We start from the raw sequence: 62165 nt of genomic DNA on the forward strand, positions 1-62165 counted from the left end.
AATCGGAATTAAAACCTGGATCTTTTTATGTCCTATGCGAGTATCTTACTAATTCAATTATTAAGGCATATGGTATTATTTTTCACAATAACGAATGTTATATTAAAAAATATAACTTTTCAAGCATTTTTTTCACGTAAAATCAACAATAATAACTGAAATAAGGACTGATGAAAATGTCAAACATAAAGATGAAAATGATCTATATTCTTTAGCAGCTGATGTTGAAGCCTAATAATAAATAATTTGTGTATTTACTTTTTTACAGTAATTGCTGAATAAAATATTAGGCACATACAAACACATATTACATATAAATAAACCAGTTGGTAAGTTACAGAGTGTGAATCAAAAAACTTCGCTTTGAAGGCACGTTCACAAAAATCTATTAGTTTTTGTGAGTTGTGAGGCCATTGAGACTTTTGTTGAGCAAGTTAAGAACTATTTTTACCAAAATTTAATCCGAAAACCAATTTTCACAAAATCTGTGCAAAATCCTTTGAAATTTTTGATCTTAGAAACGTTTTTAGAAAATATTCCAATAAAGTTGCAACATTTTGTAAAATTTTTTTGATATTGAAATATTGCAATGTTGTAATATTATTAAAATGTTATATTATTGTTTGAACCATAAGAAACTGATTTTCGAATAATTTTTATAATACTTATTTAGAAATTCATGATAACTTGATGTTGGTAGATGTCATGTTTTTCACACTGAAAGAGCTAAAATAGATTAACTTTTTGCTGACAATCTGCTACTGAATTATAATTAATGATAAGACATTAATCCTTAGAAAGTTTCAAATTGAGCTTTTTTTCCCGAGATGTAAAGAATCAAAATTGTTAATTTCACTAACTTACGTATTGTATAATTGCGTATAATATAATTCTCTTTAGGTAAATATATATAGTTACAAGATTTTATTTTTTAGGGCGCTGTTTATTATCTTTTCCAGGACATTTTTTCCAACCAATCCTTAGGGCTACAATATAATTATTACTTTTTTCTTTTTCCAGGTCAATTTTGTAAGTATTCTCTTGAAGAACTTGTTCATCTTTTTTCAGTTCAGTATTTTTCCAATTAATTTTTGAATCAAAAACTATTTACTAGTCTATGAATTACAATAGTCCTCCCACATACGTGTGTGTGCGTGCGTGCATGCGTGCGTGATGTATGTGTGTGTAATGAAGAAAATATATAAATTAATATATGATGTAGCTGATGTAGCCTTATATTTCATTAAATTCTGATAATAGTAACATATTTAGTCTTTTATCTTTATAAACTTTTCATTTAGTGTACATAAAATAACTCGTTAAAGCACATAATATACAACAGTTAGTAAAGCATAAAATGTAAGATTGTTATTTCTTAAATTTTAAAATAATGTACAATTATTTAAGAAAAAAGTAACTGAAAAGTAACGACTTGTTATTTTTTTAGTAACTAACTGTAACGAGTTTTTTTTTCAAAATCGGTAACTTGTAATTGTAACTAGATACTTTTACAAAATAACTTTTCTAACTGGCAATTTTTCATTCCAATGTTTTAAAACAAGTTAGTAAAATTGGCAACTTTGACCCTCCATATCTCGTGAATAATAAGCTGGCTCTAGTTGAAACTTTCTAAAAATTAATGTCTCATCATAAACAATCATTCAGTACCAGGTAGAAGTCCAAATTCAAGAGTGAAAAATGGGCTATTTTTGCAGTCATTCTTTATCTTAGTTTGCTGGAATCTGTTATCAAATTGTTGGTATATTGCAAGTATATTTTAGCAAAAATTTTCTTACATTACCTCATTTTTAAACATTTTTCATATTTTAAATTTATTAAGATTAAAAAAATATATTTTTAATTTTTTTACCTTTTTCCAATTTTTATTTTTTAACCGTCAAGGAACACTCTAGGTCAATTTAATCCACATCAACTTTGTTCAAAAATATCTTTAAAGCAGTTTTAACATTGGCCGAAGGCCTCCTGATGGTAGTTTGGGGTTTATGATATATTATATTTTTATTATACTATTATAATTTTATTATTAAAATATTTAATAATAATAATAACAAAGTCCAACAAAAAAAATTATTTTTTGCGCAAATACAACAAACAATGTTTTCTGATCAATTTGAAGTCGCTGAATCTGAATCTGACTGCAGAATTTACCTGTCACGTCAGGCTTTTAACATATTCTTTACCAAAGTACCAAAAAAGGATGATTTGAGAATCTATCCGTTCAAATAACACATTCAAAAACGTAACATTGTACCTTGTTGCATAACAAAGATCCAATAACTCAATATACATAAATAAACCTTTAAAACATTGATAAGCACGTAAGTTCGCAGTCCACAAGCTTAAATTGCTTAAGATGGACTTCTACAAGTCTGAAACTTTTGAAGACCAAACCTGTAAATGAGAAACAACATCATCTATTGGACTCTAAACGTAAATTAAAAAATTATTTCAACGAAAAATGTTTAAAATGATCTTTTTTTAGTACTTTGATAAGGTATATGTTAATAACTTGACGTAATGAGTCAATTCTACAGTTTCTACAAATTCAGATTCAGCGACTTCAAAATGACCAGAAAACATTGTTTGCTGCAGCTATGCAATAATAATTCTTTTTGTTGGACTGTGTAATTGTTAATAAATATAATAATTCTAACGACATGTTTTAAGAATATCAGTTTATTCTAGAATGTTTGAAGTATATTAAAAAATTTTTTTGGCTAATCAGATGGAAACATTTAAAATGGGAGCAAATCAAAAAATACATACGGTCAAATTGACCCAGAGTGTTCTTCTTAATTGAAAATAAAGGTGTGTTCTCCGAGGGTTAAATTTTCATTTTTCAAATTTTATATAATTTCTTAGAAAAAATTATATAATAAAAAATTGTTTAAATATATCAAAATATATCATTTATACGTATAGAAATATGTAACAAAATGCTTTTTAATATCTTCATATTTGTTTTAAAAGAAACCTTTTTTTTCTTTTATTGTAATGGGATTAAGCGCATGGTGCATGACATTGCTGACAGATGGACGCGGCAAAATTCTGTTCTCGTAATTAATATTGGTCTAAATATTCTTTTATAATATTTGAGTATTTTAGTTTATATCATATTAATCTAAAAAAATCTGAAAAATATTTACATTTTTGCAAATTATTTCCTTAGTATTTCTAAAAAGTATTTCAAATTCACATACAAATAAAAAAATTTGTAAAGTTTATATAATAAAATTTATAAAAATTCTGAAAAAATTATAAGAATTTTAATAAAAATTTGTACCAGAATACTGTTAATATTTTGTTTACTAAAATGTTATTTACAAGCAATCATCAAAAGAATCTTATATGCATCACACATATATATCGGTATAAATCTTTTTCATTACATGACCAATTTCAAACGTGCTTAAAATAATCAAATACATGTGTCATAATCCAAAACAAAAAGTTATACTACCTTAGTATTGAAGTGTGATCGTACTTTTCTTTTTACAAATATATCAAATTGATTTGTCATAATCTATATAACACAAAATACAATTTAATATTTCAACAATCTTGCAGAAACGTTATAAAATTACTACAGTATTGCTGTTCTGCTGCATAAGTATGCATGTCCATGATTTGTACGCTGTAATTGTGTATATTATATCGTCGCTTCCAAATAAAAAGGCGTTAATTCCGAAGCCGATTGAAAAGGGCGTTAATTCGGAAGTCGATTGAAAAGGACATTAACTCGGAAACCGGTTGGAAAAGGCGTTAACTGGAAAGTTGGTTGAAAAAGGTGTTAATTCCCACGCTAAAATTTTTCGCTTTATTTTAAGTTGGCAACACTGCCGAAATAATTTTGGTGCTTGATTTAAAACATAAACATATTAGAACGAAAATTAATATGCACATATAAGTAGAGCACCAAAGTTATTTTGGCAGTGCTGTCAACTTAAATTGAAGCAAAAAATTTGAGCACGAGTTAACGCCTTTTCTAACCGGCTTCCGAGTTAACGTTTTTTTCAATCGGTTTCCGAGTTAAACGCCCTTCTATTCCGACGATATGTGAATAACAAATACAAGGTTGACTCAGGTTTTTCTTTCATTTTAAGACCTTCACACACACTTTCTGTAAAACAGTAAAGTTTCGACCAATCATATACTCGATTCAGTCGGTTACGGTTATAATCACCTAATTCAATATATCGAAACCTTACTGTTACGTTTTATGGAAAGTATGTAACCAGCTTTAATCTAAAAATTTCAGTCAGGTTATTCAAAACAGCAATCTTTATTTGACGCAACTCTTGTGCCGTTTGCCAGAAATTAGAGGATTAAAGTTGAGTAACGTATCAGTGTGAAATTTCTAATCAAATTAATGCTGAAAATCCATTATAAAAATGCATAATTTTTATATTAAGATAAGAGAAAAAAGCTAAGTCAACACATTCTACTTGTTATTTCTGGAGGATCAAGGTAATTTGATAAAAAATTAGGTTATTTTATAGTCAGACTTCACATTTATTTGTATATAAAGGTGTTTAAATTAAATAATCAATTAGTTTAAATTCCAGGTTTTACTTGGTTGTACGTTATTTTTACATATAATAAAGCTTAATCTTTTACAGAATGTGATGTCAATAATATAATTGAAATGTATCGTAAAATCTTTGATGAAACATCAGGTTGATCAGTTTAAGTATCCTTAGCTTTAAGTGCGTTCTGGTTTTTGCGTAATGATAAAAACTAATGAAGGTATTGTGTACAATATACATTTTTTATTTGTAAATGACATGTGTTAAAACCACTCCTCCGTACATTTTTATGGAAAAATTCTTCCGTCTTTTTTTTGAAAGGTCTGCAGCAATTTATAAAATATCTTAACGTTATTTTTAACATGTACTAGTTAATAATATTTATTACATTCCAAAAAACCTTCCAAAAAATAATTATACTTATAATCGCATATATGTGAAAACTAAAAAATAGCTATCATGATTTATTATATGTAGCATCCTTGACGAGTCCTATGTATTATCTATCTTAATATAGGTGTGTGTGCATGTGTGCGCGTGTGTGCATGCGTGCGTGTGTGCGTACGTGTGATAGGAGAGAAAAGTTTCATACACCATAAAATACAATATGACATTTTAGCAATATTGTAGAAAGTTGCTGCAACATTGCTGAAATGTTTTGTTTACTTCATAAGTAAGAGGAGGAAAAAGAACAAAGAAAGGGGGCAGAAAGGAGAAGGAGAGAAAGAGGGAAAGAGAGAACCGAGGGGTGAGAAGGAGAGAAAGGGAGGGGGATGAAATTCGTAAAATTGAAATTTAGGCTGGTCAATATTAAATAAAAACTAAAATAAACAGATATACGATTATTTATATGAATGATCTCCATTTTGATGTGCACTACGTTTTTTCGGAGAACGTTAATTATCTGATTCTTTATCTCGTTTTCATTGATTCTTGTATCATATATTGACTCGGATAAATTTGATTTTGATAGAATCCGTTAGCTTTATTTCAATTTTATGCGCTGCAACTGTTTATTATGTTGATTTTCGTTAATATACTTTGTACCGATTTTCATATTGTCTTCAGCAATACCAAAAAATGTTGGATTACGTTGGCATTTAACGAGCAAAATCTTATATGCTTTTAAAGAAATATCCAATCTAAATCGTGTAGAAGATTTGATTATTACTATACATATCATAATCCTATATAGTACAATATAAAATTTTAACAATATTGCAGAAATGTTGCAAATTGCAATATTTTTGGAACTTATTGTAGATATTGTACTATGAAAAGATTCATCGAGCCTGTTATAATTTCCAGTTGAACATTCGCACGCTCGCTCAGTGAAACCAAGGATTTAAAATATAAATAATGTTATATACGTAATATTTTTTGTGAAAAAATACGATTTTCTACGATTTTTAACATCTTCCCATACAGCACAGAATACAATATAACATTTCAGCGATATTCCATACAGCATAGAATACAATTGCAGATAATTATAACATTTATAATATTATATATTAATATAACATTTTGATAGTATTGCAGCAACATTACACATTATCAAAATGTTGCACAGTTGCAATATTGCTGGAATGTTCTGTGCATCAATGGGTTAATTGAGTCAAACTAGAAAAGATTTCGACATTATTTCTAATTTTCGTACGAAATATTGAGTATTACATATTGCTAATTAAATTGTATATAATATGTACGCGCGCGCGTGTGTGTGTGTGTGTGTACATATATATCCTTACACACCGTATCCTTATATAATTGGCCCTTCTCATTTTGCAAATTAACAGAAATAGTTCTAATAAAAATAATATGACATTTAATGATTTAAACTAAATTTTATTGTGAGCACAATTGTATTCAGAAAAATTATCTATCTTAAAGAATGGAGAAGCATGTATAACTGTTACAATAATATAAATGTTTTGATATGATACCAATTGTTGCGTTTTTCTAAGGAGTATGTGTGGCATAATAAAATTATTTACAAACACACCTAATAGATAATATGCCTTACTCTATCATAGTTCTTCTATCATAGATCTTTGTGCTGATATTTGATTATGCAATTTTATATACTTTTCAAAATTTATTGAAATGTGCATCAAATAAATTTTTCAATCTTTAAAATTAAAACTATTTAAAAATTATGCAAGAGAGAAAAAGGGAGAGAGAGAATTTTAGAAGAATTAAAGTTCCATGATTCATAATTACTTTTTTATTTTCGGATCTACGGCTAACTTCTGATACTTGTATAGCGATTGACATGTAATACATTGGCCCGTTTGATTATAATATAAATCAATAATAAAAAAAGTTTTACATGTCTCTTCTTATTTTAATATAAATAATTTTATGAGCGATTATTGTGCTTAGTATCCGGGAAAAAGAACTATGATGTTTTTTTTCCAAGATTTCAAATCAATGACTAAGGCTGCACAAAATTCACTACTAGTACTGAAAATCTATAGTATTCGTATATGAACTATAAATTTTTAGTATTGGTAGTGAATTTTAGAACGCATCCTAAAATTTCATATAAAAAAAATATATATAAATTTAGATTTCCCGCCAAAGATTGTCTCTTTCCTGCGCCAACAACTGTATATTGTAACTGCAGAAAAACCAAATTCGGCGTTCAGTAGCAAAGCAGTCATTGTTATCGTCGTAACACGTTATATGTCGAGAGTTTTTTTCTAGAATAAGAATTAAAGAGTGAAAGTAAAATCATATTTTAAACATCAACAATTATTAAAAATCAATGTAACTTACATATCCTTAATTTTTTTATATGTTGCTCTATACTAATGATTTTTAGAATATATTTTTGTTTTTTTAATACTTTGTTTATGTTAAATTTAAACTGAAATAAGGCTGTGTGTTGTAATTCCTTTGCCTAAAAAAATAATTCCTTTGCTTGTTTTTTTAAAGTTAGTTTTTAGTATTTATTCAATTTGTTCTTCCGTGATTCACTTGAGTTAGATATTCAAAATTTTTGTTGTTTCGTATTATGTTAAAAAAATTTGTAATTTAAAAAAAAACGATAATCTCGTTCTGTATAAAAAAATATAGAAATTTTTTTAGCCCATCCTCCAAAATGTAAATCTAGCTAAATCCTAATTGTGCTCATAATATAATAGAATTGACTACAAATTGTTTAATTTTTTTTTTTTGCTAACTTTAGCTCTATTAATTTGCAAAATAAAAAAAGATGGCCATTTATATAGGGATACCTCTATGTGTGTATATGTATATAATTATTTATTATATAATAACACCTCTATAATTTCCAGGCAGTTTAGATTCACCACTGTGAACTATGCTGTATACTTCAAAATAATTTATCAAATCGTTACCAAATGGAGCGATCCTCCGCGGTTAAATAAATACATATAGTAATTGAAAAAGTGACTATTATATTAATTATATTCCATAAAAATCAATTTATTTATAGAAATTTAAAAATTCTATTCCCTTTTTTTGACAGAAACAACTTGTGATTAGTATAACATTTAAAAATTAAGCAACTACATATGTAAATAAATATAAATACGTTTTTATTCTAATAAGTATGATAATATATGTAATTCACTTATATATATTTTGAACAGATTTATCAACTTTTTTGCATAATCTACAGTGCGATTAACACTTTTAATGTTAGTGAAATATGTGATATAATTTTCCATTAAATACCATCGGGCATTAACCCTTTAACGCTCAAATGCACAAAATTTTTTCACAAACTTTGACGGCATAGACTTTGTATAAAACGGACAAATTTTTTATCAAATAGTACTTTTCTAGAGGGTATTGAGTGTGCTCTTTCGAATGCTGCCGCGAAAAATGGAAAAAAATGTCAAGAGCATCAAGATTCTGAGCTTTTTTTTGAGTAAAATTTTTTTAAAAGTGCATTTTTTTTATCGGTTTGGATTAGGATCGGAACTATATAAAGCGTACAATTTTTAGTTGTACTTGAAGACTATTTAAGACAGCACACAACATCCAATGGACGTTTGATTTTGGTTTTTATTTTGTCCAAACGTCCATGGACGTAATACAAATGTTTTAAGAACGTATATTACTGGATATTCAAAATACATTCATATTTGGACGTTTTAAAGATATTCATTTTACGTACTTTTGAAAAAAATTCTTGCCTAAAAAAATTTTTGTGTAAAATAATTGTCAATTCTTTTTGACGTGTAATAAAAATAATAGCATGTATGAAAAAAAAAAACATTTTCTTGAGAATTGGCTCAGATCAAGTCAGTAGTAGAGTATTAAATATTTTTAGTAGTAGAGTATTAAATATTTTGCGTATTTAATATATACAGGGTGTCCCAGAATGAATAATTCTTATTTTACAGAGTGAAAGAGAGTAAAATTTTAAACTAAAAGTTTCTTTACCAATTTTGGCTTAGATTATTATTTACTGAATTATTAATAAATGAAGTCGATCAATCAGACGGCGCGCGGCCGGTGTATGCAGAAGCGTAAAGTGCCATGTGGCTCCACGGGCTCTACGCGCTTATCACATTTCCTTACTTAAAACTTTAGTTTTATTTTTGATATTAATGAATAACCAAATAAATAAATAAATTTAAATTAATAAATAAATAGATAAATAAATAACTAAATAAACTAATAAGTAAATAAATAAAAATAAATACAGTTAGAAATTCTTTTAATTTCTTATTATTTTTTATTTTTAGTTGTTAATTATTTATTTGTGTACTTGTATTTATTTAATTATTTAAAATATTTATTTGATTCAATTACTTAATTCTCATAGTTGACTCAGCAGCGATAGGCAAAATTAATTACGGTGAGTATGTTATACAAAGATATAAAAAAGATTTTTGATAAAAAGTATTAAAATAAATTGTTAGTAAACAATTTGTTTAAATAATTTTTATAGAATTATAGTAGGAATAGAAGGGTGGTTCTGACCCAGGGGATCTCAGTGGGGGTGAGAGGCGGGGGGTATTTGCGGGGAGGGGGGTATGACGTCACGGGGGAGAGGGTATGACGTCACGGGAGTGTGACGTCGCGGGGAGGTATGACGTCGTGGGGAGGGAGGTGGGGCTTATCAGTATAAACATTTTATATAAACTCAGTTGTAACCTGATATAAACAAATACCAGTCGATAACCGCTTATCAGTACAAACTTTTTATGTAAACAACATGCTAGTTGTAACCTGATATAAACAATTACTTCTCGATCGCCGCTTATCAGTATAAACATTTATATAATCTCAGTTGTAATCTGATATAAACAATTACTTAAGACTTTCTAAGTAAAACTATATGCGAGTTGCAACCTGATATAAACAATTAGACCCTGCGGCTAAGGGTAGTAATTAGGTATACAATAGGTAGTAATAGGTAAACAATTTTTATCTATGGGTATGGGTCTTTCTGTCGCTTATCAGTATAAACATTTCTAAGTAAAATAGTATGCAAGTTGCAACCTGATATAAACAATTACAAATTTCTAAGAATATTTATCGCACGGAGCGCCGAATCGTCGGCAGCTGATAAATTTATTCGACAGCTCTTGGAAGCTATAAACAAATAACGCTAACCATATCCGGTAGCTGCTTGTTATAAACGAATTTTTTATCTCACGGAGCGCCGAACCGTCGGCAACTTAAATTTCTAGATAATGAATCGGCAGTGAGCACCGGTAGCTAAAATATTTAAACATTTGATCGACATTTATCGCCCGACAGCTTTAAGCGGCTAGCTATGCATAACTATAAACAAATGCATAAGACAAAGGGCTAAGAGTAAAATATAATTGATCTGGAAGAGCACGGTGCCACAGTAAGCGTGAAGTCTTCAATCGAGCGAATCAAAGTCTTGTGAATTAATTTCTAAGTATCGTGAAATTTATAACTTGAAGAATGGCTAATCAGTTAAATAAAGTGGAAATTATAGATATCGCGGACGATATAGAAATTGTGAATATCGCGGACGACGAAGAATTTGTGGATATCGTAGACGATACAGAAATTGTGGATATCGCGGACGATATAGAAATTGTGAATATCGCGGACGATAAAGAAGATATTGATATCGCAGGCAGTGATTACAAAAATTCCAACGATGAAGACATGATAGTTGATGATTTCGAAAATTTCTACGAGGATGATGAAGACAGCTTAGTATCCGATGCTAGTCATTCTACGGGCTATTCCATTGACGTTGTCGATCGTGTGGAAAAATGTGTTTCACACGAAGATTTTCTCAACTTGAACGAGCGTTCCGAACATTGCGCAATATTTTTCTTTTATTCTACGGGTGGTGCTCTAGCTCTCTGTGCCGAGTGTATGATTGACATGTGGGACATTAGAGAAGGGATGAGTGCTGTTAGGGAGCATCAAACGAATCGTTTAGAAAATTTGGAACATCGGGCTTGCTCGAATTGCCGTCAATCCATGTACGTGATAATTCCGCGCAACATGTGCCCAGTGTGCAGCTTGTAAAGACTTTAAATACATAACCGTACAACATGGATGAGGAGGACATTGAAGATATCAAATATGTTCTTAACAATAAACGAATATCACCAGTACAATTTATACGCGATCGAGAACTTGGTATACGTGGAACGCTTGAACGCGTTGCGATACATAGAGTGTGTATAAAGAATGAATCTATTTATCCCTGGCCTTATCACGTAAGACAGGAAATATATACCATAATATTGAATCAGTGTCCGAATGATCAAATCGCTAAAAAGATGCTACGTGCATACGATACTATGTACATTAAAATTCCTGCTGGTATTGGAAGGTATATCAAATTGTTGATAAATAATATGGTTAAAGTGTTCTTAAAAAATTCTAAAATAAATATGCTGCACATGTACAACGATTTTTTTAATGCATGCAATCGTTATGCTTATAAAGACGATGAGAATAATGATAATTTTGAGCATATGATGAGAGCGTGTGTTTTCATTCTGCGTGAAAAAGAATGCAAGAAAATGCATGATTGACTATGAAGTGCAAGATTCGGTGCGACACTGCAAATCATGTAGACGTGTCACGTGCAAGTGCTCCGTTGAAGAATGTAACGTGATTTAAAAAGTGCGAAAAGACGCTAAAACATAGAACAATTCGATTTAGAGGAACGCGAGCTCTTGGAGCAAGCGAACAGAGTCGCTACTTTGGGCGAGTGACACAACTGTGTAAAAGTAAACACCGCGTTCAACGGTGTATTTGTGACTGATGAAAAAAGTGCTAATAAGAGTATCACCACAAAAAATTGTGAACTCTTTCAAATGTTGGATTTAAACCAATGGTACGAGCGGTGTGTCATCGAGCCCACGTTAGCGTCACTTGAAGAGTTTCAAGAACGTGATAGCGGGTGGGCGCTTTCACGAATTCTCAATTTAACTGTAAACGTGAACAAGTATAATCCTCTACACGCGGGATGTTACGTAACATTGCCGCAAGAAATAATATTGAAAAAAGCAATTGTGAACGTTAAATCGAAGGACAATGCGTGCTTTGCATGGTCAGTGGTCGCCGCTCTATATCCTACAAAGAAACGTAGTGAAAGAGTGTCATTGTACCCTCACTATACGACAGTCTTAAAGTTCGACGACATCAAGTTTCCCGTTATATTAAAAGACATTGGGAAATTTGAGAGACTCAACGATGTGTCGGTCAACGTGTACGGGATCGAAGAGGATAAAATTTTTCTACTACGTGGGTCACTTCACATGGATCAAAAATCTGTCCCGCCTGGTGGGATCGCAATTGAGCAAACACGTGTGCAAAAAATTTGCGATCGGTAAGTAATAATTCTTAATAAATGTGTTTATAAATTGTTTCAAATAACAGTAAAAAAAATAAATTTTTTCCTTTGTTATTTGCAAATGCCTACATTACTTCAGTTCCAATGAAAAGTTACAATCGCACAATGTGGACTGCCAAAAGTTGAATGACTGTGCTGTCGAACTACCAGATGAAAAAGATAAGTGGCTGAGCTTCCGTAACATACACAACAAGAAATGAGTGCCCTTCGTCGTATACGCCGATCTCGAATGTGTGCTGCGGAAGATGCAACCTGACACGGAGTCGACGACATACGCCTACCAACAACACGAGGTATATAGCATAGCGTATTATGTGCGATGTTCGTACGACGATACGTTATCCGTGTATCGGTTTCGTCGCGATCCCGATTGCGTGTTGTGGTTCGCTAAACAACTCGAAGATTTAGCACATAACGTTAAGATTCGTTTATGCGCCAATGTCCCCATGGGGATGTTATCGAAAGAACAATTAGAGGCATACCGTAGCGCGACACATTGTCATATTTGCGAAAAACCGTTTGCGCCGGATGATAAGCGGGTGCGCGATCATTGCCATCTGACCGGTCGTTACCGCGGTCCCGCGCATTCGCTTTGTAACTTATATTATCAAAATGTGTTGTACATACCGGTAGTCTTCCATAATTTATCCGGATACGATTCACATTTTATTATCAAGGAAATAGCCACAGCGTTCAAAGGAAAAATTGATTTATTACCCATCACGAAAGAAAAGTATATTTCTTTTACAAAGCATGTCATAAGTACCGCCGATAAATTAGACGCACATAATCACATAAAGTTACGATTTATAGATTCATATAAATTTTTAAATACTAGTCTCGAAAAATTAGCATCATTTCTGGGTAAAGAAAATCTAAAAATTGTACGTTCCGAATTTTCACACTTATCCGACGCAGAATTTGATTTATTGACACGAAAAGGCGTATTTCCATACGAGTACATTGACCGCGTCGAAAAATTGGAAGACACATGTTTACCACCACTCGAATCCTTTTATAGTTCTCTGACCTCCAATACAGTATCCGAGAGCGATTACGCACACGCCGTCAACGTCTGGCATCGGTTCTCAATTCAAACGTTGGGTGAATACAGCGATCTATATCTGAAAACGGATGTCTTGTTGTTAGCTGACATTTTTGAAAATTTCCGTGATAAATGTTTAGAAAGTTACGGTCTCGATCTCGCGCATTATTACACTCTCCCCGGATACACGTGGGATGCTATGTTAAAATATACCGATATTACTTTTGAATTGCTTACGGACATAGACATGATAATGTTTATCGAACGCAGTGTACACGGTGGTCTGAGTCAATGTTCAGGCAGATACGCACAGGCTAACAACAAATACATGCAGACATACGACCCATCGAAACCATCGTCGTATCTTATGTACTTTGACATTAATAATTTGTACGGCTGGGCGATGTGTCAGCCGTTACCCTACACTGAATTTCAATGGGTCGAGGACGTTTCAAATTTCGACGTGAACGCTATCGCTCCGGATTCACCCACGGGATACATTCTCGAGGTCGATCTCGAGTATCCTCGAGACCTTCACGATCGGCACACTGACCTACCTTTATGCCCGACGCGCGATAAACTGCCCGGCAAGCGAGAATGTAAACTTCTCGCCACGCTCTACGATAAAAAGCGTTACATCATACATTACCAAAACCTACAGCAGTGTACGCGTCACGGTCTTCGTATCGCGAAGATACACCGCGTATTAAAATTCGCGCAATCTCCATGGCTATGTAAATACATAGAATTAAACACGCAATTCCGAACTCGCGCCAAAAATGATTTTGAAAAAAACTTGTATAAATTAATGAATAACGCGGTATTCGGGAAAACCATGGAGAATGTACGTAATCACGTTGACGTTAAATTATTGACGAAATGGAAAGGTCGGTATGGTGTAGAGGCAATGATCGCGAAACCGAATTTTCATAGTCGTAGCATTTTTTCAGAGAATCTTATTGCCGTCGAACTAAAAAAACTCAAGGTGAAATTCAACAAACCGATTTACGTAGGCATGTGCATTTTAGATATTTTTAAGACGTGTCTGTACGAATTTCATCACGAGTACATGCTACCTCTGTATCGCGACAAATGTAAAGTCATGCACACTGACACCGACAGTCTCGTATACCATGTCGAGTGTGATGATGTTTATGAGACGATAAAACGTGATATCGCTAGGTTCGACACGAGCGATTATCCGGTCGACAACATGTACGGTATGCCTCTTAAAAATAAAAAAATACCGGGTCCAATGAAAGACGAGAACAATGGTGCGATAATGACCGAGTTTGTCGGACTTAGAGCAAAAATGTACGCGTTGAAGGTGGATGGGAAAAAAGACACCAAAAAAGCAAAAGGTGTCAAGAATAACGTAATAGTGCGAGCCATAACGTTCGAAGATTACACCCACTGTTTGAGAGATGAGATCGAGATGACGCGTCGCCAGTCGTGTATACGATCCAAGTTACACGAAGTATACGGTGGTCGAAACGAAAATTGCTCTAAGTCCGTACGACGACAAGAGATATCTCGTACCCGATCGAAACGTTACCGTGGGGACATTATCGGATACCCTTATAATATATAGTTGTATATATTTTATCTTTTGCGCATGATGTACTTTTAATTTACCATGTATTTTATATTTTACATATATTTATTAATTTTACATCTAGCGTTTCATATATTTTATAGTTTATATTTTTTATTTTTTACATTTTACACTTATTTTATAATTTTACATTTAGCGCTTCATGTATTTTATATTATACACATATATTACATTTTATGTATTTTTTATGAACTTTTTGTTGGGGAAAACACAGGAAGAAACACCGTTTTGTTAAGAAAGATTTTATTGGATATATACTGCTCACACCCGCACATGCTAGTGTCGCCATAGATCTAGTAGTAGTTAGGTGCTCCCCCGAAAACCACGGAAGAGCCGCAACATAGATTAGAAACACAGTGTGTACAGATAAAAACTAACGGAATGAACAAACTTAGAAACAAATACGCAAATCTCCACATTTCCCCACCTGCGTAGAGTTTTTATAATTTTGTAAACTAATTAGTACAGGTTTAATTCTTTACTACTCCATACGAGTTTTTCTTTGGTCACGGCTTTAGTAAGAAAATCCGCTTTCATAAAATCAGTATTAACATAATATATATGTACACGTCTCTCAGCAACCTCATCTTTGATAAATTGAACTTTTAGCAAAACATGTCGTAATTTACGTGACGACCTCGCTTCTTTGAGTACATCAATGGCCGATTGACTATCGCTAGCAATGAGTACAAGTAACTTATACATAATTTCAAAACCAAGTTCGGATAACAAGCCAATTAGCCATTTTACATTTTTAGTTAAGTCATTAATTGCGAATAACTCTGCTTCACATGTAGAATCAGCTACGCACTTTTGCTTACGGCAATGCCACATTATAAGTGATTTCCCTAATTGAATTACCCCACCTGAGAAAGACTTCATTTTCATACCATTTCCCCAGCTCGCATCACTACTTCCATTAAGAGTACCAGGTTCTCGATCATAATGCAACTTATAATTTAAGGTATTTGATAAATAACGCAAAATTCTTTTAGCCATTATATAGTGACGCTTTTCTGGTTGAGTATTAAATTGTGACAGATAACTCGTCGCAAAGGTGATATCTGGTTGAGTTTTGTTGCTTAAGTACAGTAATTCTCCGACTAATTCTTGGTAGACCTGTGATTCTATAAGCTCATCAGGCTGATCAAGTTCTTTGTCTTGCCCTGGAACAATAGGTGTAGCTACTGGTTTACAGTCTGACATTCCATACTTAGTTAACAATGTTTTAATATATAGTTCTTGAGAAATTGTTATTTCTTTTTCGGACTGCCTAACTTCCATACCTAAGAATGTACCTTTATTTGTAGTTTCATTAAGTTCTAGTACTTCACGTAATTTTTCAATAAATTTGTCACCAGCTTTAGAGTTATTGTCTATAACAGAAAGATCATCGACATAAGTACTTACGCAAATAAAAATATTATTTTTGTTATACACGAAGATACAACTATCGCTAGCTAACTGCTGAGATGCAGGTTTAACAATTCTTGGCAAAGTCGTTTAAGAGTATTTACGGATTGCCTCAATCCGGACCAATTGCGTCCGGATTGAGGCAATCCGTAAATACTCTTTCGTAATTTACATACTTTGTTAGGACTAATCATTTTCTCAAACCCTGGAGGTGCCTCCATATACACGGTTTCATTAATAGATCCATAGAGATAAGCGGTCTTTACATCAAAGAAACGAATTCGCATGTTCTGCTTGGCAGCAATACATAATAATGTTCTCCATGCTTCGATATTAACTACAGGGGAATATGATTCTTCGTAATCTCTATGTCTAACTTGGTTAAATCCTGCGGCAACTAATCGCGCTTTAAATCTTTTTATTTTATTCTTCGGATCGCTCGAATTTTTGATAGAATAAATCCATTTACTTTTTATGATTTTACTATTGGGTGGTCTTTCAACAATTTCCCATACCTTATGAGAATTTAATGACTCGAGTTCTTCCTCCATAGCTTTATACCAATTTGACCAATCTTTACCTTCTTTTGCTTCTTTAAGATCATTAGGGATTATCTCATCATTAATCTCGTTAGCTTCGTAATCATTAACGTCATGTCCGGGAACATTATCAGTACCGATGCCAGCAATTCGTTTTGACCTGCGAACGCCTTGCTCCAGTAATTTCGCTTCACATTCTCGCTGTTTTTCTTGTGAACGGATTTGCATTGCGGCTTTTGTTGTTCCTCTCGGTCTACTCCTACGGTTTACATTTATATTAATATCTTGAAACAGATCATTTCCATCATCAGTTATGTCTGAATCATTATCGGATTCCGCATCTACATCAACCTCGGGTATATCATCCTCCTTTTCTAATGGTGCATCAAACGATTCCTCATTTGTTTTCTCAAACAATGACTCAAAATCAAGAACTTTAGGTCTTTCTTCGGACGGTTCTATAGAATTAAAAACAGAGCCCATAGTGTTTTCATGAAATTTGACTGTACGTTCTTCTATTATTCTATGATTTTTGATGTCGTAGATGCGGTATCCGCTACGATTTCTAGCATAGCCTACCATTATGCCAATTTCGCCCCTAGGTTCTAATTTATTGCGGTGTTGTTTAGGTACATAAAAAAATGCAACGCAACCAAATACTCTTAAATGTTCTAACGATGGTTTACGGCCAAAGAATAACTCAAACGGAGTATTCGCCTTTCCTTTTCTGGGGGTTAAGTTCGAAACGTGGTATGCTGTTGCTATTGCTTCTGCCCAAAATTCGGAAGGTAATTTACTATCATTAAGTATGGTACGAGCCCTGTCTAACAGTACGCGATTTGCTCTTTCCACTTTCCCATTGCTTTGTGGATTAAACGGCATTGTTTTCTGATGGTTAATACCTGACTCATTTAAATGTTTGCGGAAACTCTCATTAATAAATTCTCGGCCATTATCGGTTCTAACGCTTTTAATCTTAGTCTCTAACCTATTCTCAAATTTTTTCTGAAATTGAATAAAGTAATGATTCATAAATCTAATGATTCACTTTTATGTTTAAGAAAGTAGACAAAGTACATGCCCGTGTAATCGTCCACGATCACCATCATATACCTGGAGCCTTTAATTGAATCATTTGGCATAGGTCCACACAAATCGACATATACAAGTTCTAATGGCTTACTCGTAACTTCGTACTCTATTATTTTATGAGGTTTTTGTGCTAATTTTGACATACTACAGGAGTCACATTCGATTTCTCCTTTGCAAATTTTATTGGCATTTTCAACAAGAGATTCTTTAATTAATTTATCAACATATTTTGGATTTAAATGAGCCAAGCGTTTGTGCCACAACATTGCACTATCTATACATCTTATATTTGCGATACTTTCAAAACAAGTATCAACTGTAATCTCGCTCTGTATGATATACTTAGACCCGTTTTTAATTCCCTTACCTACCAAGGCTTTATTATTATCATAGATTAACGCTAGGCCACTACTGAATATTACTTTATAACCTAATTCGTCCAATTTACGTATGGAAAGTAAGTTATTTCTTAACTCAGGTACAAATAACGTATCTATAAGACATACGTCACTACCGTATTTATTATCAATTTCAAATCTGCTATTAATTGACCCGATACCTTCAGATTTTGTCACATTTCCCTTACCTGCCAGAAAAACATTACCGTTTATGTGAATAAACTCGTTAGCTACATACTTTTCTTTAATCATGTGGCTACTGCAACCGCTATCCAGTACCCAGCTTACCCTACAACTATTACCCGCACAGTCTTCATTGTCTGCTTCGAACGCATAATCATCGGTGGCTTCATTGGCTTTCTCGTTCCGGTTGTTGCGTCCATCCTGGCGATTTTGTTGTGAACGACCTTGCTGTTGCGCATCGCTGCGCTAGTTTCCGCGTCCTTTATCTTGTTGTCGGCCTTTTTTCTCATCATCGTTGTCGTTAGATCTCCGATGCCAACATGTTTTTGCTAGGTGTCCTGGTTTTTTGCACACGTAACATTTCTTTCCCGCGTTGCGTTTTCCATCTTTCGCTGCATAGGCCGCGTCGTTGCGTTTTTTCTGGTTATTCAGCTCCCTTTCTTCTTCTCTTAGATCTTCTAATACGTCATCTAGTTTCTTTTCTCGTTGTGTTTTGAGTGTATTTCTTAAGCGGTTGAATTTGCCATTCAAACCTCTCACAACGTAGTAAATGAGTTCACGATCTGAGATGTTAACGCCCAGACCTTTGCATTTTGAGGCTATACCTCTCGCACGTGCAACGTAATCTGCCGCTGTTTCTTTGTCGCCCATCGATATATTACGTAATTCGACTGTGGCATCGATTTTCGAGTCTTCAAGGCGTCCCACGTAGGTTTCCTTTATTTTTGCCCAGAGATGCTTCGCATTAGTTTCACTCGCGAACTGCATGGCCTGGTCATCGGACAAGGTTAATTTTATGATTGACACAACGTCGTCATTATCGCTGTCCCATTTCTCGCGCTCTTTTGCATCGTTCGCGGGTTGATTCGTTGTAAGAACGTACTTCGCCTTTTTCAAGCCTAATACGGCTTCTAGTTTCATGGCCCAGACGTAGTAATTTGTGGCTGTGAGTTGTGGGACCGAGCCTACTGGTATCTTGTCCATTGTTTTAGAGCGTCTCTTCTTACTTTCTTCTTGGTCTTCCTCGCGTGTCCGCTTTCTCTCTTGATTGCTGCTCAAAATTTTGTTATCGGCTTTTCGCTCTTTTACTTTTCGGCAGCTTCTTTCCACAGTTGTGGTAACCACGCTCTGCTACCAGAATTGTTGGGGAAAACACAGAAAGAAACACCGTTTTGTTAAGAAAGATTTTATTGGATATATACTGCTCACACCCGCACATGCTAGTGCCGCCATAGATCTAGTAGTAGTTAGGTGCTCCCCCAAAAACCACGGAAGAGCCGCAACATAGATTAGAAACACAGTGTGTACAGATAAAAACTAACGGAATGAACAAACTTAGAAACGAATACGCAAATCTCCACACTTTTTTTATACTATTGTAATTTGTATTTTATAGTACGCATTTTTTATGTTATTTTCTATTAAAAAATTAATACTAAAAACAATTAATTAAAGTTGATTACATTTTATAGTTTTACATTATACATTTTATAATACGTATTAATAAGAAAATGTATTAAGGATGATCAATGAATGGATAGGTAATAAAGAAGTCTCGTATTACTTATTATAAAAAAACTGTATTTTTATTTTTATAAGTTTACACTTTTATATGATTATAATAAAGAAAATATTCTTATATGACATTGTCTTTGTGAATCCACGAATTATGTGATCCATCGGATCCCAACCACTTGACGTAAACCTTGTCACCCTTCCTGCGCAATACTTTCTCCACGAGATACACGTCCGGGTGAGTCGCACGATGTAACTCGTGCTCGTAGAACGCTCCAACTATAGATGTTCCGCGATAATCCTCTAGTAAATAAGTTACGAAACTGGTATGCTGTACTTTAATAATTTTAAACACTTCGGTTGTCTAATTCGGTGTGTAACCCTTTTCATAGACTGTCTTAAATTTGCTCACGCGTACAGAATCACCGACTTTAAATTTCGCTCGACCAGCAATCTTTATCGAGCTGTACACCGTATTCAAGAGTCTTTCAGCCACAGCAGGGGTTACGTCGACGGGTCGCGTACCGATCGTTCGGTGTTTCCGAGAGTTGTAATTTGACACGAGATCCGGTAACAGGTCAATCCACTTGCCGTTGAGTGTAAACTTCTTCCACATGTCGTTTTTCAGCGTACGGTTAAATCGTTCGACGACCGATGCCTTCATTACCGAGTACGTTGAATAATGATTGATATCGTGTTTTTTCAAAATTTTATGCACATCGGCATTGTAAAACTCTTTTCCTTTATCAGTCTGTAAATTTTTCGGGCATCTTGCGCTCTCTCGAATTATCTCGACGATAGCATCAGCTGTCTCGCTTTCACCCTTGCTCTTGAACGGAACGGCCCTCGCGTGCTTGCTCAACACATCGATGACGGTGAGTATGTAGTGGTAGCCTCTGTTGAAACGTGAGTACGGAACCATCTCAACGATATCAGCCTGCCATAGATCGTCGTAGCCTCGAACTATGACGTGTCTTCGTTGAAAATTTCTTCTTGCTGGAGCATGCAGTTCCTCGACGAGTCGTCGCCTTTCGGAACTAATATTGGATTTCGGCGGTTTCATGGATCGCATACCGATCGTTCCTGTTTTTTCTATTCCGTTTCCATTCTTTGTCTGTTCTGTTCCTGTTTTTTTCTGTTCCGTTTCTGTTCCGTTTTTGTTCTTTCTCTGTTTTTTCTGTTTCTGTTCTTTCTCTGTTCTGTTCCCGTTTTTTTCTGTTCCGTACCCGTTCTGTACCCGTTCCGTTTCTGTTTTTTTCTGTTCCGTTTTCGTTTTGTACCTGTTCCGTTCCTGTTCTTTTCCCGTTCTGATCCTGTTTTTTTCTGTTCCGTTTCTGTTCTGTACCTGTTCCGTTCCTGTTTTTTCTATTCCGTTTCTGTTCTTTCCCTGTTCCATTCCTGTTTTTTTCTGTTTTCTTGTTTTTTTCTGTTCCGTTTCTGTTCTATACCCGTTTTTTCGCGTTCGTTTCACGTTTGAATTATCTTTTATCACTGCTTTCTATCGTCCTTCAGCAGTGGTTCTTTGTCTTCCGGTATCAATCGATCAGACAATCGTTCGTAACTATTCTTGACTTGATTTACAACCGTTCGATAACCGTCCGACAATCGTTCCCGAGTCGTTTAATAGCGATCCTGCACCGTTTGATAGCTATCCGACAACCGTTCCTGAACCGTTCGCTGTTGATTCAGGAACCGCTCAAAATTGTTCGTTAAACGTTTGTAACCGTCTTTTCGCCGTTCGTTATTACTCATTGTTTTTAATCTTGATACGATATGGATGACATCGATCTATCGACTGACTCGTTTCGCGGTTACACAGATTAATTTATAATAAGACCCGCTTCGCGGAAGTTCCTCGATGATGGACAGAATCTCGTTGTCGTGCGCGTTGTGACCGGCTCGACTGCTTCGAGTAACCGCAGACGATCTACCAGTTCATTGGGATTGTCCCAGTGCACGTAATCGATCGCGTTATCATTTAACTTCATAGCGTGAGGTAATCCCTTTCCAGATTTCTTCTTTTTCGGCGTAGGTTCGATCGACATCAACGGTGCGATCAGGTGTTTGTACTTGTATCCTTTGTTGCTCCGTAGTTGACTGTCCTTGGTGTAATTGCTTCTATGCACGTTTGTAGCAAACAATATGCTTTTGTACTTTTGTAAATCATCATCTGTGTAGATGTCATCGGCAGGGATTTTTTTGAAGATCAATTCGTAAAGACCAGGTGTACCAGCGTAACGTACATTGTCGATAATTATATTATCCTCGTTGTCCACATCGAAATGTTTATTACCGAGCATCATTCCATTATTCTCGAGACGAACACCGTATATATTGTTTATGTCTACATTGCTCTCTCGGTTACCGCTCAGGACAGTCACGACATATTTTTGACCCAGCGGATCAAATTGAGCTTGCAACGCTTTTCGTCCTTGCGACGTCTGTAACTAATTTCGAACAATCGTCGCAAGCGAATCATCCGTTGTTTCGAAAACATTCTCAAGCGATTCTATTGGTTGTACGGTTGTGGGACGCGGTGTGGAGGTTATCATTGGTACGTCGTTTGAAATTTGTAAATGATTAGATTTTTGCGGTGTTGCAGAGATATCGAACGAGACGTTCGACCGTTTTCTCTTACTGGCATATTCTTCCCCCTCTTCCTTCTCACGTTTACGGGTGAACGAAACGTTATTGATCGACTTCTCTTTTATCGCGCGTACGCCGGAATTGTCAATAATCTTTTGCAGCGGTTCGATCAACGGTTCAAAGTGTCTCTTAGTCACGATATCCTCTTTGATCCTACCGGTTTTTAGAGCACGATGTTTCTTTCGAATCGATTTGCTCGTTTTTTCAATTTCTCTCGCGATTTTCTCGCGCTCATGCATATCTTTGTTTTCAGCCATGTTAACAGAGAGTGTTGATCGCACATTTCACCCCGACAAGGTATCAATAACGACTAACTGTTTCGCGGTATTGCAAACTCGTTAAATCCTCTTTTGTATCGCCCGTTAGCAAGTGCACTGTCCTTGTCTATCATCAAAAATCCATAATTACGCTGCCAACAATCGCAACATAATTCACTAAAACCATCATACGACATGTCGGTGTTTACGTGATCGTTGTACACGTGTTTCAAGTTGGTACCGTCCTGCTTAAACAGGATCAGCAGGTTGGCGTTATCGCGTATAAGATGTTTAGGTATTCTCGCGTACGACTGACAGAGATAAAAGCAGTCGACGTTCGAGTGTCTACCCATTGAAAAATATTCTTTCACGACATCCTGCTTATCGCACGCAACGTCATCGAAGACGAAAATCGAGTTTGGACGCGCCTCGCTCGGTGGAATGACGTCACTGTTATTGGAGAACGTAAAGTAACCGATCTCTTCCATCGACGACAACAAATTCTCTAGATATCGATATTTCGGCTGTTGTAGCGATTTCGAGTACACGTACACGTTCTCGAAATGTACACCGTGTGGACATTCCAACAAATTTATCAAAACGTTGATTTTACCACAGTTCGACGGATCGCAAATGATGGCGCGTATAGTATTCGGCAGCATCGCACTATGCTTATCCCGCCGTCTCCCATCGATTGTAATTTATCGTCGTAATTCGTTACGCAAATCGTCAAAGTTGTCGCACGAATCTCATGTTTTCCAAATCTGATTACATATCGGAATTGAACGTCCTATTTATAGGTATGTGAGTGTACGATCTATGGAAATACGCCTTTGTATATTTGCACATGCGTGATAGAAGTGTGTGCGTGTGTTTGTGAATGCAGCGCACGGAGAAAGAAACGTATGCGTGCGTTCGTGTGTGCTAGAGAGAAGGCGCTTGATAGAGAAAGACGTGTATGTGTGTGTGTGTGTGTGCTAAAGAAGGCACTTGCGCATGTGTATACGTAACAGAGAAGACGGTTACACATGTATGCGTGCTAGAGAAGGCGTGAGTATGTGCGCGTATGTGTGAACACAGCGTGTAGAGAAAGAAGCGTATCGACGGTCGCGGCTAGAGAAGGCGTGAGTATGTGTGCGTATGTGTGAACACAGCGTGTAGAGAAAGAATATCGACATCAACGGTGCGATATCGCATATCGACGGTCGCGTGCTAAAGGTGTGTGTGCGTGCGCGAGTGTATGGAGAAAAGGAATGTATCGACGGTCGTGTGATGAGGAAAGCATGCAGGATTGAGGGGTGATTAAAAAAGATACGCGATATATCTATAATATATATATTTAAAATATTAATAATACAATTAAAAAAACTGTATAAAATAATTATAAAACTAAAAAAAACATTGTATAATAATACATTTAAAAATACTACATATAACTATAAAATATATCTAAAAAAATACTACATATAACTATAAAATAATATAAAAAGTACTATATATATAACTATAAAATGTATATTATATTTTTTTCTTAATTTCTATAAAAAAATATTTTCAATTTGATCTAAAATATAATTTGCATATCCATTATAGTCCCAATTTTCCGTTTCTTTTTGTTTTTCTACCTCCTCCATTCGAATAAGTACCGCAAGTCGAAAATATCCTCGTAGTTGTAATTGTTATCATCTTCGATATCTCCCCATATCCAGTCATGGTACTTGCGACCTATCCGGCGGCTGCACTGCACCCGCAATCGGTGCTGTTGGATGTTTACGTGTTGCGGAATGGATATATCGGTTCTTAACATTACGTTGCCAGAACACATACACTAAAACAAGCACAAAGTATATTATTTAATTATTTATTAAAAATACGCAATATATACGTTGAAATATAAAAATGGTACTTACAATGATTGCAGGCAAATCGATGTATGCCGCCGGGTCTAACGGGGGAAAAGTAGTTGGATGGCGACGAGCTGTGCGCACCGCCTGCCGGCTATGGATATATATATATATCCTATAGCCGGGAAACTTTTTGGAAGTGCTATTTGCACCTCTTCCTCACAGCAAAGGCACTGCAAAAATTAATTAATATTAATATAAATAATATAAAATAATCTAAATGATATAAATTAATATAAATAATGTAAATTAATATAAATAATGTAAAAATAGGTAAGAAATACTTACAACCAGCCATTGTTTCGGAATTGTAACAGTTCATTTTGTCTTCGCGAAACTTCAGACTGAACTGACGAAGGCTTCGAAGGCTATTGTTTATGATTTTGGTACTTATCATCCCCACGCTGTGGAGATGTCACTTGAGCTTATCGTCGATGCTCGAGTAAACTATAGCCCTGTGACGTTTCACTCATGGCTTGAAAACTATTTTTTCATAATAGTACTCGCACGGTTTTTTAAAGCAAATAATAAAAAAATTACTAGGAAACAAAAACCTCGCAGGAACCACTATTTATAGGCATGCAAAATCGCGCATTGTTCAGTAGCCAACATGTATCTCATACTATCACATCCCTCCAATATTATAAATTTGAGCGCTGAACAGTTACAATTCGTACCAAAGATCGTTCTGTTACGCGAGTGCGCCAACATATCGAACACGTGTGGGACAAGCTCCCGGAATATATAAAGACTGATTTCGAAGTTCAACAATATCGTCGCTGCAACGAGCATTATAATCAGCCGTGGCAGCAAACGCACATCGACGGACCCGCGCCGTTGATCAAGAATTGTACCGAATGCCAACTGTCGCAAAGGTAAAAAGTGGCTGCGGTCATCTTTTGAATCGCGCGATAAACGCGCTTCCATTCGAGCTACATATCCCCGGTTATCAATTTTGCGGACCGGGAACGCACTTGGAAAAACGATTAGCTAGAGACGATAGGGGTATAAATCCGCTGGACGCGGCGTGCCGCGAATACGACATTACGTATTCTCGGAGCAACGAGCTCGCCAACAGACACGTGGCGGACGAGATACTCGCCGCGAAAGCACGAACACGCGTAATCGCGAAAGACTCGGCTCTCGGAGAAAGAGCAGCCGCCGCTGCTGTCTGGGCAGCCATGAAAGCCAAGACAAAGATAGGTATGGGCATGAAGAAGAAAAAAAAGATAACGAAAAAAAACGTATACTTCCAACAGCGAAACGAGGCGGCATGTTACCAATTTTACCGATGTTGGGCGCGCTCGGATTATTGATCGGCGGAGCGGCTGGTGTGACAAAGATGGTAAACGACAGCAAAGCTGCGCGACGTCAACTCGAGGAGCTACAACATCGCGCAATGGAAGGGCGCGGCGTGTATCTCGCCCCGTACAGAGGCGGACGAGGGCTATACCTCGCCCCGTACAAGTACGGAAAAGGTGTAAAAGCGCAACGAAAAAATATGTCAAAGAGACGTTAAAAATACCCGCAGGTGTGACGACGAACGTGCAACTACATCAATTGGCAAGACGATTGTGTATTCCATATTTCAGAGGAGTGTTTATGCGTAACGCGTTACCGACGAGCGATGCGCGTCGAAACGAGAGCGGTATCGTAAATCTGGACGATGCGGAGGGCCCCGGTACTCACTGGGTGGCGTACGCAAAGAGGAGAAATCACATGGCGTATTTCGACAGTTTCGGCAATCTGCGGCCACCCAGAGAACTCGTACGATATTTTGGGGACGATGTGACAAAGATAGAGTACAATCGAACGTCGTATCAAACTTACGATCAAAAAAATTGCGGACAACTTTGTCTGCTATTTTTACACTCGATTTAAAGACCGACGTTGCGCTGTTTAATCTCAGTATTCGTTCAAACATGTCGCTGACATTTACGCTGAGCGGCAAGAGCAGCATTCTCGCGGCAAGCTACTCTCCGGCTATAGATTTGAGCGACGACGATTACGAGCTCGGTTTAGTGATCTTTGAAACATATAACACGATACCGAACGTGAATGCTTCAAACAATAAATTTTACTTTGGCAAAGACAACGCGGAGATTACGATTACCGAGGGATCGTACGAGTTGCATGCCATTAATGAGTTTTTGAAACGTGAGATTTCGCAAATACGTCCGCGACGTGATGTCGCGGCTAAAGATAGTAATGGTGGGGATAAAGATCCGATAACGATCCGCGCAAACTATAATACGATGAGATGCGAGATCAGATGCGCATACAAAATAAATTTTGGCAAACCAAACAACATTGGCTCGCTCCTGGGATTCACATCGAAGTGTATACTAGAACCGCGAATATGGCATGAGTCGGACGTGTCAATCAACATAATGAACGTAAACATTATCCGCGTAGAGTGCAACGTGACTGCGGGCGCGTACAGCAACGACAAAAGCGTGCACGCGATACACGAATTTTCACCAAACGTTCCACCTGGATATAAGATCTCGGAAAGGCCGTCGCAGATCATTTACCTGTCGATCATCGTGCGGAGCGTTACAAATCTAACGATACGCGTGGTTGACCAGAACAGAGGATTGCTTGATTTTCAAGGAGAAGAAATTACCGTCAGATTGCATGTGCGACGACAGCTGCAACGATAACGCGAACGTGAGATGCTCGTATTACACGCGTCGGAACGCGCCAGAAAAATAAACATCTTTACGACGAAAACACCAACGTTACAGCAGTCATCCGATACTTTTGCGACAACATTCGATAATATTCGATCATCCGACTGTTCCAAGAAAAAGAGGTTCACCGCGTCGAACGTTGAATATCTACAATCTCTGGGATTTGCGGTGCGACAATGACGGATATTTTAATATCGAAGACGAACCGATCTTTGACGATCGCATCGTCAAGATCGAGACTCACACGTACAATCCGTTTGCCAACACGACATTCGAATACAACGATGAGATAAGAATTCCTATACAACAACAGAATCTTTACACATTACCGCACGAAAGTTTTCTATACATTGAAGGAAAACTTATAATAAAGAAACCAGTTGCGGGATCTGATGTGACATTGGCAAATAATTGCGTCGCGTTCATGTTCGATGAGATTCGATACGAGCTCGACGGTGTGGAGATTGATCAAAACAGAAACGTCGGAATAACCAGCACCCTCAAGAACTATGTAACTATGTCAGCCGCCAGAAGCGTAATCGCGAGGAACGCCGGCTGGGTTCCGTGGAATCCTCCGAACGGATACTTTAATTTTTGCGTACCGCTCAACATGCTGTTGGGATTTTGTGAAGATTACAGACGCGTGGTGATCAACGCTTGCCATGAGCTGATTTTAATACGCGCGCGTAACGATAACAATTGTCTGATGGGAAGTTCAGAATTGGAGCCGAAGATTGAATTACTCAAAGTTCAGTGGCGAATGCCGCACGTGTTACTGAACGAAATAAATAAACTGTCGATGCTGCGTGCTCTGGAAAGCGGGCGATACCTCAGCATGGCATTTCGCTCTTGGGATCTGTACCAGTATCCTTTATTGCAAAGCACAACCAAACATTCGTGGGCCATCAAGACCGCTACTCAGCTCGAGAAGCCTCGATACGTCGTTTTCGCTCTGCAGGCTGGTCGGAAGAATATCATGTCTGAAAACATGAGCCGATTCGATCATTGCAAATTAATCAACGCGAAACTCTATTGAAACTCGGAATGTTATCCGTACGATGATCTGAATCTGGATTTCGATAAAAATAAATGGTCGATTCTTCACGAGACGTATGCACATTTCTGTAAAAACTATTACGGATATGATTATCTCGAGCCGAATCAATCCATCACCACGTTTCTACATAATGGTCCATTTGTGATTATCGATTGCTCTCGACAAAACGAATCGATCAAGAGCGCAACCGTGGACGTACGCTTAGAATTAGAATGCAGAGAAAATGTACCCGCGAACACTACCGCGTACTGTCTCATTATACACAATCGTGTGATTCAGTACAACCCGTTGATCAACGTTGTGCGCAAAATTACCTAAGTGCGGCGCCACTTTTTCTCCAAAACAATATCAAGATGATATAAAAATTTATAACGCGTCGAGACGGATCACAGTATTCTCAACGACAGCTGTCATGTCTGTACCAATGTTCGTGGACCTGCAAGGTTTCATCGTTGGTGGAGAATTTATCGTTAAGGAATTCGCCTCTCTCAAAGATGGATTTGAACTCACCCACTACATATTTACACCCACCTATCCATGGGAATACCTTACCAAGGCAGAAAGACGTCAAGTGGCGTGGTTGAAAGTAAATCATCACGGAATATCATGGGAGGATGGATTGATTCCGCACAGCATGGCTAGAGATTTAATTACCAAGGCAGTGATGGGTACAACTGCAACTGATGATGAAATTGTCGTGTACGTAAAGAGATGTGAGAAACGAGAATGGCTGCATGACTTACTCCTGGACGAGGCGAAAGAGGAAGCTAATGTCGAAAATATCGAGGTGCATTACGAAGACATAAAACCTCTAAACAAGTTGGATATTACGTACAACTTACGTTGTCGAAATCATGTGAACAATTGCGCTTTACAGAATGTATTTAAACTGTTTAACTGGTGGTCTAGCAATAAAAAATAATTTTTTTATGTGTTGTGCATTTTTTTATATTTCCATTACCCGTTTATATTTCCTCTTCCCCATTTTATTAATTAAAATAGTTTTTTAAGTTAGGATAATTGGTAGGAAAAAATAATTCTAAAACGTTTATAGAAATACATATTTATTTATTATTCAAAGCATCATATACAATATTGTCTGATGCATAAACCATTAGTTCGCAATCTACGAGCGAAGTTTTTACACATATTTCATCTAATAGCTTTACAGCATCGCACTTATTATTAATGTTATTTCGCTGCAAGCAGTTTACAAATCGATTATATTTTTCTTTCACTACAAACATATCCCGCGACAGCTCAAAGTATACATTATTGATGACATTTTCAAGATAAGTAAAAATTGCACGGTCAAAGGTTTCATATACAAGGGTTTGTTATTTAATGTAAATTTTACGACACTCCCATTATGTAATTTGACGAGTTCTATAAGAAGATTATCAATCCATAGCGATGTAACGGTGGTTGACTGCAGGAGTCGCTCAATATCCATGCGTTTCTCGATCATTATTATCCATACGTCACGTGACAGCGGTATCTGATTGCCTTTGTTGTCACCAAGAATCATCTCCACAAAAGGTTCAAAGTCCCACACTGACTTCGATATCCAAATATTTGTAAGCAGTGACGGTTAAAACAAATCGCCTTCCTAGAATGCGAGGAGTATAGCGTGGCTGTGATAATGTTCTGTAAAAAGAATATATCAAGTTATAGAAAAATATAGAAAATATATAGGATTTAAATATATAGGAGATTTTAATTAAAAATACTTACGATTTATCGCACCCATCATTCTGTTGGATCGGAACGTAATAGTTCATCTCGTACGTTTCTTTCTTCAGAAGCTTCACAATCTGACTTCCACCAATTAACTGTTGCGGTAACGTTATTGAAGCTTTACCGTTCGTATTCCACTAATTGACTGATGCAATAACGTTGTCGGGGGATCTTTTTATGTCATTATCCCCTCCACAAAATATCTCATTTTTTATTCCCCTCTACAAAATATCTAATTTTTATCCCCTCCACAAATATCTAATTTTTAACACGTTTACTGCCGATTTATTATCTAAAAATTTAAGCTGCCGACGGTTCGGCGCTCCGTGAGATAAAAAATTTGTTTATAACAAGCAGCTACCGGATATGGTTAGCGTTATTTGTTTATAGCTTCCAAGAGCTGTCGAATAAATTTATCAGCTGCCGACGATTCGGCGCTCCGTGCGATAAATATTCTTAGAAATTTGTAATTGTTTATATCAGGTTGCAACTCGCATATTATTTTACTTAGAAATGTTTATACTGATAAGCGACAGAAAGACCCATACCCATAGATAAAAATTGTTTATACCTAATTACTACCCTTAGCCGCAGGGTCTAATTGTTTATATCAAGTTGCAATTCGCATATAGTTTGCATTTACTTACAAGGGAACCTCGCGAACCCGAAAATTCTGATTTTAATGAAATTTGGCATAAATGTAGAGGGGGTAAATACATGAATTTAGAAACTATAAGTTGGTGCTTATAAACGGTTTAAAGGGTTGAAACCACCCTTCAAAAATTTAGAGTTTTGCCTTTTCTCGATATATCTCGTAAACTAAACGAAATATAAAAAAATGTTTCATACAAAAGTTTTACAGTATAAGTACTTCTATTTAACTCTGTTATTTATTTCCTTAAAAAAATTTTTTTTTAAACAAATTTTTTTTGTAAAAAAAATTTTTTGGGCAAAAATAAATAAAATAGTTAAATAAAGGTATTTATGCCGTAAAACTTTTGTATGAAACATTTTTTTATATTTTGTTTAGTTTACGAGATATATTGAGAAAACGCAAAAATGTCTCAACTTTGAATCGTGCTTTCACCCCTTCAAGCCGGTTTTGAACCAAAATAAAACATTTCTAAATTAATGTATTTACCCCCTCTACATTTATGCCAAGTTTCATTAAAATTAGACAATTTTCCGTTTGGGCTTATAAACGGTTTGAAGGAGTGAAACTATCCTTCAAAGGTTGAGATATTTTTATTTTTTCTCGTAAACTAAACAAAATATTAAAAAATGTTTTATACAAAAGTTTTACAGCATAAATACTTTCATTTAACTACGCTGTTCATTTTTCGAGGAAACAATTTTTTTTAATTAAAATAAATTTTCAATGAAATTGACTTTTATGTATATAGCATTTATAAAGTAATTATACTATCTTATACTACGTTTTATTTATATCATCTATGTGTATATTACATATGTTATATATTATCTATGTTATAATACTGTACATTTATATCTGCATCCCTGTATGTATTACTTTTCATCTAACAGATGCGCAATATTAGAGTAGTCACGTTGCTTTCACACAGTTCATTCTGTCTACGTCACAAATTCACATTCAAGTTTTATATTCGTCATGTCACGGTATATATCATATATGAAATGGAAGTCACGTATCAAAGTTTGATATTTTTATTAATGATGTTACGCGTCATTTTCACATCAGTATCAAGTCTAACGTATGCTTGATCAATACACCACATCTAACGTGTTTGATTTTTCTGTTAGATTGTTTTTAATTATGCGAAGCCTAATGTTACACATAAATGTTGCGAATGTTCTTAATATGTTAATTATTTTATTTCAAATTACACATATTCCATCAACGCCTATAAATGAAAGAGAAATACAATTACGTGATGTGATAAAAGATATTATAACAAATGCAGTGAATGACTTATCTTTTGATGAACTGTGTGAAAGCAACGTAACTACTCTAATATTGCGCACCTGTTAGATGAAAACTAATACATACAGGAATGCAGATATAAATGTATAGTATTATAACATAGATAATATATAACATACGTAATATACACATAGATGATATAAATAAAACATAGTATAAGATAGTATAATTACTTTATAAATGCTATATACATAAAAGTCAATTTTATTAAAAATTTATTTTATTAAAAAAAAATTTTTTTTTTTTGAAAAATAAACAGCGTAGTTAAATGAAAGTATTTATGCTGTAAAACTTTTGTATAAAACATTTTTTTATATTTTGTTTAGTTTACAAGATATATCAAAAAAAGGTAAAAATACCTCAACCTTTGAAGGATAATTTTACTCCTTCAAACCGTTTATAAGCCTAAACGGAAAATTTTCTGATTTTAATAAAACTTGGCATAAATGTAGAGAGGTAAATACATTAATTAAAAAATGTTTTATTTCGGTTCAAAACCGGCTTGAAAAGGTGAAAGCACGCTTCAAAATTGGGACATTTTTGCGTTTTCTCGATATATCTCGCAAACTAAACAAAATATAAAAAAACGTTTCGTACAAAAGTTTTACGGCGTAAATACCTCTATTTAACTATTTTATTTATTTTTTCCAAAAATTTTTTTTTGCAAAGAAAAAAATTTGTTTTTGAAAAAAAATTTTTTTGGAAAAATAAATAACATAGTTAACTAGAGGTACTTATACTGTAAAACTTTTGTATGAAACATTTTTTTATATTTCGTTTAGTTTACGAGATATATCGAGAAAAGGCAAAAACTCTAAATTTTTGAAGAATGGTTTCAACCCTTTAAACCGTTTAATTATAAGCATCAACTTATAATTTCTAAATTCATGTATTTACCCCCTCTACATTTATGCCAAGTTTCATTAAAATCAGAATTTTCGAGTTCGCGAGATTCCCTTGCTAGAAAGGTTTAAGTAATTGTTTATATCAGATTACAACTGAGATTATATAAATGTTTATACTATAAGCGGCGATCGAGAAGTAATTGTTTATATCAGGTTACAACTAGCATGTTGTTTACATAAAAAGTTTATACTGATAAGCCCCCCCTCCCCCCACGGCGTCATACCCCCCCTCGCGACGTCACACCCCCGTGACCTCATATCCCCCTCCCCCGTGACGTCATACCCCCGTGACGTCATACCCCCCTCCCTGCAAATACCCCCCGTCCCCAACCCCCCTGAGATCCCCTGGGTCAGAACCACCCTTCTATTCCTATTAATTATTTTAAACTGTGTCAATTATTAGAGTGATTTTTTTGTAGCAAAGGAGCTATCAATTTTTACTTAAAAACAGTTTTTAAAAAAATCTTTAAACAATTTTTTAAATAATTTCTTAATATCGACATGCATCATGCGTTCCTTATGCAATTTTTCCCATAGAATTCGATACTGTTATGTTAAATTTAAATAATAAAAATAATTGTATATCTACCATTCTTTATTTTTTTCTTATTATTTAAAAATGTTTTTAAAAGAGGAGAGGAAGGAGTAAGAGGAATTAAATTTTTTTTATTTAAAAGTAAAACGTTTTTACATAAATTGCGGCTAAGATTTGTTCCACGTTTTAGGTTTTTATGGTCCTAAAAAGAGTTACTCTTTCCTCTCCTTTTTTAAAAATGTTCAAATAATAAGAAAAAAATGGTAGATATACGAATTATTTTTATTATTTAATTTTAAAATAATAGCACCGAATTCTATGGGAAAAATTGCATAAGGAACGCATGATGCATGTCAATATTAAGAAATTATTTAAAAAAATGTTTAAACATTTTTTTACAAACTGTTTTTTAGTAAAAATTAATAGCTCCTTAGCTACAAAAAAATTACTATAATTATTGATGCTAAAATAATTCTTTAAAAAATTGTTTAAACAAATTGTTTACTAACAATTTATTATAATACTTTTTATCAACAATCTTTTTTATACCTTTGTATAACACCCTCCGTAGTTAATTTTGCCAATTGCTGCTAAGTCAACTATGAGAATTAAGTAATTGAATCAAATAAACATTTTAGATAATTAAATAAATACAAGTACACAAATAAATAATTAACTAAAAATAAAAAATAATAAGGAAATGAAATAATTTCTAATTGTATTTATTTTTATTTATTTACTTATTAATTTATTTAGTTATTCATTTCTCTATTTATTTATTAATTGAAATTTATTTATTATATTTTTTTAGTTATTCATTAATTTCAAAAATAAAACTAAAGTTTTAAGTAAGGGAATGTGTGGTAAGCGCGTGGAGAGCCCGTGAAGCCACATGGCACGCTACGCTTCTGCATACACCAGCCGCGCGCCGTCTGATTGATCAACTTCATTTATTAATAATTCAGTAAATAATAATTTAAGCCAAAATTGGTAAAGGAACTTTTAGTTTAAAATTTTACTCTCTTTCACTGTATAAAATAAGAATTATTCATTCTGGGACACCCTGTATATATAAACGCTAGACAATAATCTGATTATTTGAGCTCCTGTGATCTTAGATAAAATATTATTCAATTTTAATGCAAGTTTGAATTAATTAATTTGTTAGTAAAATTTATTGAATCATATTCATATATGTATATGTATAGTTTAATTTTATATTTATTATTATATTAAGATTGTCTTAAGATTCCTTTCAATTCAATAAAATAATGTGCGATTTTTTTATTGGTTGTATTGAATCTAAAGATCTTTTAATTAAATAAAAATTGAGCTACATATAAATACCATCGAATAAATTTTATTTACATTAAAATGAATAATATTTTATCTACAGGGTTATTCAGAATAACATTAGGTAAAATGACGTATTTCTGACGCAATTCTAAAACAATTTTTCCTTTACCAAAATTTTATTTGAAGCGTAGTTTTTGAGTTATAAGCCAAAATAGTTAACGAATCAAGCGTCGAGTACAGAAGGCAGGCAGGGGCGGCGCGTCACGAGCGTAACGCGGGCGCGGCTGACTATCCGCGTCAACTGACGGGTGATTACCATTGCGTAAGTTGCTGACTATCTTATAACATAAAATTATGCTTTAAATAAAATTTTGGTAAAGAAAAGATTGTCTTGGAATTATGTTAGGAATACGTGTTTCTTAAAATCATTGTAATAATCCAAAGTTGTTCCGGATCGCCGGCCGTCGGACGCTGCAACTAGCTGATTGCTACACGTGATGTGTGTGTCCGCCGTGTTTCTGTAAGAGAGAGCGAGAGAGAGAGAGAGAGAGAGAGAGAGAGAGAGAGAGAGAGAGAGAGCGAGAGAGCTCTCTCGTTCTCTCTTACAGAAACACGGCATACACACACATCGCGTGTAGCAATCAGCTGGTTGCAGCGTCCAACGGCCGGCGATCCGGAACAACTTTGGATTATTACAATGATTTTAAGAAACACGTATTCCTAACATAATTCCAAGACAATCTTTTCGGGTGTACTTCCGAAAAGCCCATATACCTCCGATTTTCTTTATACTCTGGATTCTTACGTATTTCGACGTGCTGATTACGAATATAATAGTGAAAATTGGCGCAAATTTGATTTTCATGGCGAAAACCTTGAAAAAACCATAAAAATTATGGTTTTTTCCATTTATCTCCGTAAATAATGAAAATTTTGAAAAATACTTCAGATAAAAGTTATAGATCTCATCGAAATACACATTTTATGTTCTATTGATTTTCGCTGTAAAAACAATAGTTTTTGAGAAAAACGACGTTAAATGTTCAAAACTTTATATAACTCATGTAACACAATTCGAGTTTTATTAGTTAATTTTATTAGTTAATACTGGAAGGAAGTGAGCTTTGCTCATGTGTTTTCTGTACCATTGGAATTTTCCATGCGAAGCATGATCCACCCATTTTTAGGTGTGGTATAAGTTTTTGACCATCACTAGCACCAAAATGGTCTTGATAGTGGGGAGGGGACGGGGTCCGCATACAGTAATGGTTTGTGACTTTCCACGCGGAGCTCCCTACTCCGGCTAACCCCCACTTTCAGCCATCTGAGGCCCCTACCCGGAGCGGTGGCGTAGCCCCCGCGGAGGGGGGGGCCGACTACTTCCACCTAGTAAATTCTGCCACCTGCGAGTGAGAGTATAAAAATAAACTGGGAGTAGTCGACCTCTTTCTCTTTTCCACGCATAGCGAGGTCCACTCACACTCTCCCCCTGCCTCGGGGCGCTGCTAGATCCGCTTGTATGGTTTCACATGAGTTTGCGATTTTCCAATCATAACTACGTTCATCCCACACTTCTTCTTTTCTTTGGGCGAATTTATGATTTAACGGAAAATACGGCCTAGTATATTTATCATATACGAACATTTGTCAAGGTCAAGGGGCTGGGTCCCGTAAAGTGAATAATTACCATAAAATTAACTAATAAAACTTGAATTGTGTTAGATGAGTTATATGAAGTTTTGAACATTTAACGTCGTTTTTCTCAAAAACTATTGTTTTTACGGCAAAAATCAATAGAACATAAAATGTGTATTTCGATGAGATCTATAACTTTTATCTAAAGTATTTTTCAAAATTCTCATTATTTAGGGAAATAAATAGAAAAAACCATGATTTTTATGGTTTTTTCAAGGTTTTCGCCATGAAAATCAAATTTGCGCCAATTTTTACTATCATATTCGTAATCAGCACGTCGAAATACGTAAGAATCTAGAATATAAAAAAAATCGGTGGTATGGACTTTTCGGAAGTTTATCCATCTTTTCTTTACCAAAATTTTATTTAAAGCATAATTTTATGTTATAAGATAAAATATTTAGCAACTTACGCAATAGTAATCACCCGTCAGCTGACGCGGATAGTCAGCCGCGCCCGCGTTACGCTCGTGACGTGCCGCCCCTGCCTGCCTTTTGTACTCGACGCGCGATTCGTTAACTATTTTGGCTTATAACTCAAAACTATGCTTCAAATAAAATTTTGGTAAAGGAAAAATTGTTTTAGAATTGCGTCAGGAATACGTCATTTTACGGACCTAATGTTATTCTGAATGACCCTGTATATCTGGCTATTTTAAAAAGTTCTTCTAATGTTCTTTTAATGTTCAAAACAGGTCCAATTTTGGTCTGTTTTTCTTTAAAATGGACGTTTTTCGAACGTCCAAGGCGGTAAAACGGATACGTTTTTAAAATGTCTCTAAAATGTCCACAGCTTTAATTCGAATGTTTTAAATACGTCCGCAACGTCCAGTGTATACGTTTTTAGTACGTTTTTGAAACGTTACTGTGCTGTCTGTGATGCAACGCGAATTCATGAATTATTAAATATGGCCGCCTAAATGTCAGAAATTTTGGAAATCTTAAATTTTTACGATTCTTTTTATTCAAACAATCGTAATTCGATTTACTAATGCTCATTAATTACTTAGAAACGTTTGACTATATCAGTTTGTATCTAAAAAGTGAAATCCAAAATGGTGGTTCTAATATGGTGGCTAGGATTGGCGGAAACACCGAAAAAAGTAGTATAATCGTTTTTTGTATATTTCCGCGTACTAATGTGACTGGAGAATACAAAAGCAACTACACTCACTCGAAAAAAAAACGGTACACCTAAAATTTGTCAAAAAATCACTAAACTTCCAATGACGATAACTACGCGAGTAATAAAGATAGAAAGGTTTCTAAAAAAAGAATTTAAAGCTTGAAATGTCTACTTTAAGAATTGATTTAGTAAAATTTTGCGTAATAATTTTTTTCAAAATGGCGTATGACAAAGCGAGAGCATGCGAAATTGAAAAATATTAGTCCGAGTTTGCGACGATCCATGGCGTGAGGCAAGTATCGCAACTTAATGGAATAAAAAGCATGCGATAATACAGAGTTTTCCCTTCAAAATGCTTTTTTACTCGTCTTGATACGATGATTTTTCGCTGAGATATGCGCATTTAAAGTAAAAAACTGCCTTTTTATTCAAATGCGCATATCTCAGCGAAAAATCATCGCATCGAGATGAGTAAAAAAGCATTTTGAAGAAAAAACTCTGTACTATCGCATGCTTTTTATCCCATTAAGTTGCGATACTTGCCTCATGCCATGGATCATCGCAAAATCGGACCAATATTTTTCAATTTCGCGTGTTTTTGCTTTGTCATACGCCATTTTGGAAAAACATATCACACATAACTGTAATATAAAATTTTTTTAAGTGGCAATCCGAATTTTGAAAATACTTCTTGGAAAACATTGCTAGCTCTATTAGGTGCTGAGATATTCAATTTTGAATTTTTAACAATGCCCAATTTTAACTATTGCAAGAATAAAAATTCCGGGTTTCGCTAGCAACTATGGTTAGTCTTTATTTTAAAACTCGAAATCGTCCTCGGATTGTGAGCGTTCGACGTACATGTGCATGTGTGTTGCATAGCTGACTTCCCACGAAATTTTACTACTCCAGACTCACATTAACACAAGCAAATCTGAGTAGTTATGCGAACGAAGCTTCCCCATTAGGGAATTTTGATATTTGATTTTACCACGTAGAAAAAGTTTATTGGGCTGTATCAGTTTTAGGAATTGCGATATCTAATAAAAATAGACGACTTTCCTCTGACTATTTCTTATTAAAAGGTTTTACGATCGGAATTTGCACATCATGGGGCTCTGAAAAGTGCCGTGAATGGAACATTACAAGTGCGTGAAACCTCAAGAGAGGGCGCAAAATAAAGTGCGAGATGACGTCGATACCAGTGAATGAACGACGCTAGAAGAGATGCATTCGGGGCAGAGGGAAGTTATTAGACAGAGGCATACACTATTATCATATATGAACGAAGAGAGACGAGGATAAGTGAGAAGGAGAGCGAAAGGAGAAGAGAGAGATGAGAGAGAGAGAGAGAGCGAGACGAGAGACAGCGAGAAGAGTAGAGAGAGAGAGCTAGAGGAGCAGAGAGAGAGGAGAGAGAGAGAGAAGAGAGAGTAACGAGAGATGAGGAGAGAGAGAGAAGATGAGAGAGAGAGAGCGAGAGAGATGAAGAGACGACGAGCAGAGAGAATAGAGAGAGAGCGAGAGTATGAGCAGAAGAGAAGAGAGCGATGAGAGAGAAGAGACGAGAGAGAGAGGAGAGAGATAGAGCAGAGACCGAGATGCAGAAGAGAGAGAGCATCGAGAGGAGAGAGAGAGAGAGAGAGAAGAGATGAGAAGGAGGATGAGAGAGAGAGAGAGAGAGCAGAGAGAGGAGAGGAGAGAGAGAGAGTGAGAGAGCGGAGAGAGAGAGAGAGAGAGAGAGAGAGAGAGAGAGAGGAGAGAGAAGAGAGCGAGAGAGAGAGAGAGAGAGAGAGAGAGAGTAGAGAGAGAGAGAGAGAGAGAGAGAGAGAGAGGAGAGAGGAGAGAGAGAGAGAGAAGCAGAAGAGAAGAGAGAGAGAAAAGAGAGAAAGGAGAGCGAGAGGAAGAGGAAGAGAGGCAGAGAGAGGAGAGAGAGAGAGAGAGGAGAGAGAGAGAGAGAGAGAGAGAGAAGATGAAGAGAGAAGAAGATGCGGCGAGGAGAGAGAGAAGGAGAGAGAGAGAGCAGAGCGCAGCAGCACGAGCAGAGCAGAGGGACCCCAGCTCAGGAGTAGAAGGTCCCAGGGTAGCAGAAGGCGAAAAGTAGAGAGCCGATGATCGGGACGAGCCACTAGAGAGAGAGAGAGAGGAGTTAGAGGCAGAGATGCAGAGAGAGAGAGAGAGAGAGAGAGAGAGCGAGAGAGAGAGAGAGAGAGAGAGAGAAGAGAGATAGAGAGAGATAGAGAGCGAGAGCGCATCTAGGAGAGAGAGAGTATAGATAGAGAGATAGAGAGAGAGAGACTAATCTATGCAGACGCTCTCCTCTATCTCGTCTCTCTCTCTCTCTCCTATCTCTCTCTCTCTCTACTATTTCGCTCTCTCTCTCTCTCCTCTCTCTCTCTCTCTCTCCCTCTCTCTCTCTCTCTCCCTCCCCCGATTAGAATAAAGAGTTTATTATTTCCATAAATCGATCCGTGTGTTTATTCTCCGTGCCTAAAGGACGAAAGTCCAACACAGGGAATTATTTCGAAAAAAATCGAAGTTTTTCGTCTATAGACATTCCACTAATTTTGCAACTTATAGCAGCTACAGCGCTTCCCCCGCTCCCCCCCCCTGCGGCGCCGGGTCAGCCGGCTGTGTACAAGATTCATGCTAGGCCGGCGTGTTTGTTTTTATCTCGCTGCTCACACATATCTCTTCTCTCTCGGATTGAATAATTAAATATAATAAATATTTTTGTAAAATAAAAAAATGTATAGAACACATAAAATAAAATATTTATAATTATATACAATGATATATAAATAAAATATGAAATACAATAATAACAAAAGTAATTTAAGAAACCTCAATTACACAAGGAGCATAAATGATAAATTAATCCACTCTTGGCCAACATATACCTACGCTTTTCTCAAATAAATTCCGTTATTAATTATAAACAATTACTTGTTGTTAATATAAGAAAAGTAAAAAATTAAAAATTAAAACTCTCACACATAAAATAAATTAAATGTTTGTTTCGTAAAAATTATTGTTTTACATATACTTTTTTAACCTGCTAATAACAAATATAGTAAAATTACAGCAAAAAAAATTATTTTTGTAATAACAGTTCTAACATATTTTATTTTTATGAATGGATTATGTACATATTGTTGCTCAGCAGAAACCGCAAGAAGGTGGTAGTTTCTTCCGTCAATGCAAAATGTAAAAAATTCCTCTTTAACATTGTAATAATGTTAAAGAAAACACATTTTTACATTTCTAAAGAATGTGGGTAAGACAGGACATGTATAAAGGATAGATAGAAAAAAGACAAATAAAAGAAAAAGAGAAATAGAAAGAGGAATAGAAAGAAAAAATAGAAAGACGATACATAGAAAACGATAGACAGACAGATTCATTGATATTATTGATCATATTATTTATTATTATTTATGATTTTATTTTTTAGAGTATTAATGATATTTATTGTTTTATTTAAATTATAATAAATTAATTATAATAAAATTACTTATGATAAAAATGTTAATTTAATAATAATAAAAATTTGTAATTAATTATTTACTACACAAATAAAAATAAAAAGAGCTGACAAGTTCTTCAAAATCTTCATATCCAATTTTTTATTCCGTAGTTAATAGACGTTTCGTTATTTGATCGTCCTTGATATATAGTTTTCTACAGATATATGATAAATGTCAAATAAATACGCCAACGTGTTGAAAAAAAAAAAAGTTAAAATCTCATCGCAATTGCAACATCTGATTTATTCTATTTTTTTTAATATCAATGGTGATTAATAATAAATGCACACACAAATTTGTGAAATGTATAAAATTAATATAACGTGTTCATATTCTTGAAATTAATTACAAAATAAATTAAACAAGAGAAATATAAAAATAATTCGCTATTTAACAAAGAAAATATCGGATATGAATTTGTCGGAGACGAGTCTTGTTATTATATATGTATTTTTAATATTTTCTTATTTTGTTAAATTGCGGACTACTTTTATATTTCTCTTATTTAATTTATTTTGTACTTAATTTTAAGAATGACATGATTACATTACATTAATTTTACATATTTTACGAATTAATGTATGTATTTATAATTACAGACTATTTTTTAAAAAGTTGCGATGTAATCAAGATTTAATAATTAATGTTACGGTTACCACCAATAAGATTTTAATTTTTCTTTTATTTGTTAGCGTATTTATTTGATGTTTATCGTACATCTGTAGAAAACTATATGTCAAGGATGATCGAATAACGAAACGTCTATAAACTATGAAATAAAGAATTTGGATATAAAGATCTTTTGCTAACTCGTTAGCTCTTTTTATTTTTATTTGTGTAGTAAATAATTAATTACAAATTTTTATTATTATTAAATTTACATTTTTATCATAAGTAATTTTATTATAATTAATTTATTATAATTTAAATAAGACAATAAATAACATTATTACTCTCTCTCTAAAAAATAAAATCATAAATAATAATAAATAATATAATTAATAATATCAATCAATTAATCTGCTTGGCGATCGCGACGATTGAGATGAACGGGGGACGAGCGGGAGAAGGGGGAGCATAGGCATCTTTCGTCAAGCGTCAACGGACCGGCCGCTGAACGCACTTTCTTGGTAGCTTTAGAGAAAAAGAGACGGATGTCTCTCTCCTTCTAATTATCGAGTAGAGACAGACGCGGCGAGAGCATTCGAGCCGGGCCGACTCGGCCGAGACCCGAGGCACGAACACGGCGGAGCCGGTGGCCCGAGGTGCCCCGAGCCCCCCCCCCCCCCCCGAAGTGTTCCGAGAATTCTCGCATTTCTCGCACGTGTTTCCACTTCCACCGTTCCACGCAATTTCTCGCAATTTCCACGCGGCTCGGTCGAGTGCGGGGACGTGACGGTGGCGTGACCACAACCATAATGGATAAGCGTGCCACAACAGGCGTAAGTAAAAATCATAGGCATTTATGATAAAAGAATAAAGTTAGTTGTCTATTTTATATTAATTAATATTTTTGTTACAGCGAGAAGCGAACGAAGTTTAAACAGCACGCGTAAATCGTGCAATACGTGTAAGATACCGGCAACGACGAAGACGACGCCGGCAACGACGAAGACGACGCCGGCAACGACGAAGACGACGCCGGCGGCAGCGACGGCGATGATGCCGGCAGCGGCGACGGCGATGCTGGCAGCGGTGACGGCGATGATGCCGCCAGCAGCGACGGCGATGATGCCGGCACCAGTGACGACGACGCCGGCGGCAGCGATGGCGATAATGCCGGCAGCAGCGACGGCGATGATGTCGGCAGCAGCGACGACGGCGATGCCGACAGCGGCGACGGCGATAATGCCGCCAGAAGCGACGGCGATGACGAAGATGACGCCGGCAAGGGCGAAGACGACGCCGGCAACGACAAAGACGACATCGGCATCGTTGCCGCGAGCGACGGAGACGACGCCGGCGGCAGCGACGGCGATGATGCCGGCAGTGGCGACGGCGATGCCGGCAGCGGCGACGACGATGATGCCGCCAGCACCGACGGCGATGATGCCGGCACCAGTGACGACGACGCCGGCGGCAGCGACGGCGATGATGCCGGCAGTGGCGATGGCGATGCCGGCAGCAGCGACGACGATGATGCCGCCAGCAGCGACGGCGATGATGCCGGCACCAGTGACGACGACGCCGGCGGCAGCGACGGCGATGATGCCGGCAGCAGGGACGGCGATGCCGGCAGCGGCGACGCCGATGATGCCGCCAGCAGCGACGGCGATGATGCCGGCACCAGTGACGACGACGCCGGCGGCAGCGACGGCGATGATGCCGGCAGCGGCGACGGCGATGCTGGCAGCGGTGACGGCGATGATGCCGCCAGCAGCGACGGCGATGATGCCGGCACCAGTGACGACGACGCCGGCGGCAGCGATGGCGATAATGCCGGCAGCAGCGACGGCGATGATGTCGGCAGCAGCGACGACGGCGATGCCGACAGCGGCGACGGCGATAATGCCGCCAGAAGCGACGGCGATGATGCCGGCACCAAAAGTAATGATATCTCGCCACTCCCAGACCCAATGGCAGATTGGGACAGACCGCGTAAGTAATATACCTTTATTATAGTTATAATCAGAATTGTGCCGTATATTAAAAATAAATATAACTTAAAAAATAGAAAATAGCATTAGTTTGATAATATTTTAATAAAAGGTTTATATAGATGTGTAATCTGTATTTATTTCTTATTAATGTTAATGTATTGATAATACATTTATAAATTTATAATTGCAATTGCTGGCACAAATTTAAAATATTTTAATGTATTACTATTTTTTATTTTCAAAAATTTAATTATTTTAAACAGTAATTAAATTTAAACAATATTTAATAAAATTGTTTAATATATTTAATTTATTTGTACTGTGAATATAAGATAAATATTTAAATAAAAAATAAATTAGTTATATGATCAATTTTCTTTAATATAAATTTATCAATAATTGATGTAACATTATAAAATTACATATTTTATTATTACTATTATATTTTTAATAAAATATGTAAAAATTATTAAAATTTAAGTTACATTAATAAATTTTTCTGTTTTTAAATAAATAAATTTTTTTTACAGCGTATAAAGCAACAAATTCATAGGCAATACGTAAAGGAAAAAAACAAAGATAAAATCTTGTGGGCTCGCAAAAAAGAAACGTGGAAACAAGCACCGGCCGCACAACCATACGCACAACCCGGACAATCCGCACCACCAGCATCATATGTATCATACGCACAACCCACACAACCTACACAACCCGCACCATACGCACAACCTGTACCCGGACAATCCGCACCGCCAGCACCATATGTATCATACGCACAACCTACACAACCTACGCAATCCGCACCATACGCACAACCTGTACCCGGACAATCCGTACCGCCAGCACCATATGTATCATACGCACAACTCACACAACCTACACAATCCGCACCATACGCACAACCTGTATCCGGACAATCCGCTCCGCCAGCACTATATACACCATACGCACAACCTGTACCGCCAGCATCATACGCACCATACGCACAATCCACACAACTCACACCGCCAGCACCATACGCACCATACGCACAACCTACACAATCTGTACCTGTACCGCCGACACTATACACACAACCCACACAACCGACACCATACACACAACCCACACCATACACACAACCCGCACCATACGCACAATATGCACCGTACAAACCGTAATAGGATAATTTTTTCTGGACTAGTTTTATGAAATAAAGACATTTGTCACAGATGGGTTCAATTATGTTACTGAACCCATCTGTGACAAATGTATGTATTTCATAAAATTAGTCCAGAAACAAATAATGTATATCATGTAGTACAGTTTACTTTTCTGACAGAGTAGAATACATTTTATTAAATTATAGAAATATTCTATAGAGAAAGTATAGCGTGAAAGTTTAGCGCATAAGATTGTTTTGTTTCTTATAATTTGATAAAATGTACTCTACTCTGTCAGAAAAATATATTCATGTACTGAATATATTTTCTGTCTATTTTTCTGTCATTTTTATGTACTATATGTGTAATAATTATTACATAATTACATAATTATAATTATACTACAGTGTATATTTTATAGTGACTTATAAAATAAATACATTACATTTTGATATTTTTATATTTAATGTACAATATCCCAAATTTATAATTATTTATTTAATTGTTTCATACAAATAAATTTTTTACAACCGTTACTATATTTAATAAGTCAATGAAGTAAATTATGGTCAATACAATCTACATCAGATTTAGTGATGATTATAATTTGTCTATTAAATTAAATTAAATTTCTTGACTTTATTTTAATTCGCGCGCTGATAGGTTTCATCAGAAAACGCAGCTACTAAGTCAAATATTGATGCTCGGGAGCATCTTAAAATCCCCCCTTCTCCCTTTTCAGAAAAACTAAATTTATTACAAAAAATAATACCTCAGCCAGGGTTCAAACTCGAATCTCCCATCATTCCGTGCGAGCGTCCTAGCCAATTTGACCACCGAGGCATAGGATATTATTTTTTGAAATAAATTAATTTTCAGTTTTTAAAATAAAGCCAAGAAATTTAATTTAATTTAATAGACAAATTATAATCATCACCAAGATCTGGTGTAGACCGTATAGACCATAATTTATTTCATTGACTTATTAATTATTTCAGTATATAGCAATCCTTGCAAAAATCTTTTTACTGACTACACAGAAATATAAATTCTTTTCCATAATTAAACAATAGACAATAACAAAATTAAACAATAGCAAAATACACAAGCAAACAATTTTCTATGAAATACGAAAAAAAATTAGAAAATTATAATTGTTATCGACTTCTGCGGTTGACTCGTAACAACATTTGTTGTAAATAAGTTGAAACTTTATACGTATAAAATAATAAGCATCATCGGAATAACAAGAATAATACTTTCAGAAAAGTACCTTCAGAAATGTATTAGAAACTTTAATGTAAGAAAGAGTATCGTACCAGAAAGTCCTAGAGTAATAGTGTGACCTAATTTTCAAAAATCTTTTTATTGACTACACAAAATTAAAAATCCTTTTCCAGAATGAAAGTATAGACAATAACGCAGTCCGCTTGCAACATTTTATATGAAAAACAAAAAAAAAATTAGAAAGCCTAAAATAACTCAGTGAACACAGTAATATAGCAACAGTGTAACAGCAATGTAACCGAATATAACAGGTTACGTTACTCTGAAATTACACGTAACTTACATGTAAGTTACAATTTCCGACTCAGCAATATAACATGTTATAATTACATGTTATCTAACCGTTACACAACAGTTACAAAGAAAAATAAAATAAAATAAAAATTTCATTTTTTAAAAATTATTTTTATCAACAGCACATACTACATTTAGAATAAATTTTTATTAATTAATTAAATTTAAATTATGTAATTTTTTATTTTATTTTTACTTGTCGCTGCTAGGTTTGAACCTGGGACCTTAGGATGACGAACCTTGTACTCTACCTGCTACGCCAATTTGACTCATCGATATGGGTACTTGTTATTGTCTACATATACTTATATGTTATAAACTGACGCAACTATATTATTTTTTATAAAAGCAATTAAATTTTGCAAAACATATTAAAAATAAATAGCATTAATTTATTTACTTATTAATTTCATTGTTAAATTTATCTTTTTCCATAACCTTAATAATTTGATGGAAATTGCGATCTATTTAGCACTAATCTTTGAAGCGTTCAAATGATTAATTAGATGGTTAACTATATAGATCGTAATTCTAAGAAAAATTGAATAGTATACATTTATTATTCTGTTTTTGTTCAGCACATGATGAATTTCAATTTTGTGCATTTTTTGTGCGCAGTAATTGTAGACAAACCGTTATTTTTGAAAACATTATCTTTATAATAATTTTTTTTATTATCAAATAGATCTATCATTCAGGATGTTGTAATGTTGTCTGATTTCTGAGTCAACTACGACACATCGTTCCGTAATAACATTGATACGAACGTGTTATGTTACGATTATACAATTTTTGTTGAATAACTGTAACGCCAAAACAATGTATAACAGCTATATCACTTGCGTATAACAAATATTACGTAACAGGTTATTTCCATGTCATATAGCACCTACATATCACAAGAATAACAATGTTAAATTACATGTAACTTCCATGTTATATTGCCGCTATAAAATGTGTTCACTGGGTAAGTTATCCTACGATCCAGCGATGCGCTTCACTGCACATTTGATTACAACACCGCCTACCGTGATATCCAGCAACTAAACTAGTAGCTCTATCTCACTCTTCACACCGCTTCCGCACGCACACATACAAGGAAATTTTATTATACGGTTTTCTCTTATACTAAAGCTCCTAACTCGTTTTTAAAAGCACTGTCTTGTTCTTTCTTCTAATGCCGATTCCGGTGTCTACATGTCTTATACGTACAAAGTCTAAAACTTTTATACGCATAAATGTTTTCACGAGTCGACTGCAGGAGTCGATAACAAAACTGTAATTTTTTAATTTTTTGCGTTTTTCATATGAAATTGTAGCAACCGGAGTGCGTTATTGTCTATACTTTAATTCTGGAAAAGGATTTTTAATTCTGTGCAATCAATAAGAAGAAAACCGTGTAATAAAAATTATTACGCTTAATTGGTAAAACAGACCTGTTCAGCATCGCCTTAGGGAGTTACACCAACCTAAACGGTCGAAAAACAGGCCTAACTTTGATATTTTATTCCTCCTAAACGGGTAGTGAGAATTAAATGAAATTTTGGGTGATTATTGACTTATGTTTCGACAATATAAAAAAAATTTTTTTATTAAACAATGGCGACAGAAAGCAGACATATGGCCGCTGACACACATTGAGGTTTGGAAAAACGCATTTTGCGGTGACCACTGTCCCGTCTAAACGATCCATCTGAAACAAAAAAACAAAATGGTGTTTTTAAGTTAACAGTAGTGGTTTGTCGGTGATGATCGCCGATTGTCGATTTTATCGTTTGTTACAAAATGGCGATGAGTTGAAGTTAAAATTAAAAAAAAACGAAAAATTTTTGTCCTTTTCATTTTTTTAATTTTTAATGAAGATTGATAAAAAAAAACTAGATCGTCACCGACAAAAGAATATTTCTGAGAGTATTGTGTAAAAATTTGAAAACGATCCATCGATTAGTTTTTGAGATCTGGTGGTCACCGACTTTGAAAACCATGTTTTGAGAAAAACGCGTTTAAAGTTTCAAGTTTAGTTCTACTATTGTTAATAGCCGAATTTTGCACTTTACCTCTAGTCGGCAATTCTGGGGCCATATGAGATTCCTTCCACATCAATAACAGCAGCGCTCTGTGAAGACTTTTGTTGACGGCAAGCAATCCTTTCTTCGCGCGTCGCCTTCTGCGCTCGTACTTCGGCCACATCGATGCGCGCTCGGTCTTGATTTTCGCAATATGCAGCACAATTCTTTTATTATCATTAATAAATATGCGGCAGCATCTTCATTAAATGTGTATGCAGCAATATTGGCAGCAATATTGGCAGCAATTTGCACAACGTGTGCACCGCTGTGCTGCACTTTTGGCGCTATGCGCCAAATCAGATTATTCAAACCTTCGTTAACGTTTTGCGTAAATCCACCGACGCATTTCTTCAGTAAATTATCACTAGAAAGTTGTTTTCAAATATTGGACGAATGGTTTTAATCACATCATCGTCCAGTAGCGATTTATGTTGATATTGCTCCAATTCGAGCACTCAAACGCTCGATTTTGTTTTACTCAACTCTCTGTAATTCCGGCATTTTTTCAGATATCAACATAAAACTTTCAGGATATATTCTCGAAACTTGAAGCTTCAAGAAAATGTAATAAAAAAAAAATCGAATTTTTTTTCCCGCTAGGTTGGTCCCACACAGCACACTTTATCCTGAGGATATCCCAAATTATCCCAGACAGACGAAGGCGATCCCACGGATATCTCAATGAGTAACTCCCGGGATATCCTATAAAAATATCTTAAAATATCGTAAAATATCTTAAGATATCATATGATGTCCCATTAATATATTTCGATATCCCCAAAAAATATCTTAAAATATTATAAGATATTGTAAGATATTCTTTAATATCTTACGATATCCTATTACATCCAGATAATATCCCATCATATCCTTTATCTCTACAATTAATATAGCGTAAATCAAGTGTAAAGGAAAAGTGAATTATAATATAATAAACGAGTGACAAAAGCGTTAATTAAATCTCTAAGAAACGTAAATTAAAACAGAACATAAAGAAAGTACACTTATCGAAATAATGTGGTATATATTAATAATACTAAAAAATTATAAAAAATGACATTAAAAAATTTTTTGGATTTTATACAAACAGAGCAAAAACAAACTTTTTAATAAGTTATTCCACATGCTAGTTTGCACGCATATGTAAAAATAAATAAAAAACTAAAACTTCATATTTATTCATAAAAATATAATTTAACTATACATATTTCATCCTTCTGATAACATCTATTGTAATGATATGTATGCATAACAAATATGTATGCATAGACAAGAAGTATTCATGGATTATCACGTGGCGTTAAGATGCGTACGGTCTTCGAAGTCAAGCAACGTCGGCGATGGTTGACACTTGGATGGGTGACCGTTTTTTCAGATATAGAGATTAAACATGCTTTAACGGGTACGACTGTGGCTGAAACATGTTGTTATAGTCGTTTTCCTCTTACAAGATTACCGTAAAAATAATTAGAATTTTTTATTTTTTGTTCAAGTTTTTTTCAATTCTTAGAAACTCTCAAAAATACTTAGAAATATTCAAAAATTTTCATTTTTAAAGTTTTTCCGAGAAACGTTTCAATTCTTATAAAAAATCGGAATATTTATCAGAATTTCTAAACAAAATTTTTTTAATTCTGACAAATTTTTTTACTAGGGTATATTACGATATCTTAGGAAATCCCTTGGACATCCTCTGGATATCGTTTGAGATATCTACAGGATGTCAAATCGGTGGACATTTGTGCATCCCTTGGATATCCCTTAGATATCGCAGATGTTCCACGGATATCCAACAATATTGTAATATCCCAAAATGACATCCTAGGGACATCCCTAGGATAAAGTGTGCTGTGTGGGGTGTAACCCCTTAACAAAAGCAACATTTTCTGTTTCCAAAAATCATTATCTCTGTTAACACGTATTGTTTTTACGCTTTTTGGCGTCCATACAGCAAAAATGCAATAATCGCGCTGTGTTATGTTCAGTTGACCCTGTACTTGATAAAAGAACCGATGAGTTCGGTTCATAACGTTTGGATCTTTTTTATCAAAAATACTTTTTAATTGAGGCAATGTACTAATTGTTTCTTCTGCTGTTACATTTTCAGCTGAAAAAGGACATTTGATCTCCACTAGACCATCTTCATCGAGAAGTCCACCAGGAGAAGCACCCAACCATGGATTGTCACGATCAATAAACAGTCCTCATGGTTTTATATCTTTCATTAATTAAGCAGATAACTCTTGTTTTGCCATTTCTTCCATCTCGCAACCATACATCATAGCTGCGGTATCGATGGATGGAGGAAACAAGATATTCTTTACGTTCGTTGCGCATGATGTTGTTGGTCTCATACGACATATCACTCCGAAATTTGATGCTGTCAACATTTCTTTTCTTAGTGACAACCAAAATTCGCAATCTCTTTGCTTTTTAGTTTTGCATTCTATTTCTTCCCAGTTTCTCCCATTTTCAAACAATTTTTCTAAATGCTTTTGTTTAAATTGTTCGAATATATCAGAGGAGAGGTCTGGTTCTTGCGATTGAGGTCCATAATAACCATCTGTTTTTGTGTTCCTCTTACATTTTTGTGGTTTGTTATCTATTCGTCGAGATTCTCTGGTTTAAGCTATTTTTATTTGTCGTTTTTTTTCCATATTCTCGATAATAGAAGAAACATTGTTACATACGTTTTTATGTAATTCTGTGAGAACTTGTTGCGTATTATGTTGAATAACAGCTGCCGCAACTCTGGTATTGTAAGAACCTCGCGCACCATAAAAAACGCGTTTTCCACCAATTTCAGCGCAGACTATCGAGTGGAACGATTCTGCAAAATTGTTTGTTACATTAAGTAACAAACTGTCGGAATAAGCGCTTAAATAATTTATAGCATTCTGGATTTGGGGATAAAGACCGTACAATTTCAAATACGGAACATAATTTTCTTTATCAGCGATATTCTCGCATGTACAGCCACGTTCCTTGCATCGCTTGTGTTCACCAAAAATATGGCTTGGAACATTCATTATATCTTCCCGTAATTCCATTGCTATAATATGCTGAGGCTTTTTTTCCTCTTAGACTCAGCTAATTTTATTATTTCCTTTCTGATATTTAAAATATTGTTTTTTACAATTTCGTAATTTAACAAATTCACGATTTCTACGGAACTTAGGATTAATCGTTTGTACGAGTTTAAGCAATTTTTTGCATAGATTCCTAAGCAAATGATTATTACATTCTATTTTGTTAATTGTTATTTGTTGCTGTTGATACGGATTATTATTTAAGATAGACTGATACACGTTGCTATCACCATCGGCAATAAGTGTTCTAAAAATCAGTCCATGCATTTCAATACTACATTTAAATCCTTTAACAATCGCATCGCTTTCCATACGTGTAGAACTTGCATTACGATCAAAATTTTTGTAGCATTTATGTTTCTTGGCCTCGACACCATTTTGTTCCGCCATATGACATATCGTACAAAATTTGTTGCGGATGCCAATAAAGAGTACTTTCTTTGTGCGATAACCAATAATGGCTCCGACTCCAGAAAGTGAATCGTAAGCAACGCCATACGACTTCGTCGCCCAACTGCCATCCGCTACAACGGTTATGTACGGAATGCCATTGGTTACTTCGTTTCTTTCTAAAGCGAATCGCTTTTCTTCTTCGGCTACCATTTTTATATTTTCAATGGCTGTTTTTTCAAATTCTTATAGTACTATGTCTCGATATTTGATATACGTTTTCTCAGACATAGAGGGTACATTTGCAACTGCAAACATTTTTTCCATTTGGCCATAACCAATACCAGTGGTAATGGTACCAGCTATAATAGCCGTATTGATATCCATACGTGTATTATCTCTTGGATGTGACCAAATGCTTGTCTTATAATTGCATTTATAGAAAAATTGCGTCTTAAATCCATAGCAACGAACATTTACGAGCATCCAGTCTTCATAATTGCACATAAATCCTCGGTTCGACAAATGCTCGCTTCTGTTCTTTGTGAAAGAAAGAATTACTTATAAGGCTATCACCTTCAGGCTTATACTCTTGGATACCATTAGTATTCATAGGGCCTATCTTTTCGATGACAAGGGTATCATGATTTTCAGGCTCCTGCTGTGGGATACCATTCGTACATGCATAGCCAGTGTTGTCGATGACACGAGTATTGTCATCTTCAGGTTCATGCTGTTGGATACCATCCGTATATGCATAGCCAGTGTTGTCGATGACACGAGTATTGTCATCTTCAAGCTCATGCTGTTGGATACCATCCGTACATGCATAGCCAGTGTTATCGATGACACAAGTATTGTCATCTTCATATTTTTGTACATTACTGTACTTACCTTGACTTACTGGTACTGGCTTCAAGCACTGTGTATCTTCAATACTGGTGTTCGAATCCGTCAAGTCGGTCAGTAATTTTACTGAATGACAATTTACACATTCGTTGCCAGTAGATATCCTTGTGCTTTCTTCACCAGCCAATGCCTTCAACATCTGCCTCCTGCAAAAATTTAAGATATTAGACTAACTGTTTAAATAATTGTAACAAAGAATATAATAACAATAATATTAAATTAATATTGTTGGTACTTATTATAAATTTATATAAATATAAAATATTAAAATACGTACAAAATTATTCATAAGTTTTAGAACGATTGCAATTTCCTCGTTTTTCATACAACAAAATTTAAAAATTGTCTACTAAATTTCTTTATTTACACATTTTAAAACGTCATTTTCTTTTTCTTTTGTCTTAATTTTTTATTTTCTACGTTAATAAAGTTTTAGAATTTATGTTTTAACAGTTTGATATTAATGCGATATATCATTGCACTAATTTTTTTGAAAAGCATTTTAAAGCTTTGACAACTTTGTTTCAATGACTTCTATTATTTGTGTATGTACGGTAATGTTTTATTAAGCAACAGCGCTACACAGAAATAAAAATTTTGTTAAGGATTATTATAAAAAAAACGTTTTCAGTCAATTTGCTACAATTTTTTAGATGTTGCAGTTCTTGTATTTCTGATAAAAAATCTTAATTCACAACACGTTTCTATATCTACTTTTTGAATTAAAAATATTTAAGAATCTGTTTCATGAAATCCATCGTTTGTTTACGGGAGTTTGTACTTGTGTGCCTGATCATATGTATATCGGTATGTATTGCAACGTCGCTTTCCCTCGGGAACGCCAGGTCCGAGGGGGCTACGCTCAATTAAACGGGAATCTCAGTATACGCGATAACGAGTAACGCTCTTCCAGTTAGATGCGATAGTTTATTAGAACGGTAGTCTCAATATTTCTCGAGAATGCTCTCGATACGGTATCAGCAGCTTGCATACGGTATCCCCCCACTCGCTCGAGACTTGCTCTCGAAGCGAGAACGGTAACTCATAGACGGTATCCCCCAAATATCGGGCGAGATTGCTCTCGACACGATAGCGGTATCTTGTATACGGTATCCCCCAATATCGATCGAGGTTGCCCTCGATACGATAGCGGTAGCTTGCAAGAACGGTAACTTCCCCAATACGCTAAATTGTTGGGCGCCAGGCGCGACTTCTCGCGCCACACAATAATCAACTATAATACGGTAACCAACTGGAAAGCGTTACAAGTGCCGGTAGCTCTTTCTCTCGAGACGATAGAGTGGCGTGGTTCTTTTTGAGACGGAAGGCGTGGAGATGTCGGATCGAGGCAGGTCGTATAAAGATTCGGTACTCACTTATTAAACAATAAAAGAATATTTTATATTTCTTTACTGATTGAAAACGGTAACAATGCTGCAAGGAGCTTACTCAATGCGTCTGCACACGATTAATTCATGGATTTTACTGTGATAGAGACGGAAACGAACTTTGGACACAAAAATGTGGAAAAGACAAAATTGATAATACGCGGCGGGAGGCCGACGAGGCTCTCCGCTCAAACAAAAACAAAATAAATGATTGCGGAACCGATTCGCGGTAACAATGATTCTAATCCTATGACTGTCGGCTCCGGCGTAGTCCGAGAGGGACGTACTCGCGGTATCAACTCTTCGGGGCCGGTCGGTCCGAGCCCTCGTGCGGCCACAAAACTCTACTCTCTACTTCGAGTTGCGTTACAACAATATCACTAACGGTATCGGATTCGGATCACCGCAATCACCAGCGGGCACGGTATCCGGTATCCGGTCCCGCACGAGGGCTGACCGCCTTTTCCGAATCTTACTTAATCGATGGCTGCCGAGTGCTGGCCTTACAATAATGAACGGAGTCCTGGTCCCTGAAGTCTTCGGTAACGATTTCGGTATCTGGGGCTCGTCCTCTGCAAGTGTACGCAGTCACGGTGTGCCGAACAGTGAGAAGCCCCGGTCCCACGCCGGCCGGCTCGAACCGCCGCGCATGCGCGTGCTTCGATTTTCGGTCGATCCGCACGCCTCGATCCCATGCTGCGCCGCGTCGCCTATCCACTTGCCTCGTGGTCCGTGCGTGACGCCTTCCGCCGGGGAGAGTGCTATAGCTCTGCCATTTTCGGTTGGCCCGGCTGGCCATGCCGTGGCCGAACCGATCTGCGTGGCGGGCCGTTTACAGTTTGACGATAACTCCCCCGGTCCGCAGCCCGGTGGCGTGCCCTTGGCGTGATTCCTCTCAAGAATCTTTCCTGTTGCTATGCGGTATCATTTCTGCCAGAGTATCCTCACGGTGGCGGTATCCTGGCGGCTCAGGGCGGTAATAATCAGCCGGGCTCGGTGCACGGCTCGGCGGGGAAACTCCGCGCGGGGCACCTCTCCTACTGTCGACTGCTCGCGATACTTTTCCCCCGATGGCTGCTCCTCCTCCGTTCGTGGTACAATAAGATTAAGCCCTCACTCGGCGCCTTAGTTTTAAATACCCTAATTAATCTGACGCGGAAACTAAAAAAAAGAAAGAAACAAACGTAAAACAAAGTCGCGTCCCCCTCGGCTCGGCGAGGAGGAGCCCCAAATCGACCCCCTCGGTCGGGTTTACGCCCTTGTGACGAACGCGACCCGACGCATCACGTCACAGTATGAATGTCCGTGGATGCCTGCATGTGTCAGCAGACATAAAGACCTCACGATTCGTTATTCCGTATTATTACTGGAATACACATGTTAAAATCACACACACACACACACACACACACACACACACACACACACACACACACACACACACACACACGCACGCACGCACGCACGGCGCGCGCGCGCGCGCAGCATTCATGGACATTCATACACACCGATATACATATGTGAGCAGGCACACTACTGCAAACTCCTGTGAGCAAACGTACGAATCTCATGAAAAATTTTAAAATATTTTTAATTCAGAAACTAGACAGAAATGAATTTTGTGAATTGAGAATTTTTATCAGAGATGCAAGATGTACAAGATAAAAAAAATCAAGGAAGTTTACTGAAAATGTTATTCTCATAAAAATTGTGCGGAATCCTTTATCATTTTTCAATTTTATAATATACTTAAAACAGCAATAATTTGTTGCTTTCTTAACATTAAAATGTGATTAAAAATTGATGGCTAATACGACTTTTGAATACGATTTTATAAACCATTTTTTACTTTGAGGTATTTATTTTTTTGTGAAAAGCGTATTGCAAATATTCCCAGACTTATGGACATATTGTATGTGTGTGTGTGTGTGTTGTGCAATAATTATAAATGCATGTAACATATTTGCTACCAGCATCATATTCATTTAATACTTCGATCTCTGATGTGTGTGTGTGTGTGAGAAAGAGAGAGAGAGAGAGAGAGAGAGAGAGAGAGAGAGAGAGAGAGAGAGAGAGAAAGGGAGGGTGAGGGAGAGGGAGAGGGAGGGGGAGGGAGAGGGAGGGGGGGGGATACTAACTTTTTAATCCATCCTCTCCTTTTAGAGAGTCTGTGCCGAGAGGGAAACAATGCTTTGGCATCACGCTTTTGTCCCATTATGTGGACACAATACACACGAAATGTATCAATATTTTTATAACACTTCACTGACACTAATTGTGCTGTCGATCGACGACACTGTAAACGTATAACACGGACTGGCATGTCTCGTGCCTTGCGCTGTTGCATTGTCTTGTTGTGCATGTCGCGACGCGACGCGTAACCGTTCGCGAAGTACGATTTTTCTTTATTTTTCTTTTATGGTGTTTTAAATAAAAGTGGTCATGTTGCAAAACTCAAAATTTTTAATTAAAAGATCCAAAAACTAAAGCTTTCAAATGTTTTTTGGTTTGTATGGTATTTCTACGACTATTTTTCACAAAGATTTGAATATGACCTAAATTTTTCTGATATTTTGAGTGTACCTTTTTTGGGATTGAGTATATATACAAACCACAATTAATTATAAAATGTGTATAATTATCACAATCCTATGTATATTGCATTTTTCTTTATGTATACCACGCATGATCAATTTTTAATACTTTTTTGATAGTACCAATAAATAACAAACCATAATTAATTAATTACATTCTGCTTTTGAGAAAATAAGCAGCATATAGTTTCTATAGCACAATTTCTATAGCATCAGATGACCTCTTTTGCTGACAACATTCATGTTGTATGATGACGCATCTTTAAGAATATATGCTGTCATTTTTTCTTTAAATTTCACTATGCAGACAACATGCAGAAGTATATTTATTTTTAAAGTATGTAAAGTACTCAGCGACCTCGAAAATGTGAGAAATGACTATTCACACACATATATCGCAATAAAATATGATTTTCATGTATTTGGACGCCATACTGCATCCACCACCTTGAACTACTTGAACTACTTAAAAAAATCAATTAATAATCATAGTTTATATTTTAAAGAGGCAAACTCCGTCATTTCAATCGTTTACAACAGTCATGGACAAAATTTTTCGAAGTTTTCTACTATAAAAAGTCAATAGTCGATAAAAAAATTTATATCAACTTTGAGCCGCCATATTTAATTTTCAATAAAAAATTTTGAAATTTTGACCCCGGAATCTGAAAGAGCAACTCTTTTTACGTAGAAGAGCATATTTTGTTTTAAGTTTTCATGTGATCTCATCACTTTTCTGAGCCGAAAACCAATCGACTATAAAATGTCCGCTTGGGAAGTAATGGGTTAAACATTGTGAAAAAAAAAAATTTAATTAAATTAATAAAAAGAATATAATAAATTTAAAAATAATTTAATGTAATTAATTTATAATCTTACTTAATAATGTATAAAAGAAAATAAAAATTAATATCGCGTAAAGTGTGTACATACATATACATGTAGAAATATAACAATAAGTCAATTATTTTATTATTAATTATTTATTATTAATATATTAATGTAAAAAAGGAGAGGTAAGGAAAGGGCCCATACAGCACAAAGCTCCGATTAAGCTCCCAGGGAGTTCATTTTGCTGAGCTCCCGGAGAGCTTACAAAATTCGACAAAACAAGCTCCCAGGGAGTTCGTTTTGCTGAGTTTCCGAAAAGCTTACAAAATTCGATAAAACAAGCTCCCAGAGAGTTCGTTTTGCTGAGTTTCCGAGAACCTTACAAAATTTGACAAAACAAGCTCCCAGGGAGTTCGTTTTGCTGAGTTTTCAAGAAGTTTACAAAATTTGACAAAACAAACTCCCAGAGATTGAACATATCGGGTAAATTAATGTACTGCATGTATAGTCATAAGCCGCGAGTAGTTCGCAAGATCGCCACTAGGCGAAGGCACGGCGCTCCTCTTTCTCGTGAGAAAATTTACTCCAAAAGGCTTATAAAAGAAAACCATCACTCACGGCTTACCTAGCAGTTAGTACTTCACTAGCAGCAAAGTGTAATATATATTGTTTTTGTTACACGAAGAGAGTTCGTGGGCCTTCGCAACTCAGAGAGAGCTTCCGAAAATTAAGAAAATATAAAAATAAATTTTTTTCCGACAGCTCCAATGTCCGCTTTTAAGAACTCCCTGAGAGCTTTATTTAAGCTCGCAGGGAGTTCAGAAATAATGTTTTAAGAACTCCCTGCGAGCTTCAAAATAATTCCCGCGAAGCTTCTATATAAGCTCCCTGATAGTTTCATCTAAGCTCTCAGGGAGCTCCCAAAAGCGGACATAAGAGCTCCCGGAAAGCTTATATAGAAATTTCCCGAGAATTATTTTAAAGCTCGCAGGGAACTCTTAAAACAATTTCTGAAATCCTTGCAAGCTTAAATGAAGCTCTCAGGAAGCTTGTATAAAAGCTTCCCGGGAATTACTTTGAAGCTCGCAGGGAGCTCTTAAAACATGATTTATAAACTCCCTGCGAGCTCAAATGAAGCTCTCAAAAGCGGACATAGCAGCTCCGTGCGAATTTTTTGGAAGCTTAAATGAAGCTTATGAAAAATTTTGTGAGCTCCTCGGGAGCTCCCCGGGAGCTCCCCGTGCTGTATGGGGGTGTTTAAAAATAACATTATGACCACATTTTTGTGTAAAGAATAAAAAATATTTAATTTGGCAGAATCATATTAAAGATCGAATACCAACATTTGTTGCAAGGGTAAGGAAAACTGCCAAAAACCTTACCAGTATTTATATAATAAAAATACATTCTTTCATACTAAAATATAATTATGTTATGTATTGCACTTTGTACATAAATAATAAGAAAAAGCAAATATTCAAATTTAACAATGTTATATATTATGTTTTTGATTATTGACTAAAATTTAAAATTAAAAACAAATTAATATTATATGGCAATATTAAATAAAATTATAACATTAATAATATGTGCCTATTAAATCTGTAACATAAAAGTATGAATTAGTGGCATATTTGATACAAGAGAAATAAGTTTGTAACATCCATTAAAAAGAAGTTGGCTAGACGGACATAAATCTATAAAAAATAATAATAATAAACAATAAGAGATATTTAAAAAGAACAAAAAGAAACAAAATTTTCAAGTTATCAATACATAAAACTAAAAACACTATTTTATATCAATATACACAACTGACATTTTATTTTACAAAATAAAAAATAACACAAAATTAGATGAAAAAAATTAATTTTCATCAGATGAACTGCCTTGTTTTGAATTTAAATTTTGTGGATTATGTAATTCCAAATGTCTCGAATCAATATCAAATTGTAAACAATTAATGCCGTCAGCCTGAAAACTGGATCGAGCTACACAAAGCGCGGAAATCATATCAATAGATAATCGATTTCTTTTTTTGTTTTTTACATCTGTAACTATTGAAAAAATTCGTTCGGCTTCGGCATTTGAGTGAAGAAGCGAAAAAACGGCATGAACTAATAACTCTAAATTTGGAAACATTTTTTCCCCATTATGATCTTTAAAATCTAAAATTTTTTTCCACATTTCATCTATCGGCAAGGAAGCTAATTCATTTTTCTCAAAATCATTAAAAACTGACGGCAGAATTCTCCATTCAAATGCTAATTTTGTTACATCTATGGAATCTATATGTGAACCAATACAAAATAAATCTCTAAATTTAATTCTACTATCATCAAAAAGAGCTATCTTATGATTTAAAAAAGCTAATTGTTCGAAAAAGGCAGTTTTATAAGGTAATCGTTTTAATATTTCGCGGATTGCCGTCTTATAAAAATCTAAACAATTTATTCTAATTTCTTGCGCGCATTCTACAGATTGTGTAACTAATAAACATTCGCATTCGGGCCCCAAATATATATTATTAAGGTGTTGTATATTTTTGTCATCATCTATGTTCAGAGTAACAATATTTTTTAAAGCATCGGGTTTTACAAAATTTTGAGCAATTTGATGAATTAATTTTCGACTTTCTTCAAATAATTGATGAATCATAATTTGGCGTGACTGAAAAAGACCGTTAAAGCTATTAAAAAAATTTAATGAATATTTCAAAAATAATAAATAAGCTTTAATTGTGTTGTCATTTAATTGAGTTAGAATAATTTCCGCAGATCTACTATTATCTTCGGCTACTGAAAAAAGAAAATAATGTTTTAAAACGTCCCAATTGTTGAGAAGCCTGACAACACATTTATGTAAAACAAGCCATCTTGTATTTGATAATTTTAAAATTTTATTTTTTTCAACATTAAAAAATCCTGGAATTCGCGTAAAATAGCACATCTCTTAGCACTACCTGATATATAAGTTGCAACTCCTCTTATTAAACTTTCACACGATGACGGTAATTTTTCACAAGCTTTGCTAGCAATAATCGCGGAAGAATGGCAAGTACAATTTAGTAATATGACACTTGGTACTTCTGATTGCAGACGAGAAAAAAATGAATTCTTGCATCCAACCATAACTGACGCGTTATCGCTTGCCATTCCAATTATATTTTTTATCGGGATTTCTTTTTCTTCTAAAAGTTTCTTAAAAGTATCAAAAATTTTATTTGCTGAGCAGTCGGATGCATTTAATGAGACTAATTCTAATAATTGTGTCTTTACTTTTTTATCTAAAGGTGAAACAAATTTAACAAGAACGCACATAAGTTTTGTGTCTGCAATGTCAGTGCTTTCGTCAATTAATATTGAAAATTTATGATTTTGTAAAATATTAACTAATTTTTCTGTCTCACGTTTTGCAATTACTTCTTTTATAATTGGGCCGCACTTAGATCGAGCTAGTGTAAGATCGTGCATAATTTTTGAATCTATAAAAATATCTTTTAACAAAGGTATTAAATGATCTGCGGTATAAAGAGCAACATTATGCTCTGCATAAAACGCTGCTAATTTTATTTCTGCACGTTTAACTTTATCCGAGTGTGAAATTACATTATTATCATTACTATTATTATTGTTATCAAGACTTTGACAATTTTCTTTAACTTTTTCTATATGTTTAGCCCTCTGCGAATGCCTTACTAAATCTGTTTTGCAGCATCTGATGGATTTATTACATAAACTACATAATGCCTTATTCTCTGTAGGATGGGGAGTCAGCCAGCCTTTAAATATATCTTCATCTAGCCAACAAGTTTTAAATTCCCGATTTATTACTTTTTTATTAGCTCCTTTTTTATTTAAATTTTCCATTATATAAAATATATAAAATAAAATATACAAAAAAAGTTAATTAATTAAACACTTACGTAAAACACTTACATAAAACACTTACATAAAAACACTTACATACTAACTTACTTCCTAACTTATCTCCTAACTTACATCTTAACTTACATATCAGACCTACCATCTCACTGTCAGAAGCA

At 35.4% G+C, this 62165-nt stretch overlaps 3 protein-coding genes across 3 annotated transcripts; 2 read left to right on the plus strand and 1 right to left on the minus strand.

Annotated features, from left to right (window-relative positions):
* The first annotated feature begins 12632 nt into the window (after nt 1-12632).
* On the plus strand, nt 12633-15391 carry LOC118646366. The gene is made up of 3 exons (XM_036289065.1): nt 12633-12981; nt 13201-14614; nt 15262-15391. The coding sequence occupies exons 1-3, from the start codon at nt 12633-12635 to the stop codon at nt 15389-15391; spliced, it is 1893 nt and encodes a 630-aa protein (XP_036144958.1).
* Nucleotides 15392-20308: 4917 nt separating this feature from the next.
* LOC118646367 lies at nt 20309-21583 on the minus strand. Its single transcript, XM_036289066.1, has 3 exons — nt 21468-21583; nt 20600-21386; nt 20309-20518 (listed from the first exon to the last, which is right to left on the minus strand). Exons 1-3 carry the CDS (start codon nt 21581-21583, stop codon nt 20309-20311), a joined length of 1113 nt encoding a protein of 370 aa, XP_036144959.1.
* A 21362-nt stretch (nt 21584-42945) lies between these two features.
* On the plus strand, nt 42946-45637 carry LOC118646368 (proteoglycan 4-like). Its single transcript, XM_036289067.1, has 3 exons — nt 42946-42973; nt 43050-44125; nt 44658-45637. The coding sequence occupies exons 1-3, from the start codon at nt 42946-42948 to the stop codon at nt 45285-45287; spliced, it is 1734 nt and encodes a 577-aa protein (XP_036144960.1). The 3' UTR covers nt 45288-45637.
* The last annotated feature ends 16528 nt before the right edge of the window (nt 45638-62165 follow it).

The sequence above is a fragment of the Monomorium pharaonis genome, chromosome 6, assembly GCF_013373865.1.
Source record: "Monomorium pharaonis isolate MP-MQ-018 chromosome 6, ASM1337386v2, whole genome shotgun sequence".
NCBI lineage: Eukaryota > Metazoa > Arthropoda > Insecta > Hymenoptera > Formicidae > Monomorium > Monomorium pharaonis.

Coding starts and splice junctions, on each gene's coding strand:
- LOC118646366 (XM_036289065.1), top strand. CDS start 12,633: ATGCAACCTGACACGGAGTCGACGACATACGCCTACCAACAACACGAG. Junction 12,982..13,200: donor CGGTCCCGCGCATTCGCTTT/GTAACTTATATT, acceptor TACGATTTATAG/ATTCATATAAATTTTTAAAT. Junction 14,615..15,261: donor ATAAAACGTGATATCGCTAG/GTTCGACACGAG, acceptor GGGAAAACACAG/GAAGAAACACCGTTTTGTTA.
- LOC118646367 (XM_036289066.1), bottom strand. CDS start 21,583: ATGGAACAGGGAAAGAACAGAAACGGAATAGAAAAAACAGGAACGGAA. Junction 21,387..21,467: donor AAAGAACAGGAACGGAACAG/GTACAAAACGAA, acceptor AAACGGGAACAG/AACAGAGAAAGAACAGAAAC. Junction 20,519..20,599: donor AAGTCGGTGATTCTGTACGC/GTGAGCAAATTT, acceptor ATTAAAGTACAG/CATACCAGTTTCGTAACTTA.
- LOC118646368 (XM_036289067.1), top strand. CDS start 42,946: ATGGATAAGCGTGCCACAACAGGCGTAA. Junction 42,974..43,049: donor GCGTGCCACAACAGGCGTAA/GTAAAAATCATA, acceptor TTTTTGTTACAG/CGAGAAGCGAACGAAGTTTA. Junction 44,126..44,657: donor GGCAGATTGGGACAGACCGC/GTAAGTAATATA, acceptor TTTTTTTTACAG/CGTATAAAGCAACAAATTCA.